Below are 72,089 nucleotides of genomic sequence, written 5' to 3' on the forward strand. Positions count from 1 at the left end.
CATACACATTAACTGGTTAAAATAAATTAATTTTAAAAATCATAACCATGCTAAAAAAAAAATGAGGTGAATGACTACGTGAGCAGGCTTTGAACAAAACAGAGCACACAGCAGGAAGTAGGAGTCAAGATGGAAACACGCATGAAATCAGGGTCTAAAGTAGGGCTCCCCATTTTGGATGGGGCCTCCATGCTGGGCTGTTAAACCACGAAGAGCTGCTGCTTGATGTGGTGGGAGAGAATAGAGGCAGCTGTGTGGTTTTGAGGTGAGTAAGCCCTTGCTGGCTTAGGAGAGGAGCTGTGACATCCCCACAGGACACACCAAAAGAAGAAATGGTTCTGAATCAGGGACCTGGGGGACAGAGGCAATAGTAAACTCACATTATAGAGGCATCAACATGGGGAAAGGAAAAGAAAATGTGTATGTGTGTTCACACACACACACACATGCACACATGTGCACACACACACATGCTTCTCAAGGTGAGCTGGAAAGCTAAAGCAAGAACAAGATATTATGAAACAAACAAAAAACAGAAATATTGAATCCAGAACACAGAAGATTACAAAAGACAAATACTATAATTCAAACAAGAATATATAAACTGAAATTTAAAACTAAACAAAAGGGATACTAAATATTAGATTTGTCATAGCCACAGAGTTAGAGAGCTGCAATATTGTACTGAGTGATCCAGAACAAGCAGAGACAGATAAAGAAATGTGAAGGGCAGAAGAGAAGCCAGGCAAGCTGGAGACAGATTGGGACCCTCCCTGATGAACCTAATAGAAGCTCCAGAAGCAGAGAATATACAGAATGATGGAATGGCAAGTTTTAAAGAACTAATGGCTGAGGATTTTCCTGAATTGAAGGAAAAAAAGAGTCCTCATATATGTAATACATGTCAAGTGTGAAAAGATAAAGAAAAATAAAACTAGACCTAGATACTTTGTGGTGAAACTGTAGATCATCAAAGAAAAAGAGACAATCTTTAGATGTTATCAGAGAGAAATGACAGATAACCTACAAATGAGTAACAGTTGGGGTGATATGTTAGTTTTCTATGCTATGTAAAAAATTAACACTAGCTTGGCAGCTTAAAACAATACTCATTTCTTATCTCACAGTCACTGTGGGGCAGGAGTTTGGACACAGCTTAACTGGGTTCTTTGTGAGGTTGCAGTCAAGGTGTCAGCCAGGGCTAAGTTCTCATCTGGAGGCTTAACTGGAGAAGGATCCACTTCCAAGCTCCTTCAGGTTGTCAACAGAGTTTGTTTCCTTGCATTTGCAGGACTCACGGCTACTTGCTTCTTCAAAGCAGCAAGGAGTGCAAGACTCTACAGCCAGTCTGCTAGCAAGGCTGGTTTACATAACATAATGTAATCCCAGCAATGACGTCCCATCTCCTTTGCTGTGTTCTATTGGTTAGAAGCAAGTCACCCACACTCAAAGGGAAGGATTCTATAAGAGTATGAACAACAGGAGGAAAGATCATGGAGACCACTTTAAAGCTTGTCTGCTGTAGGTAACAGCAATCATCTCACCAATAATAAATACCAGAAGACAGTGGCAGAATATCCCCAGAGTGCTGGAGAAAGTGACTGTCAGTCTGTACCAGGATGAAAGATCATCCAATCGTGAGGGCCAAATAAAGTCATTTTCAAACACATAAAAACTTGGAAAGTTGACTATCCACAGAGGCTTCCAGAATTTTTAACGAATGTAGTCTTTAGCAAGAAAGATATTAGTAAAATACTTTGAGATTGCTGAGTACTGATAGTAAAATATTAATAATTGATTGTATTTTGTTTTTAAAGAGATAGACCTGAAATTCCAGATGGCAATAACATCTTCAGATGGAGAGATAAGATGGAGAATATGGAAAGCATGCTGGCCTACCAGCAGCTCCTCTGCTGTTTAGGAGGAGGACAGAGGCACTGAGTAACCTAAGATATCATTAGGAAAATGTAAAATAGAATATATACATTAACACCAAATTTTACCTAAAAGTGCAGGATTATAAGCTGTTATATCCACACAGACCAGAATAAGGGGAAAAAAAAGCAGATCCAAAACAACCACCACCACTACTACCACCATCACCAGCAACAAAAAGCTTTAACAGTTCAACAGATGTCAGGAAGGTAGAAAAAAATAAGCCAAAGAAAAAACATGGTACAAGAAATATGGCAGGAAGAAGCCCAAATGTGTCAATAAACACATAAACGTAAAATGATTACATTCACCTATTAAAATATGCTGCTTTTAAAAGACACAGTTAAAACATCTGAAGAAAATTTAAAAATAAAAGAAAGTTTTAAAATCATGAATTTCGAGGCTCTCTATTGCTTTAGTCAGTGATTCTCCAACTTCTATTGAATCATCTGAGGTATTTGCTGAAAATGCAGATTCCTGGGCCCCTACTCAGAAATGTTGATTCATTATTGGTTTCTAAACCCAATAATCTGGATGTTTAACCAGTTAGCCAGTTGTTTCTGATGAAGGTGACCTGAGTATCAAACTCTAGAACATCAGATTTTTCAGCCTTCAGCCATCAAAACTTTCCATCATCAGATAATCTTACTTCCCTCAACTTATTAGCTTTCCTTGGTCCCTCAACAAACAATATTTTTCCTTTCAACATCCTCCACATGTCCATGCTCATTTCCACTAGCGTACGAGCTTCTTGAAGACGTGGGGACCATCTCGTCTATCATGCCGGACCCTCACAGCACTTGGTCTAGTGAGCTAAAATGCAAGGTCTATCATTCTCTGCCTTGTGAAGAAATCAAAGAAAGTGTGGAAAAAGTAAATGAGACGAGAGTGGAGGTAAAACAGCACCCAAAGAAAAGGAAGATGGAAGATTGAAAGAGGCAGAGGCTGCTGAGACAGGGCAGACAAGAGGAGATAGGAAGAGAGAGAACAGCATTGTGGAGAAGGAAGGAGAGAGGAGAGCAGGGAAGCAGGACTCGTCTGCTTTATTACTTCCCAGGCTCCAGCCCCACAGGGTTAGGTCCAGGGGGCTCAACAGCCATTGTTTCTGCCGCAGCAAAGATGAAAGTCAGACAAAATAATCCAAAATTGCTGAACTGTGCCTGCTAAGTCCTTAGGGGTTTATTAGACTTGACTTTCCTCAAACGTTGAGGAAAGTCTTCAGCTGAAGTCCATTAAGCAAATTAAAAAGCAGGAGAAAAATAAACATAGATTGATGTAGATAGCAGTTTTACAAGGCAAAGAAGGCAGTTAGTTCTGACAGAGCTCCCGGCTGTTACTTATACTCTTGGATCCCCAGCTCTTAAAACTCTTAAGACATTATTCTCTCCAAGATACCCTGCTGGCAGTCATAAAAGAGAGCGAGTAGAATTTTTTCCCCACGAAGACAACGGCTGGTACAAACTAGAGTAAAAATATCATCCACATTGTTTCTCAGTATAGTTCCTGACACCGAGCTACTCATCCTTTTGTCTCCAAGCAGAAGATTAAGTAATAAATCCAATACTGCTGTATATATAACATACATGTATATATATTTATAGAATTATATACTGCACATGCTGCTTGGACCTCAAATGAAATTAAACCACATTAATATACATTTCCTCCAAACAGAAACTTGTATCTTAGAGAATCACTTCAAATTCATACCTTTTCATGATTATTGATAGTATTTGAAAAACAAGACATTTTATAATGTTCCAGATCTTTAATAATGCAAGTCAAAAAAAGATTTCTTACACATCTACAACGTACAAAGCGCCATGCTTGGGCCTCTGATACGTGCGAAGAAGAACCAAAGATCTACGTTCAGATCATCTTCCTTGCATATGACATTGTGAACTTATTTTAGACAGTTAAAAATAAAGTCACCCTTGGACTTTGTCTCCAAGGCAAGGAATGTTCCCTTGGGGCAAAGATTCTCTGTGCTCCACGCATATTTTCCTCAGAGACGGGGGCAAAGCCAGCATTAGATTTTCCGTTTCACATTTTGTGGCAGAATCAGAGGCTGAGGCCTTCTCCACCTTGCCCTGAGGTTTTGGAAAGCGAGCCTGGTGCCAGCCCAGCTCTCTAGCAGATTCTCATGCATCCCCTGGTTCCTCTCCAGGACCTGGGGCTGCAGAAGGTGGAAGGGGTAATGCCTAAATACAAATTTAGTTCTTGGATTTTCTAAGCCAAGTAAATTCAGCATATCAAAACATTCTTACGTTTTAAAAGGCTCAGGCTTTCCAAATACTGCGCAATTCTTGACTTCCAAATATCTCCAACCTTTGCTTCATGCTGAGCATGTACGTGCATAATCCCAGACATCATATATTTCCAAACAAAGAGGGGAAAAAACAAACCTGAGTCATCAAAACCCATCAAAAGCGAGAAGAATTGTGTTGCAAAAATGTCACAGTATTTTTTTAACAAGAAAAAACTAAGTTGCACTAATTTTTTAATAGAGGAAAGCACAATTTCTTCTTTTATGTGCAGTTAGTTACAAAGGAGTGTGTCTTTAAAGCGTAGAAGACCAGATTCTCCCTTGGCCCAATTAAGTATCTTCAATTAATCTCCCAAAAAAGTCTACAATAATCCCAAAGCTAGTTGCTGGTCTCTCAACACCAAAAATCAAGTTAAATCTGATTATCCTCTCTAGCAGGACCCAGGAAAGTAAGCAGTTTAAATCCACAGAAACGGCAAATCTCGTTTTTACCTATCTTTTTAACATCTTCTCTCTTGAAATCTTTTACAAGAGCTGTCTTAAAAACAAACTTGGCCGATTCGGGCTTCCCTTTAGCCTACATTTTCCCACTAGTTAGTGGAGATGCTAGTGACCAGGAAAATGCATGGACTGCGCAGACACCAGAGATGGGAGGTTCAAATACTCCACAAATCACGTCACCAATCAAAGGAAAAATATAAAGAAGCAAGAGTTTCTCCAAATCCCCAAATAAAATTAGAAATAATAACCCTCTGGAAATGCCCATGATTTTTAACATTCGTGAAATGCTCAGTTGAGTTAATATCAAATATTATTACCACATCTGGGTTAGCAAGTGGAATTCCCATGCAATCTTGGATCCTTGACTTTTCTTATGCAGTGTCATTCATGGCACAAACTCTGCCGTGAAAACCCATCCAGATTTGCAACTAGCGTTATCTTTTCGTCAAAAACGTCAAGATGTGTAAGGCGAAGTGGAAAATCCCGGGCCAAGTACATATGGGGAGTGGCTATAAAATGTGGAGCTGGCTAGGTAGGGGTGCCCTATGGAATCAGGCTGATGACCCACTGCTCTCTGAACTGAGGAGAGGAGAAATGGGGGCCGGCCTTCTGAACACTCAGGGGTCTGGGAGGAGCATGGGTCTCTGACTAAGAGAGGGTGAAAGGAATGACAACTTCTGAGGGGACAGAATGCCTTAATCAAGATGGACTACTGTGAACGGAAGCACACTTCCCTGTTAACTTGTGTAAAGGGTATTGGGCAACAGCAGTCATTTGCTGTTCTGGTTTAGAATTCTGCTCGGTGACTGCTATGTTCAGAAAGGGAAGTGACCTCTGCGGGGGTCATTTCACAGTGATATGGGCTGGTTATGGAGAGTTTCATCTCTGGATTACATGGTAGTTTACTGTCATTTGTTTTCAAATGGAGCTTCCTTCAACATGTCCTGTTAACTTAATATTTGTTAAGCTCTGACTAGGTACCAGGCACTAGGAGATTCTTTCTAATGGCAAGTCACTCAATCACAAATATTCATTCAACGAGCACTCACTAAATGCTTACTTGGAGGTGAACTTTGTGCTAGCCATTAAAATGCAACAAGGTAACTTTTTGGACTTCAGCTTTTTTAATTTTTCATTTTTCTGATTGAGGTATAATTGACATATAACATTATATTAGTTTCAGGTGTACAACACAGTTATTTGATATTTGTATATATTGCAAAATGATCACCACAATAAGCTTAGTAGCAACTTTCAAATATGCAAGACAGTATTATTAACTATAGTCACCATGCTGTACCTTCCATCCCCAGGACTTATTTATTTTATAACTGGATGCTTGTCCCTTTTGACCCCCTTCACTCATTTGACCCACCCTCCACCTCCTGCCTCTGACAACCATCAATCTGTTCTCTGTATCTATGAGCTTGGTTTTTGTTTGTTTGTTTGTTTTAGAATTCACATATAAGTGAGGTCATACAGTATTTGTTTTTCTCTGTCTGACTTATTTCACTTAGTGTAATGCCCTCAAGGTCCATCCATATCATCATAAATGGCAAGATTTCATTCTTTTTTATGGCCGAATAATATTCCATTGTGTGGCATTTTCTTTATCCATTCATCCATCAATGGACACTTAGGTTGTTTCCATATCTCGGCCATTGTAAATAACGCTGCAATGAACATGAGTGTGCATACATCCTTTCAAATTAGTGTTTTGGTTTTCTCTGGATAAATACCTACAAGTGGAATTGCTGGATCATGTGGTAGTTCCAGTTTTAATTTTTTGAGGAACCTCCATACTGTTTTCCATGGTGGCTGCACCAATTTACATTCCCTCCAACAGTGTACAAGGGTTCCCTTTTCTCCACATCCTTGCCAACCCTTGTTCTTTCTGGTCGTTTTTTTTTTTTTTTTGTCCTAAGGAAGATTCACCCTGAGCTAACATCTGTGCCTATCTTCCTCTATTTTGTATGTGGGTCACCAGCACAGCATGGCTTGATGAGTGATGTATGTCCACACCCGGGATCCGAACCCACAAACCCAGGCCCCGGAAGCAGAGTGCGCAAACTTAACCACTAGGCCATCTCGTCTTCTTGATAACAGCCATTCTAACAGGTGTGACGTGATGTCTTATTGTGGTTTGATTTGCATTTCCATGGTGATTAGTGATGTGAGCACCTTTTCATGCACCTGTTGGCCATCTGTACGTCTTCTTTGGAAAAATGTCTATTCAGATCCTCTGCTCATTTTTTAATTAGATTGTTTTGTTTTTTGCTATTGAGTTGTATGAGTTCTTTATATATTTTAGATATTAAACCCTTATCAGATATATGATTTGCAAATATTTTTTCCCATTCCGTAGGTTGCCTTTCAATTTTGTTGATGGAGGCCTCAGCTTTTTAATCTGTGAAGGAAGATACCATACCACAACCTTTCTAGAGTTTCTTCCTGTTGAAAAAAATCTCATTTTGATTGGTTTTATTATTTGTTTATAAATAGTTTGTCTTTCATTTATAAACTTCAAGAATCCAGATTCGTTATTGTGATTTTTCCTGAATCTAAATTATACATTGGAAAGGTCACCAGACGAGTCAGTTCTCACCATTGGAGACTGCCAGCATCGAGGATGGAGATAAACGTTAACTGGAATTTTAAACACATGCTTCCAAATTACTGCAAACTTCAGATACAATAAATAAATGACAGCAAGGGAATCAAGATCTTTAAAATTATTCCCATAAAACTACTTTCCACTTAATGGTCACAACACAATCAAGATTCCAGGAGAAATGGGGCCCTCTTTTTGGGGGACACACTCAAAGCTAGAGATAGGTTGGTTTGTACCTCATACCCTAGTTCTCTGGCTCATGGTAACAACCATTTTGCCATTGACAGGAGCCAGCGGTTGTAAGCCTGCTAGATTTCTGATTTTCCTTATTCTGGGAGTGCACAGTTGGATTAAATGATGGAAAAAGTCATGCCACACAGACATTTTCCTTTCAAGAAGTTAAGGAGAGTTCAGCCACAGTACACGTTCTTCCTGCATTTATCTTGGACTTAAAAAAATTGGAAATGGCTATAACATGACATGCTGACATATGAAAATAAAAATGGGGAAGGTTTGCAAAGATGATGGCAAAGAAAAGAGGTCTAACAATGGGTGGGCATTCGTGGGGGAAAAAATAGCAAAAACGAGGTGGGAAGAATTGAACATTAACGCACACAGAGAGAGTCTCCCAGGGTTAGGGCACGAATGACTGAAGTTCTTGGGGTGCCACAAAGTTTAGTGAATGTGTGTTTCATGGAGTAATCAATGTTATTGTACTGTCCTGAACTGTGCCAGGATTTCAGAAGGTTTGGAACACTGGAGAACTTTCATTATGCGCTCAGCAAATGTTAAAAGCACCAAGGAGTAGACACAATAAGAAAGACCCAGTGCAAGATCAGCGTGGCATGAAAGACACGTGACAGATTCTTATCCTACCCATGCACGTGCCTCCAGGCAGGGCAGAGCAGTCTGGCAGGTCAGCTGTCTAACCTTGGCTGAGCAGGCTCAAAAGTAACAATTCTTAATGTTCCAGAAGTCTCAGATTCCTTTGAGAATTTAGTCTCAAATTCAGAGTCAAATATAGAGTCTATCCCCAGAAAAATGCATATGAATACCCCCATTTTGCATACAATTACAGGAGGTTTTCAGATCTCCTGAAGCCTTGTACTAAGAACTCTAACTAGAAAGTATCTCTAGACCTTTCTGATGCATGAATCCTTACGCCAAATGAGTTCACATTTCTTCATCCAAATAACTACCAAATCTGCCTGTTGCTTTTGCCTCAGCCTTCATTTTCTTCACCATGGTAATAATAATTGTCATAGCAGGGATCCCTATAAATGATGATGATAACCAGGCTATGTTGAGTTCTCGTTGGGTGCCAGGCACTATTCTCACAGCTTCTGTGTATTATCCCCTTTGGTCTTCATAGCGACTCTATTGAAGAAAGTGCTATTATCCCATTTCACACACAGCCCAACTGGGGCACAGAAAAGTTCAAGTGACAGATAGTAGATGGCAGGGCATAAGTTCAGATCCTGGACCTCTGATTCAAGACTTTGCATTCTTAACTTTCCAGTCTCTTCTACTCATGAAAATATTTCTCTCCTATACATGGTGGTGGAAAATGTAAAAATAAACAAATGCAATAAAAAATTATGAACCAAAAAATATTTTTTAATTGTTTTATCCATTTTCCTTATTATTTCAGGAGAAGCACTCTAGGTGTGGCCCAGAATCTTGATCAGTGTCCATCCCTTTGTGAGGATGGGCTACTCTCCAATTTCAGTGGCCAGTCACCACCCATCAAATTCATGGAATGAAGTCCTAGAAAACACTTGAAAAGCGTGTGATGTTGACCAAGTATGATATCAAGATGTATGAGTGGGTCTCCAGTGACAAATGGAGAAACCGTCCTGTACGGTTGCTTTTAGAACACCTAGGGGGCAAAGACGAATTCTTTATTGTGATAGAATTGGTACCTCTCCTGTGTTTGGGTTTTTGAAATAACCGTATGTGGCAGTGGAAGAGTCATACAAGGCTAAAATAGTGGAGGTGGTAGAAAATATCTGTAGTGAAGTGGGCCAAGGGTCACGACGTAGAAGTGAGGTTTGATTTCCTCACTGCAAATCCATCTCTGGGTGCCTTATGAAATGTTCTTTGGAGTGTTAATCCTGGTGGTGCTGTATTAGTCATACCAGGGTCCTTACCCAGCCCACTCACCTTAGAGGTGCACTTCCCTTGGGCATCCCTGAAACTCAGGACATGTGCCCAATCCCTGCAATTCCCTAGAGCAGTCTCAGACCTAGCCAGATAGGTCACTCAACAGGGCATAATGGTGCCCCTACTTCTCTACGACACTGTCAGAAATCTCACCACTGGTAGCATACTGATTTGAGTTAAGGCAGTGTCTTTATGTATTTAAACAGATTTGAAAACAAATCTTATTCCGAGCCCCAGTATTCAAGCTCCCCTGACTCTCTCTCCCCGCCTCCCAGCAAAAGTAGAGCTAAAGAGCAAGTCAGATTGTTCTGGGGATAGGAGTGGGTCTGTCCACCCCCGAGGGTGGCTCAGACCTCCTGGAGGTGGGCGGGGGCAGTGGGTCCTGAGGCACATCCATGGGATCTTTAGTCTCTGAAGGCCACAGTTTGAAAACTGGGCAAGTGGCTATCTTAGTTTGTTCGGGCTACTATAACAAAAATACGTGGCTTAAACAGGAAACATTTATTTCTCGCAGTTGTGGAGACTGAGAAGTTCAATATAAAGGAACCAGCAGGTTCAGTGTCTGAGGGCTCCCTTCCTGGTTCATAGAAGGCTGTCTCCTTACTGTGTCCTCACGTGGCAGAGGAGGCAAGGAAGCTCTCTGGAGTGTCTTTTATAAGGGCACTAATCCCATCCAAGGGGCTCCACGCTCAGGACCTAATCTCCTCTGCAAGGCCCCGCCTCCTGATACCATCACATTCTGTGTTAGGATTTCAACATATGAACCTGGGAGGGACACAGTCAGTCCATAACAGTGGCTTAAGGCATTGCACTTTGAGGGTGTCTGAATTAATATCGCAATTCTCTTGAAAAAGGTTACAGGTTGAGTCAACATCAGTGATTAATTCCCAATCACGAATTCATTTGTCAAGTTGCCCAAATAAGCCTAAGGAAATGGGCATCAGTGTTAATAGAAGACAGGGAGAGGACTAGCTACCTCAATTTTTCTCACACTGTAACGGGCCATTATGATCACCTTGGGAGCAGTCAAAATTCAGATTCCTAGCCTCCCATACCCCCAGTTCAGATTCAGTAGATCTAGAGCAAGGTCAAGAAAACTTCATTTTAACACATTTTCAGGTGGTTCCCAGGCTGGTGGTGAACTTCGAAAAATACTGGTAAAAACATTGCAGACCCACTTATATGAAATATCCGGAATAGGCCAATCCACAGAGAAGAACACAGACGAGTGGTTATCAGGGCTGGGGGGAGGGGGAAACGAGGAGTGACTGCTTAATGGATACAGGGTTTCCTTTTGGGATGCAGAAAAAATTCTGGAACCAGAGAGTGGTGATGGATGCACAACATTGTGAACGTACTTGATGCCATTGAATTGTATACTTCAAAATGGTCAAAATTGTCAATTTTACATTATGTGTATTTTACCATCATAAAAGTCCAAAACAAAGCATTGCACAGATTTAAAGTCACTGCTGCTGTGATCAACTTCAGGACGATCAAGTCTAAGTTCGATTTGTTTAGTGCTTCTGCACTGGTCTTAGCTTTGCGGCTGGTGGCTCCATGTGAGTGCATAAGCCAGGTTAGCAGCTTAAATCTTTACCCCTGAACTGTGTGGCTCTTGCGTCCGCATCTTATTTTATACGGACCCAGATGAGGGAATTGAGACTAATGTATCCATTCATTCCTTTCAGTTTGTTGCAATATAGTTTAGATGGCAGTTTAGATGGCACAGGATATCCCCAGTGTGGTCCCATTTTATAAAAAATTAAGATCAGACTATATTAGTAGGCTTAATTATATTAGAAGTTAATATGGTTAATTTTATAAAAATAAGGCCTTTAAATAATAGAATCTTCATTATAATTTATAAGGAGAAGAGTGATTTCTTTTGTGCCACGTTTGCTGCATTTTTCATTGGCAAAGTAGTTAAAAAGATTGTCAGATTTAGGGATTAATCATTTATGTTCTTATTTTACAATAAACAACTTCAATGTACATATGTGTGTTTTCCCAACACCACCAAGCAATTCTCCAATTCTCAGCAGATACTAGCTGGGTGTCCTACAATTTAATTCAATTCTGACACTATCTACCCGGAGATAGCATCAGATCCCATAGGTTAAGGGCTCAGTTCCACAAGACTGCCCCTAAATTTGGACGCTTACCATGAATCCAGGTTGTCACCTGTGCTTCTGACCAGCGAGCTATAAATTGGAGGCTCCCATGACCCCTTCTTGGATTCAATTAATTTACTAGAGCGGCTCACAGAACTCAAAGAAACATTTACCTATGTTTACCAGTTTACTATAAAAGGATATAACTCAGAAACAGTCAGATGGAAGGGATGCGTAAGGCAAGGTATGTGGGAAGGGACACAGAGCTTCCACGCTCTTTCCAGGTACACCAAGCTCCAGGTGTTCACCAACCCCAAAGCTCTCCAAATCCTAGCCTTTCGGAGTTTTTATGGAGGCTTCGTTACATAGGCATGGCGGATTAAAACTGGCAATTGGGGACTCGCCTCAACCTCCAGTGTCTCTCCCCTCCCTAGAAGTTGGAGGGAGTGGAGACTAAAAGTTCCAACTTTCTCAACACACGGTTGGCAACCATGGTTCCCCTGGCAACCAGGCCCCATCCATAGGTGCTTTCCAAAAGTCCATTACCATAAACTCAGGTGTGGTTGAACTGGGTTTGTTATGAATATCAAGATACCTTTATTACTCTTATCACTTAAGAAATTCCAAGGGCTTTAGGAGCTCTGTGCTAGAAGTGGGGATAAAGACCAAATATATATTTCTTATTATAAATCACAATATCACACAAGTATTTCAAATTTGCTCAACTTTTCTAAGTGGCTATCAGTAGTATGCGAACTAGCAGATTTTTTAACTTATTTTAGAATAATTTCCTATTCACAGAAAAGTTTCACAGATAGTACAGTGAGTCTCCTTATACCATTTACCCAGCTTCCCTAACATTAACATCTGACATATCCTTAGCACATTTGTCAAAACCAAGAAATTAACATCAGTACAACGCGTTAATTACAGGCTTTATTCAGATCTCCCCAGTTTTTCTAATATCGTCCTCTTTCTATTCCAGGACCCCATCCAGGATACCACATTATAGTTAGTCATCTCATCTCCTTAATCTCTTCCAGTCTGCAACAGTCTGTAAGATTCTCAGTCTTGTTTTTCATGACTTTGGCACATTTAAAGAGAACTGGTCAGATATTTTGTGGAATGTCATTTGGAGTTTGACTTATTTTCTCATGATTAGCCTAGGGTTATGGATATTGGGCAAGAAAACCACAGAGGTGAAGTCCTTTCTCGTCATATCATATCAGGGGTACATAACATGACTCATCACTGATGAGCTTAACCTTCATCACTAGCTAAAGTGGAGTCCACCAGGTTTCTCCACTTATATAAAGTTACCATTTTCCCCTTTCCATTCTCTGTTGGAAGCAAGTCAGTAAGGCCAGCCCCTCCCCAAAAGGAGGAGAATTAAGCTCCGTTTCCTGGAGGAGGGATTATCTACATAGATTATTTGGAATTCTTCTGTGAATAAAATTTGTCCCTTCTCCCCATATATTTATTTATTCAATCACTTATTTACATCAGTATACACTCATAGATGTTTATTTTATTCTCTGAGTTATAATCCAATATATAGTCATTTATTTGGTTACTCAAATTGTCCCGTCTTTGGACATTGGAAGTTCTTTCAGTTGGCTCCTCTGTCTGATATATTACTCCCTTCCCTTTTTTCCTCTCTCTCTTTTTAAGCACTTCCTTAATTTTGAGCACTAACAAGATGCTCCAGTCTCATCTTGCATTTCCCCTCTCCTAGTTCTGAAATCAGCCAATTTTCCAAGGAGTCCTGGTTTCCTTTATTGGAGAACAGTGCTAGAAGCAAAATCTGGTCCTGAGTGTGCTCATTGTTACTAAGTGTCACATTTTCTAGGTCCTGTCAGAAGATAGAGTTAAGAAATAAATGCATATATATTAACCCATGTATACACACATGCATATACATATTTTCTCTATCAAAGATAGAAGATATATGTGTATATATATTCAATAGATATATCAAAGATATCAAAGACATATACGTGTGCATGTATACATTTGTGTATCTATCTGAAGATATAGAGATAGATGATTGATTGATTGATTGATAGATAGATAATCTCTGACTCAAATCCAGCACCGTGGGCTTCATTCTAGTTTTCCTCTTTTGTTTATTTGTAACATCTTCCTCTGACAGTGTAAAATCTGGCTCCCATTATCCATAATTTATTTACTCATTTGTTTAACCCTAGTATACATGTGAAGAAGTTTCAGAATTGCTAACTCTTGTGACTATGAGAAACGAATTTACTAACTAAAGCACAGTGTTAATATACAGATCTTTTTGTCTTTAGATTTAAATATCCTATCAAAACACTGTTTTCCAAAATTACCTAGATCAATACCTCTTTCCCCACCCCCTTCAATGAGGTTGTCATACACTCGTATTACAGCTAGGTTTCTTTGTCATAGTCTGCATTCCATCCTGGGATCCCCCAACATTCTTGGTTGATTTTTTTAAATTTTCACACAGCTAAGTTCATTCTTTGTGGTGCACAGTTCTATAGGTTTTGACAAACTCATAGAGTCATGTCTCAGCTACCCCAGTAGTGCGAAGAATACTTCCATTGACCTAAAATTTCTCTTGTGCAGTCTCTTTGTAGTCAACCCCTCCCCTAACCCCTGGCAACCACTGATCTATTTTACATCCCACAGATTTGCCTTTTTCATAATATCGTATAAATGGAATCATATAATATGTAGTCTTTTGAGTTGCTCCTTTCACTTAGCAAAATGCATTTCAGAGTCATCCATGTTGTGGAAATAAATAACTTGTTCCTTTTATTGCTGTGTAGTATTCCATTGCATGGATATACCACAGGTTGTTTATACATTCTCCTGTTGAAGGACATCTGGTTGCCTCCAGATTTTAGTGATAATAAATAAAGTTGCTATAACTATTGGTTAACTTGTTTTTGTGTGAACATAAGTTTTTAATTCACTTGATAAGTACCTAGGAATGTAATTGTTGGTTTGATTGGTAAGTCTATTTTTAACTATGTAAGAAACTGCAAAACTGTTTTCCAAAGTGACTACACAATTTTTGAGACTTCCTGCTCCTCTACATCTTCATCATCATTTTGAATTGTCTGTTTGGTTTATTTTAGCTATTCTAATATGTGTGAAGTGGTATTTCATTTTGGTTTTAATGTACTTTTCCCTGATGATAAAAGATACTGACCATCTTTTTATATGCTCATTTGCCATCTTTATGTCTTCTCTGATGAAATGTCTGTTCAGCTCATTTGCCCATTTTTTAAATTGGGTTGTTTGTGTTGCTTATTATTGAATTTTAAGAGTCCTTTATATATTCTGGATCCAAGGCCTTCACCAAATATGTGATTTGTAAATATTTCTTCCAATTTTTGGCTTTTCTTTTCATTCCCTTAACAGTGTCTTTCAAAGAGCAAAAGGTTCTAATTTTGATCAAGTTAAATTTGTCAGTTTTTTTTTTTCATGGATGATACTTTTGATGTTGGATCTAAAAACTCATTGCCAAATCCAAGGTCTTACAGATTTTCTCCTATATTTACTCCTAGAAATTTTATAATTTTACCTTTTACATTTAGGTCTTTGATCAATTTGAGATGATTTTTATATAGGGTGTGAGATATATGTCCTTCAATATACCTTGTTTTACTTTTATTGTTGGCATATTTTTGTTTGTTTGTTTTGCAAATAGACAGCTAATTATTCCACTACCATTTATTGAAAAGACTCATTTTTTCCACTGAATTGCATTAGCACCTTTGTAAAAATTCAGTTGACTACATTTTTGTGAGTCTATTTCTGGGCTCTCTATCCTGTTCCATTGACCTGTGTGTCTATATTTTTACCAATATCACACTGTCTTGATTACTACAGTTTTATATTAAGTGCTAAAATCAGGTAGCATGAGTCCTTTAGTTTTATTCTTTTTCAGAGCAGTTTTGGGTAATCTAGTCCCTTTGCCTTTCCTTATAAATTTTAAGATTGTCTTATTGATATTTGCAAAACAACTTTCTAGGATTTTGATTGATATTCTATTCAATCAATAGATCAAATCTTAATAATACTGAGTCTTCAAATTCATGAATGTGGTATGTCTTTTCATTTATTCAGATCTTCTTGATGTTTTCATCTGTTTTATAGTTGTCAGTATATGGATACTGTGTATATTTTGTTACGTTTAAACTTAAGTATAAAATTTTTTGTGCTATTCTGAATAGTGTTTTTTAAAATTTCAAATTCTATTTTTTATTGCTGGTATATAGGACCACAAATGAATTTTATATATTGACTTTATATCCTTCAAACTTCTAAACAGTTGTTTTTGAATTAAAAATGGATACAATCTGTCCCTACCTTCTCACTGATTAGTAAAGTCCCTAATTTGAAGCAATTTGGAAAAGATATTTGAAGAATAAACTTATAAAATTTCTCATTTTATAGACAGTTCACAGCAAAAGACACACAAATGGCTCCTAAACATAAGAAAAGATTCTCAACCAGCTTGACATAAGGCAATAGAAATTGAAACTATGTTGAGAAGCCATTTTTCATCTCTCAGGTTGGCAAAGATTAAAACGTTTAATAACACGGTTGCCGGCAAGGCAGTGGAAGGAGACTCCTCTTCCTGATATAAGCCCACGCGGAAGGCAATTTGGCAATATCTAGCAAAATTACAAAACCTCTGTATGACTCAGCAATGCCACTTTTAGGAATTTATCCTACAGCTATTCTTGCAAACATGCAAATGACATGTGTAAAGTTTATTATTTGTAACATGTTTATAATAGAAGAAGAAAAAACTTAAATGTGCATCTATACCAAGTTGGCTAAATATATTAGATCCACACAACACAATGCTATACAGCCATAAAAATAGATCTTTAACATATACTATCAAATTTTAAAAGTAAGGTGCAGAAATACTGTGAGAAGAAAAATAAAAGAACGTATTTATGTATCTGTGCGTATATGCATGTATCTCTGGAAGATATAGTAGTATCATTGGTTACCTGTAGGGAAGGCAACTGGGTGCCTGCTTGGCAAGGAAGGGAGAAGGATTCTTCACTATCTTTTTCATGCTTTTGAATATTGAAATTTGATATTAAGAATCAAATCTTACATCTCTGCCCTTCCAAAACCTTAGAAGTAACTGTCCAACCTCTTTCAAAATTTTCTGAAAGAAAATGTTGGTAAGTTCTGATGCCATTTATTGAAAATATAAAACTGGAATAATCTCCAATTAAGTTGCAAGAGCAAAGATTGATAACTGGAAAAATAAAAATTATTAGGTAAATTTCAACAAAACCTTTGCATAATTGGCAGATAGAATTTAAGAATATAATGATTATTATGTGCAGCCAACAATGAACTTCTTCTACTTAGACCTACATATCACAATGAGAATTTCAAAGATGCCATTAAATCTGAGCGTGGAAATAAATGGATCTTGAAGTTAGCCATTTAATTATTGATCCCCACAGTGTTTAAACAAAGTTTTGAAACCTAATGAATCCTATTCAATCATGCTGATCTCACTAAAATTATTTTGTTAATAATAACAATTTAATGATAGCAAAACATTTTGTTCCATTAATAAAATTTTTAAATGTTAATTTAACCTCTACCTCAGCAAATTTTAGGTTTGCATATGTTTATAATTTTTGTAACATATTAGTACAGAAATACATAAGTGTGACTTATAATTTAATATGTACCTACTGGGGTACATGCTCAACTTTATTGATGGAATTTGTGGTAAAATTTGGAGACTGCTGCTGTAGACAAGAGCTCTCACTTGGATGAGAGGCCCTGGCTGAGCTGAGTAGTGAGGAGGCTGTTGAGGAGGAAGAAGGAAAAAGAAAAGTAGAAAGACCAAGAATATAGTTATCATCTGCCTCAGAACACATGCGTGCAGACTGGTATGGCCTTAACTCCCAAGAGGTAGAATTCCAGAATCTCTAGGCAGCTGGAGACAAAAGAGTGAAGAATTCTTCTCTCTCAAAAGCTCTAAAGAAAGGTTCTTGGTCGAGGATGCTATCACTTGTGCCTGGTAGGAAACAGAGATGGCTTCATGGGATGTAGGAAACGCGTGTGAGCTGTCAATCACTGACTGAGTAAGTAGAGCAGTGTTTCTTCCACAGAATCACCTTGAGCAATGTCTCTGGAGCAGGCACCAGGAATCTGCCTTTTTAATAAGACACAAATTACTCTGTTGAAGGTACCTGTCTCAAAGAACCAGCAATGCCAACCCCTGGCTTGAAGGATGTAGAACATTATGGTTGGGGTTACCATTGCTGTGGGGTTTTGATTTATTTGAGACCAGTGAGATTCTAAGGCGGGGGATGGAAACCAACTTAATCTATAAGCTCTGCATCTTAAACGCTCTCAGTGCTGGGCACAGTGGTAGGGTATAGCTCAATGCTGTATGCCAGGGACTTTTTCTGTAAAAGGCTGGATAATATTTTAGGCTTTGTGGTCTATACAGTCTCTAACACAACCACTCAACTCCACCCTTGTAGTGCGATAGCAGCCATACACGATACACTACTGAATGGGCATAGGTATGTTCTAGTGAAACTTTCAAAAGCAGGTCTAGTTTGCTGACTCCTGCTGTTGGCCAGTATGTGTTCTACATACCCCATATGACATGTAGTTACTTTATTGCTCAGTTACTTTAAAGCCCCCACAGTGATTCTCCCTCTGGCCTTGCTGAGTACTCAGCCGAGATTTTACTCAGCCGAGATTTTAGCCTCACCTCTCAATTGGGGAACCTAGCTCTAAGGGGAGAAACCAACAACTTCAGAAATTTCTAGGCAAGTGCAGAAAATGATACTGGATGAAAATATGTACGAATATCAGGTTCAGTATCACGAACAGTTATCAGAAATTTCACTCCACCCCCATTGCAGCAAGGTTGTTATACTTGGGGAAGATGTTACTTCAAGAGAGGAAGTACTTCTGGAAAACCAGTAGCCAACAGGACATGGAACTCTTGATCCTACTCCCATTTTAAATAATTCAGTAGGGGTCTCTTAATGCCTCTCTACTCTCACCACCAACACTTTCCTCCTCCTGTGACCCATCATCATCCGCCCCCCTCTTGCTCATCAGTCAACCCCAGACTTTTAGGAGACCCTGCAAAACAGTGATGGAAGAACCCAGAAAAACATTGCATTTGCAATATAATACTGACATTTTTGAAGCAACACTCCCACATTTGGAAAAGTATCAAGAAAAGAGAACGGAAGAAAGATAAGGTGCTAAATCTACTCCCTTCAATAAACCCCCAAACAATAAATCTTAAAGTTGTCCATGCACACCCATGTATATTTCATCTCCGGCTAAAATTAGGGTGTCTGTTTCTGCACATATAGGGAATGCATAACTCGTTGTATTCTATTTTTTTTTTCTGTTCATAGAGTTAAAATGGGAATCCTAGAAATGTATCGCCCTCTATGGTTTCCATCTGGATGCCAATAAAGGAGGGTTAATTTCTTTGCTTGCCTGATCCCAGGAACATAGCATTTACTTGAAAGTAACCATGTAGAAAGTATTAAGGAAAGACCTGCTGTCATTTCTTCCTTGTACTATATAATCTCTGTACTTTGTTTTTCTCTGATGCTGGTTCTGAATGATTAAAAGTGACAGGAAACATCTAGGCAGGGCCGTCCACAACCGTGGCTGGCAGATTTTGAAGTTCTCATCGGTAACAGACTTAATCTGGACTCAGGACAAAGTAATGTTGTCTGACCTGGTCTCTGGATCTTTGACAGGTTCTGCCTCCAACAGGCCTGGGGATGAAGGTTGCCGGCATCTTGGCCCTGATTGGCTGCCTGGTCACAGTCACGGACCCCAAAGTCTACACTCGCTGTAAACTGGCAAAAATATTTTCGAGGGCTGGCCTGGACAATTACCGGGGCTTTAGCCTTGGAAACTGTGAGATTTCTCCCTTCTTATTCTCTTTCTACCCTGATTTCTCCCCTGAGATGTCGAAGGCCCCATCCATACTCACTTCTGTTTGTTCCCAGCTTTTCCATGCTCTGCTCCCGCAGGGATGGCTGCTAGCTATTCACCTGCTGCTCTCTGGGGCTCCTCTCCTACTCCCTGCCCCTCATGTTCTCACTCTTGGAGTCCTGTACTAATGACACCAGCAAGGGAAGGAGAAAACAGTGCCTCCCTTCCTGGCACTGTAGGGGTGGACCTGACTTTTAGTCTGGTCTAGGCTCAGCCACTGAGTAGGCGTGCAGCTTCAGGTGTGCCATCCCTGCCCGTGATGTGCCCTATGGGTGTGCTGCCTGCCCGGACCCTGCCAAGGTTTGTCGGGAGCAGAGCACTGTTGTAACATGTGGAAGGGACCTCTCCCCTAAGTGCAGGATTGGAGGAAATAATGCATTCCCTTGACTGGCATTTCTGGCTTTTTCTCCATCTAGGGATCTGCATGGCGTACTATGAGAGCCACTACAACACCACGGCTCAGACTGCCCTGGAGGATGGGAGCACTGACTATGGCATTTTTCAGATAAACAGTTTCACCTGGTGCAGAAATGCGAAGCTGCAAGAGAAGAACCACTGTCATGTGGCCTGCTCAGGTACAGCTTTGTTTTCCAAAAATATCATCCTCGGGGACACAGGCAGGAAAGCTGATAATGGAATATCCATTTGTCTTTTTCTTTAACTAAAATCTGGAGTTCAGATGTGCAGGTAGCTCTATACCAGGCCAATCAATTATTCAACAATTCCCCAAGGTGACACTTAGGATCCTGTGGCCAACTTGTCCAAAAGTGACTTATTCTTTCTAGGATGGTTTTTATGAAGCCTGCCACAAAAACAGGGGGATGAACAAATGACCTAACTACCCATTCATGCATGGAGACATTAAATACGTTCAATATGAAGGAGAAAGCTGTTTGCCAACTGCTTTCCATAAGCAATTTACTCCAAGGACGCAGTTTATACTTCTTTGTACAGAATAAGACAAATAAATACGTTTTACATTGCATTTCTTAAACAGTAGAAATTAAGCTAGAACTCACTTCCAAGTCTTCTATGTCAATCATTTAAGAAATAGATGTGTGCACAGAATTGAGGATAACAGAATACATCAGACGTGAATTGTGGTATTAGGGAGGAGAATGTATACTTATACAAAGTTAGATAAATGACTATAAACAGGTATAGGTTGAGTGTTGTGGGCTTCAGAGGAAAGAGATATTATTAAGACAGTCATGGAAAGTTTTGTAGACACAATGACATTTGATCTAAGACTTGGAAGATAGATGAGATTTTGATATTCAGAGATAGAGAAGAGCCATTCCAGGTAAAAGGAACAATGAAAGCAAAGAGGTGCATGTGGGAAGGTGGGGCCTGGACAGGGAGTAGTGAGACTTTTGTCTTGTCTGTAAGAAAGCAGGTGTGATGACAAATAACAGGATATGTGGTTGGAAAGGTTGATTACTACCTGACCATGAAGCCTCAGAAGGCAGGCTGAGAAGCATGTACTGATTTCTGCCTGCAATCGAAAACCGTTAGAGGCATTGCTTCCGAAAGATTAATCTACAAGCAGGGTGTGAGATAGATTAAAGAAGAGACTGTTTAAGTGCCACTGCAATTATTGAGGTGAAAGATGAAAAGACCTAAACAATGGTCATGGCTGGGGGCGTAGAGAGGAATGTGCAAGAGATACTCAATAGCAGAAGGACAGAGCTCAGTAAATGTCTTGTTGGCTCTTCCTCTAGAAAGTAAGTGCCATTTGAGGGCAGGAGTTTTATCTGTTTTGTTCACTGATGAATCCTCAATGCTTAGACTGGTGTCTGGCCATTGTTGGAGCTCAATAAATATTCAATAAATAAATGAAAGGAGGAAATGAGGAGCAAAGGTGAAGACAGAGTCATATTTTATGGCAAATTCCATAGGAGCAGGAAATAAACTTTTAATTTCTCTTTGACACAATATAGTCGTTACTTATGTTTTAATGTATGAATGATTGAACAATATATTAATTTGTCTAGTAAATTGTTCCTACCCCTACATTACTACAGAATGCTCATTACACCCTGAGGCAGATCACCCAATGATGGATCCACTCTTAATTTAGAACATTCTTTTGTTGGGCCAAAATCTACCTCCTTATAGCTTTCTTCCATTAATCCTAGTTTTTCCTTTTGGATTTATTCAAAATAAATTTGCTCTATTTTATACATAGAAACTTATTAAATGTTTGAAAATGATTAGTAGATATTTATCATCTTCAATTTCTTATCTTCTGGGCTAAAAGTTAGCCCATTTAGTATGTTCACCTACCTACAGGTATGACTTTTAAACCCCTCTTCATCCTGATTAATCTCATTAGCATTCCCTAAGAGCTTGCCAGTGGAGTCTTCCAGTTAAACATGGCAATTGGACACATGTGTTGTTAGAAGCTGGAAAGCAGGGGGACAAGTGGTGACTAATTTAGCAGTTAGAGAAATCTGAATCCTAAACTGACAGTGTGGAAGGCCAAGAAGCAACCACAGATCCCAGAAAGGCTCAGAAATCAGCAGCACCAGCTACTCTGGAAATTGAACTGAAGGCAGGTTGAAAAGTGAGGATCACCTGGGAGTTCAATTAAGGAGCCACTAGATCGTCAGATTCCCTTCCTGACTTCCTTCTTCTATTGACTGCCCCTCCCCTCCCCTGGCAGGATACTGTAGCTTTCTCTTCCGGACAGAGTAATCAGAAAGTCCCTCAACTAAGAGATCTCAACAGTCTTTGAGTGTGAAATCTTCATACTAAAGATATGAGAGATTGAGTTAAAGCTTCCATAGTCCCAGTCACCTTCCTCCACTCAGATCCTGGAATGATGGCACCCGAGCTAGATTCTCCAGAAGAGAAGATTCTGTCTTGGGGAATCCAGCCAGATAAAAAGGAAATAACTAAAGATTCTGAGTGGCACCTCCCAGTGAACAAAACTTGCTAGACCTCCCTACAGTGACATACATGGTTGAAAATCCCCCCTCTGTGTACAGGACTCCCAATCAGCTTTTTAGTATTCCCTTCTTAAATAAGTGCAGATAACCAAGGATCACCAGACTTCACAGAAGTGTCACTGACGTGAAAGAATGAGACCAAAAAAACAAACTAAAACAGTTAAAAGTAACTTGTTGAAAGTAGAGATTATGCAGAGAAATGAAAGCTTAAAATGAAACAAAACTATCATTAATATCTTCAGATAGATAAGGTGTTGTATTGATGAAACAAGAACATGATGCTTTTTTTTTTTAAAAAAAAGAAACATTTAGAGAACAAAATAAACAGCTCCTGGAAATTCAAAATATGAGAGCAGAAATGAAAAATTCAATAGATTAGTTGGAAGATAATATTGAGGAAATCTCTCTAAAAGCAAAATGCAAAAAAAGAGATGGAGGTGCCAGCCTGGTGGCGTAGTGGTTAAGTTCACGTGCTCTACTTCAGCAGCCCAGAGTTCACAGGTTCAGATCCCAGGTGCGGACCTACACACTGCTCATCAAGCCATGCTGTGGTGGCATCCAAGATACAAAAACTAGAGGAAGACTGGCACAGATGTTAGCTCAGAAATAATCTTCCTCAAGCAAAAAGAGGAAGATTGGCAACAGATGCTAGCTCAGGGCCAACCTTCCTCACCAAAAAAAAAAAAAAAAAGAGAGAGAGAGAGATGGAAAATAGGAGAAATAAGAAGAAAATAAATGGATCTTAACAACATAAGTTTCAGCAGGAGAAAGGAGAAACAATAGATAGGATGAAATTTTTTTAAAACATTTCCAGAAGTGAAGGACATGTGTTTCCAGTTTATAAGGTCCATCACATGACTAGTATCCTGGATTAACATAGACTCACACTAAGGCATATCTTTATGAAATTTCAGAACCCTAGAGAGAAACAAAATACACTAAATACACTACAGGCTTTGAAGAGAGAAAAAAATGGTCCATACAGAAGATCAAGCATCAGAGTAACATCAGACTTCTCAACAGCAACACTGAAAGCTGGAAGGAAATGGAGCAATGTCTTCAAAACCCCTAGGAAAAATTATTCCCAATCTAAAAGTCTATACTAGCCAAATCATCAACACATTATGAGTGTAGAATGAATACATTTTTAGACAAGCAAGTTATTAAAAATTTTGCTTCTTATATAAGAAAGAATTCTGACTGGAAAATATAGCCAACTCAAACTGGGTAATTTAAGAATTTAATGAAGGTTCTACTTAGAAAGCTGTGGTCAGACTGGAAGGAAACCAAGGGGATAGTAAAATAAGGTGTTAGAATCAGCAGGGCATTTTCACCTCCTGGCTTAAGGGGGAATGGACAGGGAGCTGTTACTCACACCTAGATAGAGAAAGTCTGTATGAAGAGGGCCACCTTGTAGGAGCTGTGACCATCCATCAAGGGACCGAGCTTGTCCTTAGTGGTTTGACATAAAAAAAAGGGAGAATATATCTCCCAATCTCACTGTCCTCCCTCCCTCCTATCTGCTGCTGCTCACGGTTATTTCAACCCTGCCATAAGGCAGAGGATGAGAGTCCATTGATGTCATCTGTGTGGATCAGCCTCTTAGTGCACAGAGCACAGTGAATAAGGATGGAGAGGGGATCTCTAGGGGCAAAGAAAAGATATTCAGCATACTTCTCATGCATCCTTTCTCACAAACTTTTGGAAAAGGTCCTCCACCAAAAGGGTAAAGTAAACCAAAAAAGAGAAAGACATAGATCCAGGAAACAAGAGAGTCAGTGAAGGAGAGAGGCCCAGGAAATGCCCAAGATGATTATGAGGGATGATTCCAGGACGAATTTTTATACTTGATTTCTAAATTAATTCTATTGTAGTCAGATAATATAGTCTATATGGTTCCAAACCTTTAAAATTATTTGAACTTTGTTTTATGATATGCATTATAGGACTATCATACAGCATATGATTTATTGTGGTGAATGTGCATTTGAAAAAAAAATGTGTATTCTACAGTTAGTGTGTGGATGTACCATACATGACTGTTGTATCCTCACTGATTTTCTCACTTATTCTATCAAATAGTGAGAAAGATATATTGAAATCTCCAACTATGATGATAATTTTACCTATTTCTCCTTTCAGTTTTGTCAGTTTTTGAAGCTCTGTTATTAGGTGCATATCCATTAAGGACTGTTATGTCTTCTTGATGAATCAACTTATTTATCATTAGAGTCCATGTCCCTCCTTAACTCTGATAATATCTGTTATCCCAAAATCTACTGAGTCTGATAGTAATATAGCCACTCAGCTTTCTTTGCATGGTGTATTTCTTTCCACTCTTTTACTTTTAACCTATCTCTATGTCTGTATTTATAGTGAATTTGTTATAGACAGCATATAGTTAAGTATTGCTTTTATATCTAGTCCAACAATCTCTCTTTTTGAATAGGAATGTCTAGACCAGGGGTTGGCAAACTTTTTTTTAAAGGATCAGATAGTAAATATTTTAGACTTTGTGGGCCATATACTGTCTCTATTGTAACTGTTCAACTTTCCATATAGCACAACAGCAGACATAGACAATATGTAAACAAATGGGCATGGCTGTGTTCCAATAAACTTTATTTACAAAAGCAGAGGGTGGGTCTGTGGGCCATAGTTTGCTGAGCCTTGGTTTAGACCATTTATATTAAATGTAATTACTGATATGGTTACTTTAAAATTCACCATCGTTTTTTTATTGCAGTAACATTGGTTTATAACATTATATAAATTTTGGGTGTACATCATTATATTTCGATTTCTGTATAGACTACATCATGTTCACCACTCAAAGACTAATTACAATCCATCACCATACACATGAAGATTCACCATCTTATTTGTTTTCTATTTGTGCCATCTATTCTCGGTTTATTATTCCTGTCTTTTTTTTTTTGACTAATTGAATATTTTTCAATATTCTCTTTTACCTCCTCCATTAGCTTATTAGCTGCACTTCTGTTGTATTTTTAGTGGTTACTCTAGGATTTATAATATGCATCATTATCTTATCACATTCTACCTTCAAATAACAGTATACCACTTCACATGTAATATATGAATTTTATAACATTATACTTCTTATTTTCCCTATCCCATCCTTGTGCTATGTTGTCATGCATTTTACTTCAACATGTTACACACTTCACAACGCATTTTACATGCATTACATTACATGCATGTTATATACCTCACAATGTATATATACACAACACTTTTTATTATTTTTGCTTTAAACAATTATCTTTTAAATAAAATGTTTAAATGAGGACAAGGATCTCTTTTTTGTGTGTGTAAGGAAGACCAGCCCTGAGCTAACATCCGATACCAATCCTCCTCTTTTTTGCTGAGGAAGACTGGCCCTGGGCTAACATCAGTGCCCATCTTCCTCTACTTTATATGGGACGCCACCACAGCATGGCTTGACAAGCGGGGCGTGAGTGCGCGCCCAGGATCTGAACCTGCGAATCCCGGGCTGCCAAAGTGGAGAGCACACTCTTAACCACTGCGCCACCAGGCAGGCCCCAAGGATCTCTTTATATTTACCACATATTTACCATTTCCAACATTCTTCATTCCTTTGGTGGATTCATTTGGACAGGCAGTTAAGTTATATCATTTTCTTTCAGCTGAAAGAACTTCCTTTGATTTTTTTTGGAGTGGAGGTCTACTAGTAACCATTCTCTCAGCTTGTGTGCATCTGAAAATGTCTATATTTCATTTTTTTCTTTGAGGGATATTTTGTCTATATATAAAATTCTCAGCTGACAGATTTTTTTTATTAACTTGTTAAAGCTATCCCGTTATCTTCTGCTTGACTTGTTTATTATGAGAAATCAGTGATTTTCTTATCTCACATTCCTTGTACATAATGTGTCCCTTTTCCTCTAGCTGCTTTTACAATTTCCTCTTTATCACCAATTTTCAGGAATTTGATCATGACGTGTGTTTTTCTGTGTTTATCTTGTTAACATTTTGGATCCCTGAGTGTATACTTTTAATCTTTTCTCCTTCTAGGACTCTAATGACACATGTGTTAGATCATTTGATGTTGTCCCATAGGTCACTGAGACTCTTCATTTTTTTCAGCGTTTTTCCCTTTCTGTGTTTTATTTTCGGTTGTTTCCATTGCTGTATCTTCAAGTCTCCAATCTTTTTTCTGAAGTGCCTAATCTATTAAATTCATCAATGGAATGTTTCATTACAGATATTGTATTTTTTTCAGTGCTAGGTAACTGTTTTGTATCTTTCATTTCTCTCATTTTATTCATGTTTTCCTGTAAGTTCTTGATATAAATTAGCATATTTATAAGCACTGTCTTACATTTCTTGTCTGCTGATTCAATCAACTCTGTCATTTCTGGATCTTTCCATTGACTGATCTTTCTCCTGGTTATGGGTCACATTTTCATGCCTCTTAGTACATGTAATAACTTTTTATTGGATACTACAGGTAGGGTATGTTATGTTGTTGAGTATCTGGATTATGTTGACTTCCTTTAAGGATTGTTGAATTTCATCCTGACAAGCAGTTAATTCTGATGAGGAAAGTTCTAGAGTATTCTTTATGGTAGAGCTAGTTTAGTCTTACTACCAAGGCATGGCTCTTGAAGTGTCTCTTTTGAATATCCCAGGTTTCAGCAAAGTCTCTCTTCTCTGGCTAGTCAGAAATCAGGTGCCTCCCAGCCCTGTGTGAGCTCTGTAATTATTCAGGTCCTTGGTAATTGTTCTCTGACTAGCCTTGTGGAGTTTTACCCTTTGCATGTCCAGTTTAGCCTTCAGCCAAAGACTCAGTGGAATCCCTATGCAGATTTCTGGTCCTCTCCTTCTGTGTGGTGCCTACCTCTCAGGGACTCTTCTCTACAAATTCCAGCTACCCTGGCCTCCGATTTCTGTCTCTTCCACTTGGATTGCCATCTCCTGCCTGGGTTCTACCTTCCTGGTCTGGAAAGTGCCCCTGGGCAGAATGTCATATGACAGTCACAAGGTTCTCCTCATTTGGTTTCTCTCTCTCAAGGATCATGATCTTGTATTGCTTATTGCCTAACGTCTGAAAATGATGTTCTCATGTATTTTGTCTAGTTGTCTAGTTGTTTACAGTGGGGGAGAAAATTTGTTATTCCGTCATGGCCATGCTTGACTTTACTTGCAGTTTACTAATTTAATATTGTTCAATTTAGCTCCTATTAAGGAAGTCTGGGACAAATGTATATCTGCAAGACAATCTTGGATTCTAGGAAATTAAAATGTGGGATGGTTCACGGTTAAAGGTGAAGGAACACTCATATCTGTTTTCTCATCATAAAGAGCATGGGAGTTTTAAGGATAGCTTTAAAATAGAAAACAGGATGTTGTTTTTATATCCTAATCACCCCTCAATGACTGGCCTGTCTCAGCCTCAGGCCAGAGAGGCTTTAATTATGGACAACGTCATTCTGTCCCATGTATTACAGAAGTAGAGACATTTATCATGGGAACCAGGAAACAAGTTAGCATTAGGGTGAGTTTACAAGGTATGTGACATTTCACATATGTACAGTATATATGCACGTCATGCCCACTTTCCAGAGCTATGCTGTCTCCTCACTCCCAAACCAAATCGTATTCCTAAAATTGCTGCCTACATTCCCTAAACTATTTGGACAGAATATGTGTTATATACATAAATATATAAATATAGACATATCTATGTATAAACATACACACACGCATACATATAATAATATAACAGCAATGTTTATTTTCCTCCAACAGCATAGTCCTTGTCAAAATAAAAGACTTTTAAGAATAAGCAGATTATTGCCTCTGGTATCTAGTCTAGTCCACTTACATTAATCTCGATTTCTCATATCAGGTTGGTATCTGAGTTGTCCTTTGTCACTTCAGAGAGGGGAAAGAGATGTAAATTGTGAGCACGGTAGTGGTGTTTTAGTCAGGACGCAGGAGGATGCTGAGGAGAGACAGAAATTTTGAAGTAGAACTAACTAACTGAAAAGAAGTAGTTCTTTCTGTATAGATTGTTGCTGTTTTCTGTTGTTGGATGTGAGAGAATAAACTATTCAATTGAATAATGCTTTGCTATTCAACATAACCCTTTCCTTATTCATGTTTGACTGGACGCAATTGCGTATTTAAAGTAAATTGAGCAGAAGCAATTCTTGGCATGGATCCTTATAAATACTTACTCTCTTAATTCATTTCTGCCCCTCTGCTGCCCCTCTGTGGCGATTTCATTGTGTTTTCACATCTCAGCGCCTATCAGGTTCTTATTTCCCAGCCCCCTCCTGCCTTAACATATTTTCCTAAGCAAATTCAAAGTCATGTCCAACTAGCACTTTCAAAACACCTCAGTTTTGCAACAGAATGTTGTAACAAAGTGGGAGACTGACAATGACCTTACACAGTCTCCACAATCTGGGCCTGTAGCACCTAATTCTGCCACCAATCTTTATACAGCATCTCCAGCCAAGCAAACAGCCTCACCTCAAATACGAGCCTTGCTCTTCGTGTACACGCCTAGGGTGTGCTCCAATCCGGGAATAACAGGATACTCTCTGCTTCCTCCCCACTATGTATAATCTGTGTCCTTCCACCCCTGGAGACCCCACTAACCCACGTCTAGGAAACAGGGCCTGACCACTTTCAAACACAAACCACAGTATCTCAGCACTTATCAAGCATTTATGTACACAAAATAAAGTGTTTCCAAGTAATTTGAACATGTATCAGATACCAAGCACTTAAGTTTGGGTAATCTCCTAATAAACAAATAATTACTTGAAAAATTAATAAAGTATTTATACTGTTATTACCAACTTCATTAGCATATAGTGTTCCATAAACCGGAATCTTTGCTTAAGTGGCTCTGTTGGAAGGAAGCAGCCAAGGGTGACAGAATTTAAGCCCTAGGTTTGAATGCAGACTCACTGACTGGGTGTGTGAGCTCAGTTTATAGGGATAATAATTGTACCCACCCATACGGTTGTTCTGAGGACTAAGGGAGATAACGCGTGAAGAGACTTAACGTGTGCCTGACATAGACTAAATTTTCTATGAAAGTTAGCTATTAGTAACAGCTATCATTGTTCTAAATACTGAACTCTCTAGAAACAAGGCAAAAGACTTCTAGAAGCTAACAAAGCTTTATTTTTCACTATAAACCAAATGCTAGTGCATTTGCATGTATTGCCTCAATGTGCTGTCATTTATAGATCATATCTTTTGTTAATTTTCTCCGTTAATAGAATTTTGTATTACATTCAAAAAAAAAAACACATTTAGAATGTATGTGCTTGAAAGAAATCTGTCACTACCTTTATCTTCTAGTTAAGCCTATCTGAGAAAGCAACTAACTAGCAACTCAATCAGGGCACTCAAGGAAAAATTCCACTTTCAACCGAGTTTACAAAATAATTTGGTATTATAATGATCCAATAAAAAGCAATATTTTAGGTGAACATTATTCTTTTTGATTATTTTTTTTCTGTTAATAAAAATAATGCATTTCTGTTGTAAAAGATTTAGAAAATATACAGTGAAGATTTAAAAGCCTTGGTGATCCCACAGTTAAGAGCTAATACTTCTGAAAATACTGGTGAATTTATGACTATCTTTTTTTCCCTCTAAACCAATGTAGTTCAATAGAACTTTCTGTGATGATGGAATGTTCTCATCTGCGCTATCCAATACGAGAGCCTCTAGCCACAATAAAGATGCTACAAAGTATCTGAAATGTAGTGAGAGCAGCTAAGGAACTGAAGTTCCAACTGTATTAATTAGTTTAGATTTAAATGGTCACATGTAGCTAATGGCTACCATACTGGACAGTGGAGCTCTAGACATATTTTTACAATATTGGGAACTTTATTTTGGTAGCATTCTCCAATATTACTAAGTCATGTGAAAACATGATTTAAATGGTTCCTTATTTCATTATATTGAGGTATTATTATTATTAATGTGAACATCTGTAATTATGAAGCAATTAGATTTTTTCCATTTGGAAATAAATTTCCTCTTGTGAATAAAGCTACAGTAAACCACTTTGTAAATAGCTCTTTGTCTAGATTCATGATTATTTCCTTAGAATAGATCCAGAAAGGGGAATTACTAGGTGAAAGGATAAGAACCACTTTAAGGGTCTTGACACATGCTGCTAAAGTGCTTTCCTGAAAAGTTGACCCCATTGCACTCCCACCAGCACGGACTCAAGAGTGCCTATCTCATTGCATCCTTGGCAACATTGAGCATTACCAATTCTTAATAAATCTTTGCCTAACTGATAAATAGAAATGACCTTGAGAGGTGTGGGTTTTTACGTCTTTGACTGGTGGTTGTGGTAGGCATGGAGATGGGCTGCCCAGATTCCCCCTGAAGGGAAGATGTTTGGCCCCAGCTGTATTTGTGTGGTTTGCAGACAGTCTATCTGGCACCTCCTTCAGACTCTGCCTGAGCTGCAGAGAGCTGCCTCACTTGCGGTTCTGCTCTTCTGGGGCAGCCACACCTGGGGACTGAGTAGGCAGAGGTATATAGACCTGGCCACGTGGGCCCAACTTGGGTGACTCTGTTGGGCAATATTCGCTCCTGAGCTCCTGGCCGGGTTGGCTGAGGCTCTGATGGGCCTGCATCACAGCTGGACATCTCCATCTGCCCAATCTTGCTCCCGCTCCATTTCTTTCACAGGTGTGGATCCCTACTAAACACCTTGCACCCCAAACCCAGCTCAGCATCTGCTTCTGGAGAACCCAACCTGCAACATAAGTGATGTTGGACTTTCTTATTTATCTGCCTTTTTCTGCCATGTTTGTGTTGAGAAGGATTTTGAGGCCACTTTGGGCAAGCAGGAAAGAATGCTGATATCAATTAATACATTTTCAATCTAAAGATTTGTTATGTCTGAAAGTCATAAAAAAAGTAACAGAGGTAGAAATTGATGTATTTGACATAAAAATTAAAAATTTCTGCATATGAAAAACACCTTGGATAAAAAAATTTTTTAATGCACAAACTGGAAAATTACAATAGACAAAAGTTTAATAACTACCTATAAAGAGATCTTACATGTCAAATTAACCCAAGCGGAGAAAACATTGTACTGTTCTGTCTTACTTGTGTGTGTCTTCAGGACATAAAAAACATTCTTCTATGATGTCTTCTCTAAACACATTTCCAAAAACCCTCCAGGACTGGTCTATTCCTCTAAAACTTCAAGGAATCTAAAACGTGGATGATCTAGAAACAAAAAAACCTTCTTTGATTTGTGAAGAAGCTTAACAAAAGTGAGAATATGGCTCATAGTTCTCCCAACCCTCATCTTCCAAAAACAGCAGGAAAAGAGAAGAAAACCTGATCTGGAGCCCTCCTCAAAAACAAACTCTCAGCTAACTCTATACTCCTCTCTCTTACAGCCTTGCTCACTGATGACCTCACAGATGCAATTATCTGTGCCAAGAAAATTGTTAAAGAGACAGAAGGGATGAACTATTGGTAAGAGTCTTTCCTTGGGAGATGTAGGTTGATATGGTCAAAACCTACAGTGTGTCCATTCCTCAGGGCTGCAGCAGACATTGACAAACTCTCCTCTGCAGAGTGGTCCAAAGATTGTAACGTGATCTTGTCTATTCCCTTCCCCATTAGTGTGTGGGTGTGCAGTGAACACAGTGGGAGGGATTCTTATGAGAGGAGAGACGGTATAGAGTCATGGTCCTTTGTGATTGCTTTTCATGTGAAGGTGTTCCAAACAGTGGAGAAAGAGATCCTTTCTAATGTGAATTAGAAGGCATCAATGAAGTCAATACACCAGAAAAAAAAAAAAAAAAAAAGCTTGAGTTTGATCTCAGTTTGGATAAGATTTTGGAGGGCTACGGCAACATTTCGTGGGGAGAGAAAAAGCAGCAGTGAGAGAAAAATGATCATGTCAGTTACAGGATAACATGGCAGGAAACGTCCCTAGGATTGAGTGAGGGGCCTTTGATTAGCTGATGCGCACCATCGTCTCTGCAGCTGTGTTTCTTGTGAACATTGCTAATCGGGTCACCCACTTGAAGAACCCGAATTTTCAGAGATGTGGGTGTTTAACTAAATGATCCATCCTTATAAAACTTGTTTCCTTGTTGCTGAGGCTAACAAAGACTAGGAGAAAACCAGGGAGAGGAAAGTCTTAACAAGGCAAAAAGATAGAGTCCTTGGACCTCAGAAGCAAATGAAACTAAACCCTGGGCACCACTGGTTATTTTGGTTAATTGTCTGTGGTTTTTGAACCTAAGAATATTTGGACTGTCATGCTACTTTCTGTTGTTCCTGCTTCCCTCTCCTCCTTAGGCAAGGCTGGAAGAAACACTGTGAGGGCAAAGACCTGTCTGAGTGGAAAAAGGGCTGTGAAGTTTCATGAACTGGAACTGGACCAAGGATGCTTTGTAACGACTCCCTAGGATTTGCAACAAATGTCAAATGCTCGTGTTGTCTGGTCTCCCTACTCCTAATATTCCTTCTCAAAGTTGGAGAGGGAAAACTAAGCTATATATTTAAGGAAATAAATGTTTCCATGTAAATGTTTTGACTTCACCATGACTCAGTTTCAATGATGTTACAATAGCACAATGTTAAGACTCGAAAAGTCACCTACAAAATGTTCTAGCCCTGGAAGGAACAAACTTCCCTCCTTCATTGTAAGGAGTCCTGGCTCCTGTGGCCCTGAAATGACTGCTCATTTAAAACTAAGTCTCTCAAGAAAGGAAAGATCTAGATGAAGGACCATAGCTTGCTGACCTGTGTCCTGGAGCATTAGGTCACTCTTCTCCTAGTCAGCAGACACACAGTCCTTCCTCATCTCAACACTGCCAGAGAGAGTGTTCCTGCTTCCTCTGGGCAGTCCTGATGGACACTCTAATGGGAACAAATAGATGAAGTTTACAGCTTTTATCTCAAATGCTCAGAGAATTCTCTATGTTATTCCAACATCCATTAAATTAAATCTATCAAATTCAAAAACCACACTTGGATCCTCATTACAAAATTATTTCCAGACTTAGACCTGCAGATTTTATTAGTTGGGTCAGGAAATTGACCTAACTAAAGGACATTTCATTACATGGAACAGTGGGCTGAGGAGCTCAGATCCCAAAGAGGTATTCCCAGGGTGCCCTGGGCTCCATTGCAGGGATGGCTCCTCTGCTGGCCACACAGCAAGGTGGCTCTGCTCTTGCTGAATTTTCTCTTGTCCGTTCTCTGTCCTGCTGGGGCAGAGGCGGTGGGGGCTGCCTTGTAACTTTAGGTAAAAGCAGTGGGCTCAGGTTGAATGCAATCTGACCTCAAGAATGCACAAATTAAGGTTTGTTGGAGAAATGGTCATGCCTACAAATAAGTTTCCCACTTAGAAAAAAAGTCCCCACTGATCAGACTGATGGGTTTTGTGATAGCAGGTAAATGACCTGTAAACACTGCCTAGTTACCAACTGCCTGAGTTTTTCTGTTGGCTCATTTCACATCCACTGGCGTCACTTGCAGGCACAGGCTTTAAAAAATCTGAACTGCTACTTGCCAAAAGAATATAAACATTTCACGTAAGTCTTAACAAACATAATCCTGTGACCATTTAACAGGCATTACAAATCATAGGAAAAAAGCTTTTGAAACTCGTGTAAGAATTGAAAAATTGTTCTATAAGATGGTTGAAGAAAATCTGAAAAATGTCAAATCCATTAAGCTGCACTAAATGAATAATCTGTGCTTGTAGAAGTCTATAAATACGCATTTTTCACTGTTATTGTCCTGTTATCTACCTGCCCCGAAGTCCCTATTCTCAGCCAAACCTCCTGCCTCATTAAAACCAGTGGTACCGTGTTAATGATCTAGGTTGGCATAGGACCCAGAGCCAGCTGTTCAAAGACTAGGTGAAGGATTTTTAAAAAAAAAATCAAAAAACCAACTTCATAAAGGAGTGCTTTGAAATTCAAGGTGAGGGCAAGGTGGCTGGTCCTACAATTTGATTGATCTTTTTTGCAAAACTCATAAAATTTCTAAGCATGCAATCCTACTTTTTCTCTCCCCAAATGTTTTATTTATCTAGTATTTCCATAAACACTAACTTAAGATTTTTAAAAGATGCATTTTCCTGGATAATTTTCCACAACTAATGCCCTCTGAAATTCAAGAGGAACATATTACTCCCCTTATTCCGGAGTTATCTTCATTTAACAAAAGTATATTAAAATAACAGCCAAGACTTATATTCCCTTTCACAGTTGCCAAGACATTTGGAAATAGATTTTCAGTTTCTCCTCACGACCACTTCTCATCAGCTTACCAGATGCAGTGAGCAGAGAGTGGGTATTAGGGTGTGGGGTGTGCTTGTGTGGGTACATTCTTTCTTTGGGGACTTAGCTTTGCCTGATTCTTGGGACCCTATCCCCCAGCATCTGTCCCTTTGCATCCCAGCTGGTTCCCTGTCATTCTTCAACACTTTCTGGCTGGTCTCTCATTTTTTCTTGATGCCTCCAGAACCTGCATACCATTTCCCCTTGGGTGTCTTTGCCTAGTTTTCTCCAAATCTGGAAGATTGCGCCACTTCCCTATAGTCTATTGACGCCCCGCCCAGCGTACCTGAGGCCTCTCTGTGTCTCCAACCTTCCAGCAGTCTTTCCTCTATGGTCTTTCCTATGGCTGCGTGTGTATCATACAATGAGCTCATCAGGGATTGGTGATCTCGCCTGGTCTGTAAGCTCCTTGAGACCTGGGCCATGTCCTTCACTTCCTTATCTTCCACAATCACTTTTGCAGTGCTAAGCACATAACAGCTGACATTTGAAAACGTTCGAGGTTGATTTGTGGTACCACTGGGCACATAAAGAAGCATAGAGGGAACACCAGTAAGACCTTGTATTTAGAACATTTTTCTTTTCAAAACAGGTTCACATCTATGATTTCAAATTCTCCTCACAACAACTTTGGGACAAGGTGTAACAATCTTCATTTTACACGGAGACACTGAGACAAGGAAAGAGTGACTATCTCCCCAAAGCCCACAGTGCCACAGCGAGGAGTCTGGAAGAATTGCCACCCTACAGGAATATTCAGAACTCAGCGGAACAACAGCGTCTTAGTTCCTTTAGGGAGAGCGAGTGCCCGAGCCCCTCATCTGTGTTCATTGCGTCAGTTCCTCGAGTACCCCCAATATCGCACACACTCAAGCTGACCCCTGAAAAATTTACAAGTAAAGAGTAGGAAGTGCTCTCAACCAAAATTTAATGTCTTCAAGGTGAATTAAAAAGTAAAGACTTCATTAGAAGACCTAGAACGATTTCCTCTGTCCTCCCAAAATGAATAGAAAATGCTCGAGATTTCCAAAACTTGAAACAATAAACATGTATTAGTTTCCCAACAAGAAAAATTTACATTTTTAATTAAAAAAATTTAAAACATGGGGCCAGCCCCATGGCCTAGTGGTTAAATTCTACGCCGTCTGCTTTGGCGGCTCAGGTTAGGTTCCCAGGCCTGGACCTACACCACTCATTGGCGGCCATGCTGAGGCAGCAACCCACATACAAAATAGAGGAAGACCAGCACAGATGTTAGCTCAGGGTGAATCTTCCTCAGCAAAAAAATAAAATAGAATAAAAAAATTTAAAACATGAAAATCATTTCTTCCAATGTAGGCTAAATGGCCACTACAAGGCCACTCCCCATGAGTCGATCTTCTGGAGTTTTCAGTTCCTGAATTTCCTCTGCATTCCTCCAGACTGAAGCAGACACACGGCTGAGAAAGCACTACAGACATTACCATCATCCACGGCAGCCGTTCCACGGAGCATCAAGCTGCTAGCAGTTCCTTACATGCAGTGATGTCAGGGAGTGGAAATTCACACAACGAGCTTGCAAGGGAGCCACTGCCCAGGAGAGCTTAGGGTCCAGGAGGAACCCTGACTGTAGCAGAAGAATTTGGGCCACAACGGGGCTCACTTCGGGACCTTAAGGCAGCTCCACAGCACTGTGACTTGGATAGAGGACTCTCTCTTTCCCTCATTTTCCCCCCCTCTCATAGCCGCAGTGCAGGAGAATGGGAAAGAGAGATCTCGGAAACTGTTCCAAGGCACAGATACAGCAAACACATCTGTTTAAGCCGATCCTCCTGTAACAGCAGAAAGAGGGGGAAACAGGTCAGAAGCTAATACACAGTCTCACAGAAGAGGGGAAGGGGAAGAAAGACAAAGAATATATTTTTTTACATGAGGCCACAACTCCAACATTTTTTACCCCCAGGGCTGCCTTACTGATGTACAACCCAAATGAAACACTGCACACGGAGACCCGGCCTTTCCCTTCCGTTCTTTGGGTAACCTTATTGGTTGGGCTCTGATTAGAACAAGAATACACACTCATTGTGGAACATATAGAAAATATTTTTCAAAACTGTAAAAATAAAGTATTCTCACCACTCAACAGTAACTGCTACTAATACTTTCGGGTTTTCTTCCAGTTTTTTCTAATTTTTATAAAGTCAGAATTATAGAGCAACCTGCTCTTTTCATTTAAAATACTGCAAGATTTCCCCCAATTAATATTTTCTGAAATACGACCCATAAGAACAGCAGCGAGTTACTGTGCTGCTGTCCCATAATTCATTTCCTCTTTCTTCTCTTGCTGCATTTTGGGTTAACCAGTAGCATTTTCAGGCCCGGGACTGTCGGCCAGTTTTTGCAAAGGGCATTTCTTTTCTCACTGCTTATTCTCCTCCAAAGTTCATCAAAAGCCCTCAATACGTGATTTGTATGCAGCCCATCTTTCCATGGACTCCTTGACTGCTTTGGGATGACTTGAATCAGAGACGAGAAATACGATACTGGGCCACATTTCCCAAACAGTTAAGACTCATTATCTGCCATTTGGTCCAATATTGACAGAAAATACTTAAAGTCAGTACTGTCCTGAAAAGTCCAAAACACGTGGTTACCATGCTGTTTCACCTCCTGTAAACTGGGAATAATATATTCGGCATACACAGCTGTGACAAAGATGAGCACTAAAAAGAACATGGCACGAACCAGGCTTTTCATAAAAACTGGTTACTATTATTCTATTTCTACATTTTTCTTTTTCCAGTGTGTTTAACAGGTGATTTCTAACAGGTGCTAGAGACACTTCCGTAGGATGAGCTACATTTTGTGTGAAATAATGACATTTTCCTAGAGAAAAGGGGAAGATCTTGCCTGAAAGAAACTGCTAATGAAACTGAGACTAGTTTGTTTTACTAGATCCCAGCTGCTGAGATTTCCAAGCTACAGGGTGAAAAGTTAAAGAGGTCTCTGGATTTCCCCGCCTGCTCGCTACCACGCCCCCACTGGAAACATAATTCTTGGTGAGGAAAAAAAAATAAATTTATAGTTGCCTTGAAAAGCATTCATGCAAAATAAAGCCCAGATTCATAAGTAATCTGACTTCTGCATCACTTTTCAAAACAGTATCCTGTTACCAGCTAAAGCAAACACAGCGGTTTCAACCCGGGGAACTGACAGCCAGTGAAGAGGGCAGACTGGAAAAGATTAAATATTTGTGCAAAACTCCACACCCCCGTTCACAAAGGGCCACCTTAGTCTGAAATAAAAGGAAACGGGAATCAGAGGAAGGGGATGCGGGAACTGAGAAGAGAGCCTTATCTTTCCAGAGGAAGGACTGGTCTTGGCGGAGGAGGTGGAGAAGGAGGGGGGGGAGAACTGAGGCGGCGCCGGTGCGGACGTGAGCGCTCTCGTCACTGCCCGCCCCCCCGGGGCTCCTGCCTTGGGGCTGAGGCTGCACTTTTGACCCGTGCAGTGGAGTCAGTCCACAAGAGCTCAGTGGAAGAAAAAGGATGATGAGAGTTTGAAGCTGCCAGGCTGTGATGGCAGAGAGGCCAGAAAGAACGACATTGGAAGAAACCTACTGTCTCTGAGCTGCACAACGTTAATTTGTAGGGGCGGCAGGAGGAGAGGGCGGCTGGGGCGGAGGCCCGCAAAGCGCACTGTGCAAATTGGCCGTCCAAAGGGAGTGGGAGCGAAGGACAGACTAGAAAAAGGGAGACTTTAGGAAATTGTTTAAAAGTTGCAGTTTTCAACTGCTGACAGCCTATCAAAGTCGGCTTCTCCCTCTGAGACATTTTAGTGGCTGCCCGGAACTTCAAATTAAAAAAAGAAGAAAGAGGAAAACCTCATACAATAGAGCATTCTGGGCAGCCAGGAGGGAGATTGCTGATAAGATGAGAACCTTTTAGGAACCGAGATTTTTCTGTGGACTTTGGAGCTCCCCAGGGCCCCACCACGAAGACTAACACAGGGCACTCCACAGAAAAAACAGCTCGGGGCCGGGGGGGGGGGGGGGGGGGGTGTGCTTTGAACACAGCTCCAGTGACCCACGTTTGGAAGGAGGACAGCGAGGAGGAACAGCCCGGGTTCCGTGGGCTGGCTTAGGCACAGCAGAGGATCTCAATGCTGGCTGCGCAGGAGCATCATTGGGGGACTTTTTAAAATGCTGATACCCAGACCTGGCTCACTTGTGTTAAATCAGGCTCTCTGAAGGTGGGGCCCTGACGTGGGTATATTTTTTAACTCCCCAATTAATTCTAATGTGCAGCCAGGGCCATGAACCCTAAGCAAGAGATTTAAAGGGGCCCTGCTGGGGACAGAGTCCTGGGGCCCTTGCACCCCAGTCTCCTCTTTGGGAGAAGAGCGTCAGGTACCGCCACCTTCCCCGCCGCATCCTGGGCCCTCAGGACAGCATTTCCCTTGGAAGGCTTAGAGCCTATCCCTGGCTCCAAGAAGTTGAACCTACTCATCAGAGCAGACAGGGGAATAGGGGGTAGAAATCATACAACAGTCAACGAACATTTGAGTAACTGTTATGCGCCAGGCACTATGCCGTGCCGACGGTGCGTAGAAGCAGTGGTGGGCAATTCCGACGCTGTGTTCTGTGCAGGGAGGGGCAGCAGAACCGTCCACAATCTGAAGTCTAAAGCGCAGAGAGAGCTAATGTACAATTTTCAATAAGGCAAAATCATGACTATTCATACAAATATAAAATAAACACGTCAAAGATTTTATTCAACTGATTAATTAATGAGGGAACCAGTAAGATGTTAAAACCAGACAAAAGAGATTTGAAGAGCTAGGTAATTCATAGGCAATTTACAAAAGGAATGTTACAGTAAGATTGCTGAGTTAGATACAAAATGAATTAATATCTTAAAGGAAATAAACTATACACTTTGGAGTGATTTTTTTTTTCCTGCCAGAAAATTATTTGCATCTCTACCAGAGAAAGATCTACAACTTAATATGTAACTTCTCTAAGTCAGGAATTTTAAACAACAGTAAACAATGAGTTGAAGAAAGGGCATTACCCTAGATAATCCTTAGCTGGGCTTTTGCCCCCATATGACATTGAAAGGTCATGGGGCCCATCTATTTGCCTTATTTGCTAGTTTTTGATAATTTTTCTTGATAGAGAGAGAGGTGGTGAGACTGCAGGCGTGAAGAAGAAACACTGAGGGGGCAGCTGCAGAGTCACACACAAGAGCCCAGAGTCTATACAGTTAGAAATCAATAATGCACAGGTGCTTGTCCGTCAGGTACGTGCTAGGATGTCGCCCGCACAGCAACTGTGGCCTCCAGCCCTTTCAACTTCAGGGACGATGGATTCAACACTTTAATCCACAAATATTGGAACAGCTAAGGCCTTCCGCGAGATTTCTGAGAATCCTAAAGACCTCACGTCCTCATGCTCCTCTCTGGCTCTGAGCTCCTGCTTCTGCTGAATTAGTCCATTTAAGGAGCCTCTCATTCCCCATTGATAGAAAATCCGTCCCTTTCCTTAATTTGCACAACACAAAAATAAAATAAAACCCACTCTCATAAGACATTTCTACGGACTTTACTAGAAGGTTTAAGAAGATGGAAAGATTTAGATTTCAAATGTAAGCAATTCAGGCATCAGTAATTCCTGTTCCCCAAAAGATGCTCCTGCTCCCCTTCCCAGGTCTTTCCTCATCTATCCTCTCTTCTCTCTGACCAAACAACCTATTTGTCTTTTTTTTTTTCTTTAATCACTTGGCTGCTAATAACTCGGATGCTCCGAGTTTTATCTTTTCTTTAAGCAGTTGATTAAAAAGTGGTCTTAAATGAAGTTTGATCGCTTCTCTAAGAAAACTTGGGTGCTGGCTGGTAAGAAAGCAATCTTTTCACCCACTTTTATAATAAAGTATGTATACTGTTCGATCTGTCCCAGCTCCCACCCCCCATGACACAACCTGCTCCCCGTAATGGCAACAGCTTCTTGCTCTCCCCCGGGGCCCCACTAGGCAGATGCAGTCCTCAGGGCTGGGTCTGGGGAGGCAAGGGAGGCGTTCTCCTCAGGTACAAAATGTAAGAGGCACCAAGACAGTCATCGAGATCAACAATATTTTAATGCACTCTTAATTTGCAATATTTAATGCGCTAAGCTAGTGGGGAGAAAAAAACATGAGGAACAAAATGTTGAATTTTTAAATAAAGTCAGGATCAATGTTACTGATTTTTTTCTTTTGCCTCGGGTTTTAATATGGCTCTGCACGGCACTGTGGGTGAGTTTTATTTTAAAGTTTTGGTATTTTCCTCATTATGGGGTGTTTTGATTTAAGAAAAAATGGTGTTTTCAAGTATTATTTATCTCGATTACAGAGTTTTTTGACCCCCCCTTAAATTCTGTGCTGAGGCCTCACCCTAGCCCTGGTTCTGGAAGTATTCTAATGAAGGTGGATAATAAAACTAGCTGGAGATCTTTCTGAGAAATAAGTAAGCAAGTAGAGAGAGATCTTCTTGAGAAATACAAGATAGGGAGGTAAGGTGGAGGCAATTAGGAATTGGAATGAAAGATGAAAATTGGGTCATCAAACTGGCCTAATGAGGGAACAACTGATGGTAGATAGTAATCATAGCCAGGGGCAGAGGAAGCTGACGGAGAGTGATCTGCTGGGCCTCAGTCTCCTCATCTGAAAACTAAGTGGGTCTCTCTAGCCCGTTAGCTCTCACCTCTGGCGGCTCATGTGCATCCTCTGGGGAGCTTTTTAAACATATTGATTCCCTGGCCCTTCCCACAGACTATAAAGTCATAGCCTCTGAGCTTGTGGCCCTGGCATCAATATTTCCAACATTGCCCCAGGTCATTGTCATTTGCCCCAAAGGTCATTATCCTAGCTTCTTCCAGCTCTGATATCCTGGATTCTCTTTCTTTTTTTTGTGAGGAGGACTAGCCCTGAGCTAACATCCGATGCCAATCCTCCTCTTTTTTGCTGAGGAAGATTGGCCCTGGGCTAACATCGTGCCCATCTTCCTCTACTTTATGTGGGACGTGGCCACAGCCTGGCTTAACAAGCAGAGCGTTGGTGCGCGCCCGGGACCCGAACATTCGAACCCCAGGCTGCCGAAACGGAGCGCGAGCACTTGACCGCTGCGCCACCTGGCCGGCCCCTGGACTCTCTTTCGTCTGCTGCTGCTCTTGGAAAGGTGACTTTTGTAAACTCCTTAACCTTCTTTGAATTAGAGAAACTGAAAACCTGAAGAAAACGATGCACTCTTCACTGGAAAAATGCTCATTTGAAATATACACAATTCAGTCTCAGGGATCCTAAAACCACCTCCCTCACCCTCAAGAAGCCATCAATTGGCTCTAAATTAAAAATTTCTGATTTACCATAAGTGGCATCCACAACTTATTGAGATTCCTTGCGTGTGGCCCTATGCTAAGTGCTGTATGAAGTGATTTCTACGGACCCATTTCTTCCTCTGGAAGGCTAGCTAAGATACATGTGGGACCAAGACGACATGATGTGCCCACTGCCGCCTCCTGAATTCCCATCCCCAGCCTTCAGAACTCACACCTTGACACAAGTCAATGCTTCCCAGCCCTGACTGCTGAGGGACTCACCTGGGAGCTTTCAGAAAATACTCGTGCCTTGGCCCTACCCCCAGAGACCCTTATTTACTTCATTTGCAGTGGGCATCAGCATTTCTTTAAAGCCACGCTGTGCCTCTAATGGGCAGCCAGGGTTGAGATGCTGCAGGAGGAGACGGAGAGACGGAGAGAGCTACTGCAGCCCCACTGCATGAGGTGTGCTGCACCAGGGCTCTTACTGAGCTAATCACTCCCGGCTGCAGGGTAAGCAAAATTTTGGTTTTATAAGCTGCTTAAAGTTTAATAATCCAAAATATAGAGTGCCTTTAGCACTGTGTAACAGGAAGCGGACCAGCTGGGAATGAGAAATCTGGGGCTGGGTCCTGGTCATGCCAAGGCTCCCACTCCCTGGACCTGGTGAAGGATCCCCCCCCACACCCCCGGGGCAGACCTTGAAACTGAGGATGAAGGAGCTAGTTTCCCTGGATTAGGATGAAACTGTACCCACAAGGTTAACGTGGGAAACAAAGTAACCAAAGTTTCTGAGCTCACCTTGCAGAACAGCAGGAGGACCGCTGATAAGAGAGTAGCTTGCAACAGCCCTCCGCCTGCCTAAGCATCATGCAGGAGCACTGAGAAGCTAAAATGACCAATTGTAAGCTTCACACGTCACAGACTAAAGATCCACCGTGTGCAACACATAGAACACCCCCGAATTTGCACAGGTGGCCCATAAAGAAACATGAAAGATAGTTGCCCCCGTGCAGAGGACTCTTAGAACTTCAGCCCTCAGGCCACATGCTCCCCTCCCCATCTTGTTCTCACAATGTGCTTTGGAAAAACGCTTAGAACTGCATGTAGGCAAGCTAATCTGTAACCAGCAGAAAGAATAACTCGTTAGCAGAAAATTTATGTCCTCTGCCCAAACTGTTCCTTCTGTCCCAGATAAAGAAGTAACTGAAGTTTTCTTAGATTCCGCAGGAATGTTGCATGCAGCAGATCCGCTATGGAGAGGCGCCCCACGTTCCGCCCTCATCCATCACACGACACTCCTGAGCCCCATCCCCAACCCCGTTGCCTTATATAAGTCATCTCCAAATTGGCTCCCTGTAAGATGGGATTTTTAGGACAATGGTCCACCATCTCCCTATTTGCTAGCTTCTCGCTTATTAAAGTTCTTTCTCTACCACCACGTGCTTGACCTTTTATCTTGCGGAGAGCAGATCGACCCCTTGCTCAGCATCAGCCTGAGTTCAAACCCCCTCTCTGCAGTGTGGCAAATAACTTAGCCCCTCTGAAGGTGTTACCTCACGGGATCGTGATGAGCACCGTAGCACCTAGAATAAATTCTAGCGCTTAGCAAGCTCCCAAGAAGGCTTTGCTATTATTACTATGATTCAGCCCAGCAAGCCTCCCAGAGCCACTGTGAAGACGAATGCAGAAACACACACGTAGCCTTCAGTCAACTGTAAAGCACGATGAGGTGGTGTTACTGTCACTCAACTCTTGGCTTGAATTAGGCTGAAGCCAGGACACAAGTTGGGCTGAATCCAGAGTCCCTGCGACTAGAACTTGAGGTTTCTTACTCCCACTCCTCAGTACTTTCAGAAGGGTCTTTTGAGACCAAACTTTGGGAGAATTCTGGAACAGCCCCATCCTAGTCATGTCGGGGACTACAGTCAGGCTGGCCCAGCACTCTTATAACAGTTTTTAGTTTGAAATGGTTTCTCACATGGGGCTGAGTGAAAACCAAGCTCTTGGGGCCTGGGTGAAGCCTGAGTACAAAGGCAACAACAGCGAGAGGACTGAATTGGTCAAATTAGGAAAAAAAGAAAAAATGAGGTGAGCACCACCTCATTCTGGATATTTTAAATGCTCCTACAGTAGGTCCTAGAAGAGTTTAAGGGGATCTGAAATGCTTAGGCAGCATAGCTCAGGAATTTTTCAAACCTTTCTCTTTTGTGTTTTTCCTATGAGCACTGCCAAATGCACCCTGAAAAAGCTACTGAGTTCCCCAAATTCCTGGACCTCGGTGAATAGGAATTTGGGGGATGTAGCTCCCTGATTAGTTAAAATGAATCTGTCCATTTGATCTGAAACTGCTTTCACCCACTTAATGAAGGTTTGCTATCTCTAAGGGCATAGCAGGATGAATGGTACCCACAAACCCAGGCATCCAAGCAGTAGCCTGCTCACCTGTTTGAACAAAGAAAAGGAGGGAGGAAGAGAGAAAAACGTCAACCAAATTCTCAAAAATATCCTGCCGCTCTGAACATAAAGTGTTTGGAGCATGGGATAATGGTTCTCCAGCTCAATAATCAGGGCTCCATATGCAGCAGATCCATGGGAAAATAATAATGAGAATAATAATGGTACTCAATAAATGTTCCTATATGTTGGGAACATAACTAGGGACTTTTCATACATTAGGTAACTGAATTCCCTTAACAATCCTATGAAATTAATGTTATTCCCATTTTACAAATGAGAAAAGTAAAGCTGAGAGAGTCTAATGAATATTAGACCCAAAGTCATACAAGGTTAGTTAATTAGTTTAAGTAATTCAAGTCTAGGTTTTTCTAGACTGCTTTTAACTATTACACTGTACTACCTGACTACATACCCCAAAACACATTTTACCTAGAATTTTAGTCTCCTTTTCCCAAGAAAATGTTAACAGATTCTAAAATAGGAAGAATATAGAGTCATATTTTCCTCTCCCTTCTTTCTAGGACCCTTCCTTCCTTGTATCAGGGAATAAGTAACAAAGATAACCAAAGGGCAGGCAACAGGAAGAAAGGACCAGTGATGAAATCTGAATTGATGGAGAAACAATTGTAGAAAACATCTTCAATCAAATTCACAGATTTTTCAGAAAGTTTAGAAACTTAAAATCTTCATTCAGTTGCAAAACACTATATTTGTTAACAAATTTTCTTGCTGAATGAAGGCCATGAATTTCTCAACTATATTCCTAGCTCCCCCACCTTCTCTCTTGGTAACTTCAAGAGCTAGTATAGTTATGGGATATATACCCCATGTACTCAGTAGGCTTCTTATTAACTTTTGTCTTACTGGCCAGCCGTGTAATACTTTAAACTACTAGAAAAGCCTAAAACTGGCATGGGAAAAGGGAAAAGAGAGGAGGAAGAGGAAAGGAGACAGTAATTCTAACTCAGTCACTGGGTAAGACCACCAAAAAGAGATATTATAGATGAGGGCCAGGAACAAAGCTGTCAAAGTGGAACTGAAGTGCATAAAAGTTCCAGAACGAAGGAATCAATGGCATTTGTGAGCTCTGCAGAAAAAGCCCAAACTTGGGATCTCCTGCTCGCCAAGAGCAGAGTTGTTGCCTGCCTAGGACTCGGCGACCCCCAGTGCCAAAAGCCGATTAGAATGTGAGTTACATCCTGCATTTGACCATCTATCCACATTTTCCCATGAGTTGATAATTTGACCCCCCTGCAAGGTCTTGCTGTGTGTACTGAAACTGTCTGTTAACTCCCCTATGGACTGCTGGGTTCAGTATTTAATCTCCAGCAGGAATTTCAGAAGGTCAAAGTCCCCATCTGTGAAGAATGCCAGCAAGTAATAAACAAGGCAGGCAAGTTCACCCTCGAGGAGATGGAAGTCTTTAAATGTGGTTGACAAAAGACCTTTAGACCATAGACATTTGGGGCCTGGGGTGGAGTGAACAGGGAAGAAAATTAGCTCAGGGAGAGAGATTCTTAAATCAGTGGGGAAGAGAAAAACATGTGATATGTGGAGTTTGAAGCTACTGGGACATTTGGTTTCTATTAGCTGTTATTGTTGATGTCGTGTGTGCGTGTGCATTATGTTTAATGGGCGCCCAGAGCAGAGGCAGTAATAAAAATGTAGTGGAGTAAGTATGCAAAAGAATTAAAACTAGAACTTATCAGTGTGTGGAAAAATAAACCCAAATATTTGCAGGTCCTGGGCTCTCAGAAGCCTGCGGTTTCCCACGCTTACAGGGAGAGCCCCATACAGTGTCAGCTTTCTCCTTTCAAAGTCAAAAGCATCCTAAACCAAACATGAGGCTCACAGTTAAATGGTTTCTCTCTGATTTACACATCAATGTTTCTCCGACTGTTGATTTAGCCCAGTCATCCCTGATGGCACCTTGCAGAGGCAGGCTTCTTCATACTCTCCCCTGCGATGCTGTCAGGGCCGTCCACGGAAGAGTGGCTGAGACAACACACTCCAGGGTAAATCTCAGGGCGTAGGAAATTTCCTTTTACTTTCTCAGATTTCAGTTTTGTAACCTCAATCTCAATACTGTCAGATAAATAGTTTTCTTCTTTGGGTTAGTAATAGATTATGTAGTTTTTTGGCCACAAATAGACTCAGGCTTCTCCTTACAGAAAGGTAACTGGGGAAATTGACGTATCTATCCATTGGCATGTTCCATGTCAGTGTTTCTGTAGCTGGAGGTCGGAACATCTAAGCTATGAACTTCTGAGTGTCCTAAGGCAGTGAGACGTTGCTGCAGCAACCAACACATCACCGTTTGGAAAATTATAAAATAAAAATAACAGCTATTTTTTATTAAGAAATTACCATGTCAGGCATTTTTCATACATAATCTCTAATTCTCAGACAACTCACTCTGTGAGTGAGAAAACCAAGACTGTAGACACTGAGGGTCTAGGGAAGGTCTCACAGATAGTAAGAGGCAGAACCAGAACTTGAACGTGTGCATCCATCTAACTTGGAAGCCTATTCATACTTGTGGGCTATGCTGCCGCTTCAGAAAAGGCCGTTCTGCACCTGGGCCAGGCATGGGATAAGATGCCCATCTTCTATCCTCATCTTCAGCCCCTCTCATTGTCTTCCTTTTCTTATTCTTCATCTCAAAGATCTGATGTGATGTCAAGAGGGACTATCCTTGAAAATTTTCTAACAGTTGCTTAGCAGCTGTGGAACCTACATAACTCATCCTTGGTGAAGTGGTTGGTTTGTTTGATTTTTAGCACCAGGATGGAGGATGGTTTGGAACACAGATTATTATAATGTTTCTCAGGGAAACAGTCAGGACCTAAAACTTTGGAAACTACCATTCCACTGGTATGCTTTCCAAATATGAAGAGAGAAGCCAGGAGCAGAGGAAATGCTTGGGAATGGCTTCCAACATTCCTGAGTTAGCTGCCATGTGTGTATGTTCTGCTGCTTTCTCCGAGGCTGGCTCTGCAGAAGCTCTCCAGCACCTTCTACCTGCTACAGCAAATACGACCTGCATTTTGGTCTCCCCACCTCCTCTAGCTTTTGCAAATCCCCTTGGCTCTCATTTATTCTGAACCAATCTTGTCTAGCTGCATAACCACCACTTGAGAGAATTTAATTTTATACTCAATGCATTCACATCTACTTGAAATAGATGTTAAGGGCACTCTACTTTATAAATTCTTCCCAAGTCAAACAGAATGCTCTAAGAGGCCCCTGAGAATGGAGCGTTTACACAATTCCTACCCTAAAAGACATTGTGTCACTTCGTAGGTCAAGAGTCAATAAGCACATATTTGGTTCTCAGTAAAATGGATGGTGTCTCTCGTGCTGTGCCTTTCACAGCACATGGTATTGAGTCAGTACTTAACATGGTTTGTTGATTTGTGAGTTGGGTGTGCATGCAAAAGAAAGAAGGAAGAGTTCAGCAGTGATATCAGATAGCAAGAAGAAGAGCACAAAGAATTAGATTATTTCTATAATCAATGTTGCTTACTATTCATTACTAAGGGAAAATGTGGTTACAATGGGGAATGCTTTATGATTATAGAGTAGAGTGATACTATGCATTCCAGATTTTCTTTTTCGCCAAGATAACATTCAGACACAAATTACACTCACATTCTTGCCTCTAGACACAATTATCAGCAAACGACTGTTTGAAGAAGTCGTGGACAACCTTCCTAAAGTCAATGTCTTTCAAAAAATCCCCTTCTATTCAATCCCTCCATTGGCTGGCTGAGGCCAAAGGAACGCAGAGTGTGAGTGTGTATCTATGTCTCTCTTTATTTTTCCATCTTATTCCTCTTCCAGTTTCTCCCTCTTCCTTTTCTACCTATTATCATACCACCCAGGTTTTTTCAGTTAGCCATCACTCAAATATTATGTACCTGCATCTTTGTATAAAATAACCAACTAAGCAAGGAGAAAGTCCTCCATCTTCTTCATTAACTACATGGGTTAACAGAACAACCATTGAACTTTAGAATCAGAGACTTAGATTCAAGTGCTGGACTCATTCACTTACTAGTTGTGTGATGGAAATGTATTTAATCTCTGCAGTTGACTCATCTGTAAAATAAGACAATAATACCTACCCCAACAGTATTATTTTGAGGATTAAATGAACAAATGTATGTAAAATATCTGGCACATAGTACCTGATAGTCAATAAATACTCAACATATATTTTGCTCCTTTCTAATGTTCCCTTTGGGAGGAAAGGTAACACATCAAAACCTCAGCCTGCCTGTCAATAATGCATAGAATTCAGATAAAGACAGAAATGCAAGACTTGTATAGAACACTGGATCCAAATTTTCTTTCAGTTATCGTATTTTCTAGCTATATCCTAATGAATGATCCTAATTTTAGGGAGAATTAAGATTTTTCTGAGACAAGAGGACATTCCCAGGACATTCAAGGCTGATCTCTCAATAAATGTTGGCAACATTTCCTCCACCAACATTATTTGTTCCTGTTTTTAAACACTTTTTAAAAATAACAATGAATATTTCCATTCATTGATGAGTTATAGAGAATTTAATCGGTGTTCAGTCCTTCTGGCCACTATGGACTCATTATCAAAGAGAATTAAAGGGGAACTTCCCCTTCCCTCCCATCAAGTATGGCTAAGCCTTTGGGTTTGGCATTCTGGGCTTAATTGCCCCACTCCAGCCCCTTTGAGGTGGGACAAGCTGGATCATCTCAGAGGAGGAGGGGCATGGCCCACTCTGGGGCCAGACTGAGAGAACCAAAGAAGTTGGTTTTAACACATGGTGGAGACGCATCATTACTATGATGGCGGAAGGAGACTACATGGATGTCCTCAGGCACAGCAGGGGTCTGGCTTAGCGTAGTGGAAGTGGACACCACTAGCAAAGCTGCCACCTTGGAAAGACAATTGAGTATCTCAGGTGCAACTATTAGTCAGAAGGCTAAATGGCCTGACCTGATTTTCCTGAAGCACGTAAGATCTGATTCTCATCTACTTCCAAATGACGGAAGAGGACTCACAAAAATGATTGAGATTGGAAGTCTTGCCAGTCAGGTGTTTGGAGATAGAGAATGATTTAATGTAAGACAATAAAGAAATGTGGTGTATCTTACACTATCAGCTGCAGACAATTCATCCCCATGCTCAATTTTTATTCTAGTTACATAGAGCTGCCCCTTTTGCTCTTAACAATGCCTTCCTGCCCTTCTAACAAAAACAAGACTTTTAAGGATGAGAATGAGAGGCTTCTCCTTTGTAGTTGCCCAGACAACCCTGCCCCCTGACCTGACCTGGCAGCTTGGAGAGTGTGGTCAATGACCAAGTTCACACTCCGTGATGGTGAGTGAGTGGTCTGGGATGTGAGCAAAAGTGGGTGAAGTTGACTTTGGGGAGGAAAGTGGGGCGTGAAAGGTGCATAGACATTGGAAAGAACTCCATTTCCTCCTTTTTCTCTTGTTATTGAAACATTCAAACCAAAACAAACAGCAGAGCAGAGCTACACCAATTAAGGGAGGAGGGACAGAACCTGCCTATTCTGCCTCCACAATCAGGTAGTTTGCACATCACTGGGCTGGGTCATCCCTGACATTCCTTCAGCTCTAGAATCCTAAATACTGAGTGTTTGCATGGTACTGAGCCAGGATCTATCATGGAAAGAAAAGACTTTATAGTTCTAGAATCACGTATTTGACCCTACATCTGCCTATCTCCATACTAAACAGAATCAACAACTCCCTGTGAAGCCCAGAACATTGATGGAGCTTCAAGGGCCTGTCACCATTAATTGTTAATAGTATATTGCACGAAATAATTGCTAATAACTGGCATGAGGCAAGAGAGGCACTTCACATTCATTTTCTTTTTTTAAGTCTCAAGAAATCATGTTGGATAGTCAGGGCAGATATTAAGGTTCCGATTTGATAAACAGAGAAACTGAGTCTCGGAAAGTGTAAGTTACCTGAACAAAGTTCACAGCTGACCTGAACAGAAACTCTTACCCCCTCAGCTCGTCTCGGCTCCTCTCCTTCTTAACCTCCACCAACTGAAAGCTTCGTGTTCATCTGGGCTAGTCCAACCAACTTGACTGACTTTTGACTTATTTTATTGAAATATTAAGAATGGGAAAAATCTTGAAAGGCCCTACATATTGAGGATGCAGTTTTATTAGTAAATAGTAAAGCAATTTAATAGATTAGTAAATAGTGAGACAATTTGTTTCTTGAGGTCACACCACCAAGTAAAACACTGTAAATTTGGTCCACCTAAGCTGATGGCAAATCCACGGTCATTCTGGTCCATCCTGCATGGGTCTCCACGACAGGGCACCAACCAGGGGCCGCAGCAAGTGAACCCCACGTGTGCTGAGATGCTGCTCCTCCCTCGGCAGCTCTGGCCAAGGGCAGCCTCCTCCCTTTACCCCAGTGTGCCCCAGCAATGTTGTCATTATCTACGCGTGCCAGGAGAGATTCGGGAAACATCTGCGTAGTTCTGAAGTGAAATTCTCCCTAGTGATCAACATCTAACACAGGACACTGTAAAGACAAGTGGAGTTAGCAGATTCACAATCATATTGTCAATTTTGCTCTTTCATTTTTTAAATCTTTAAACCTCTTTTTTAACTTACAATCTTTCAGATCAGTAAGAAAAGAGTGTAGTTTACTTACAACCATGTCAAATCTAGCAAGAAGGAACCTAAAGTTGCTGGCAAAGAACTAGCAATCTCTTCTGCAGGGAGAGAAGGTCTAGAGCCAAGATGGATCTGCACCAAGTTCATTCCTTTTCTAGGTCATTGGGCAACAGAGGGAAAGAGGGAGGGAAGGAAGAAAGAGAATTTCCTTTAGCCCACTTCTCGAGGTACTAACAAAACGCCGGGGGTGGGAGGTTCCTGACTCCTTCAAACCTGAGATCTGACCTCAGAATTGTAACAAGTATTTTTGTTTTCGAGATACTCATCAGCTCTTAGGGCTCCATATGGGACTACTTCAAGGTAAATTCTTGAAGAAGACCCAAGAACTATGACTTACTGTAGTGAGTTGAATTGTGGCCCCCAAAAGATATGTCTATCTAGAACCTCAGAATGTGGCCATATTTAGAATAAGGGTCTTTGCAGGTGTAATTAAGGTAAAAATCTGGAGATGAGATCAAACAAACAATTCACCTGGATTAGGGCGAGACCTAAATCTAATGAGGACTGTCCTTATAAGAGACGTAAAAGGAGCAGGCACAGACACACTGAGAGAAGGCCATGTAAAAACAGAGGCAGAGACTGGGGTTATGTAGCCTCAAGCCAGGGGACACCAAAAATTGCCAGTAGCCACCAGAAACTAGAGAGAGGCATGGAATGGATTTTCCCTCAGAGCCTCCAAAAGGAACCAACCTTGTCAACACCTTGATTTCAGATTTTTGCCTTCCAGAACTGTGAAAGAATGAATTTCTGTTGATTTAAGCTGCCATGTTTGTGGGAATTTTTTACAGCAGCCCCAGGAAACTAATATACTTGCCTTCACAAGAAATCATATATTGACTCACTTTAAAAGATCCTCAATGGTGAGGAAAGGGACAAAATTTTATCTGTCCTCACAGATACAAACACTGAGACACAAATAGATAGGGTGTCTGCCTGGTTGATAAATCAATGACAAGAGTGGGTCTCCTGACTCCCAAAACAGGGCTCTTCACAGAAGACTGACAGCAGCCTACATGGAGACAGAAGCACCTGAAAACATTTGAGGCTGTATAGTCACTCGGGTGACATCTCCAAGAGTTCCAGTGAGCAAAGGCTCCAAGGATATACTCATATTGTCTCCAAGTGGTTTCTGATTAAGTCACCTATGAATTAAAATGCTATCTGCCGCATCCTGTATTCCCACGTTGTCCAAAGTTTTGGCCACTGATGACAGCACACGGAACCTTATCAGACTCAAAGCTCGAAAAGGCAGGAGCTGAGTCTCTTTCTCTGCTATATCCTTGGCACCCAGCACAGGGTTTAAAGAGTAATGGTTGAGTGAATGAGGCCACCCTATCTAATCCTAGCTTGACAGGGTATGGCCGACCAGATTTGGAGAGTGTTCAGTGGAAGGTCACCAGCAGAGTCATTGAAAACCCACACAGATGGCTCCCCAGCCTGCACTCAGCCCATCAGGACCTATTCAGGTGTGATCTGCACCAAGCCAGCATTTCTCAGCCTCTCTTCCACAGGGAAATGCCTGCTCAGTGAACTCATGAGCTGCCTCATTCTTGCTGGCTCACATATGCCGTGGGGGAGGTGGTGTGCCAATCCCAGCCTGCTAACCTGTATGTCCACTCTGTTCCACCCTAGGCCAGAAACCATCCTGCTGCATGGAATGAGTGTGACATCACTATGGGAAAAACATTGGATTCTTTCTAAGTTTTTAGCTAAGTGATTTTGTGTGTGTGTGTGTGTGAGGAAGATCAGCCCTGAGCTAATATCTGCCAATCCTCCTCTTTTTGCTGAGGAAGACTGGCCCTGGGCTAATATCCGTGCCCATCTTCCTCCACTTTATATGGGACGCCGCCACAGCATGGCTTGACAAGCGGTGCGTAGGTGCTCCCCCGGGATCCAAACCGGCGAACCCCGGGCTGCCGCAGTGGAGTGCACGCACTTAACCGTTTGCACCACCAGGCCGGCCCCTTAGCTAAGTGATTTTTAAGCTTAAGTGGTCTTTGGCTTGTAGCACAATTCTCAACTGACAGGACTTGTCAACGAATTTCCATAATGTCGTTGTATGCCTCTAGTCTAGACAATGGCTGTGCTCTCAGCTTCTGAGATTGGAGTGCCTGGCCATTTCAGGGAAAGAATAACAGCTGCCAATTCTGCTCTAGGAAGGATCAGACACTCCGGCTGAGGACACTGGCCTCATGGGTTCCCAGGGTAGACTCCCGGGTCAAGGCCAAGGGAGGAAGCTGTAGCAGGCACAGCACATCCAGGTTAGGAAGACTGACCTGGCTGTTCCACTGTATAGGAGCCAGACAAAAACTCAGCCTACTTCAATGAACACTTTGATTAAACTTGAGTGGTCTGCAGCCATCTACAGGAGCTGGGCAGTAGGAAGCTCCACCTGTAGAGAGGATCATCCTAAAACCTCGAGGGCTTGCGTTGAGATTTTGCTCAGACAAATGGGACACCACCATCATTCTAAATCAACAACTTATGTGGGCCAGAAGTTAAGTGTGTTCTGAGAGGGCAAATAAAGCCAAATATCTCTGGGTCAGACGTTTAAGTCCATTGCGAAGGCAAAGCATGGCAGTGAGGATCTTTGTGAAGGTAACGTTCGTGCTCCATGGCCTGGTCTACAGAGCATTTGCAGCACTTGTGGGCCTTGCATACACAGGCAGAAATGAATGACAGGGACTCTGGTACAGAGTGTCAATCAACCAACACATTTTATTGACTGCCTACTGCATGAGGAGAGCTTGAGACAGACCTAAGCTTTGGAAGTTGTAATGACAGGTGATCTCATCCGGCCTGTGCCCCCTCCCACAGTGCAAACCTCCTCCTTCATCTCCAACTACTGAAATCCTACCCATCCTTCAAGGTCACGTCAAAGGCAATCCCCTTTGTGAAGCCTCTTTTGATTCCATCGCCGGCCCCATCTTCACAAATATGATCCTTTCCCTCTTTGAACCTCTCATAGCGTTTAGTTTCTACCCCTAGGAAAACAATACTCAGAATCTGCTTTGGAGAAATTATTTTCAAAAGAGCCGAATTCCCAAACAGGTTGTAAATTCCCTGAAAGTGGCATCATGCCTATCTCCGTAGCCCCTGCAACGCTCAGCACAGGGCAGGTTTTTCAATGTCTTTATTGGTAACTGCACGTGGATTAATAGTTGAAGGTTGGGGTGATGAAGAAAAACATTCAGGATGGTTCTTGCCCTCCTAGAGGGTTTTTATAGAGGGAACACACACACACTCTTAAGAAGACAAACAGGAATGAAAAGGAAACCAGACTGAGGATGGAAACCAAAAGCACAATAATATATACAGATTTCTAAAACTGAAATTAAGGTTTTACTGTTATCAGAATACTTTCCTTATTTCTATCGCAGGTTAAAATTACCAAGTGATCACGTGTTCCAAGAAGAAGTATAGTCACTGGATGAAGAGTTTGGAGGCCTAAGTTCTAGTCCTGGTTTGGCCACTAACTAGCCACATGATGAGGCAAAATCTCTCAGGACCCAAATTTCTGTAAAATTAAAGAATTTGACCAAATCATCTCTATGGTTTTATAATTTTGTAATTTTTTGAAAAACGTTTACACCATATCCTCTAATTTAAGATGACCCTCAGGTCCCTATAAGAATATCAAAAAGCAAAGCCGGTTCTCTGCTTAGCCAAAAAAAACAAAACACAATTTTTTTTCTTTTTTTTTTTGGTCCTCTGAGATTTTACTATCAGTTTTTCATATGTTTAATTAGGATGCCAAATCCCTACTTTGTATATCAAAGAGAAATAACTGCCTGAAAGTTATAAAACAAACAAACAAACAAAAACTTTATAATAGATTTAGGGGGATACCTTATCAGAAAAAATTTAAAACAAATTAAACTCATTTAGTCATCCTATATCTTCACTTTTGGAGGAAAAAAAGTCCATGTCTACCAACATTGGGTCAACATTTTTTCCCATCCTCACCACAATAAGAATAAATATAATAATAATAACATAATAAATATAGTAAGTAGAATTAATACAGCACTAATATAGTAGCTTCATGTTTAATAGAATTGTTCAAGCCATGATATCATGTTTTTATTTCATCACCCATAATTTATTTTTGGTTCAAGTTCTGTGCTAATTAAACCTTAAGACTAACTGCATCATTTTCACTTCCAAATACGTCCATGGGAAGTAATGACTTGAATATTACCTGAGTAACGAAAATGAATGATTTCTTGCTTTAAAGTTAGTCATTCATATTTAAGAAGTATTGAGGAGAAGGGAAAGAAAGAAAAGACATGGAATTATGTTCAAGAGTGGGAAAAAGAAGAAAGAAGGTTTCATTCAGAACTAATCTGTCTATACAAAATGCCAGGGAAAACACTTTCTGTTTTTGCATAAGATTACTCCCTTTGGTTTGCCAGTTTTGTATGTGTTGGGGGCTGGAAAGGAGAACACAGCACATTTCATTTAAAATATCAGTCATTATTGAAAAATGTAATTCAATAACAATACTATCATCTAAGATTTATACTCATGAAAATCTGCTCATCATCCTACGCATCTGTTGGCCTACTATGTAAAAACCCTCGAGTTGTAAAGCCAGACTGAACTCACTGAGCCTTCAATGGCAAGGGCCTCAGTGTCCACCCAAGTACACTTGTCAAAATTGAGTCTTTCTTCTTCTTCCTAAGCTGTCCTCTATATCTAGCCCTTGAAATAGTGTCCTGATGCCCCTCTGCACACACACAGTTTCCTCCTCCTCCCTCAGAATGTTCCACCCTCTACTCTCATTGCCCCTACGTTCTCCTTCACGGCACTTATCGTGGTTTGTAATTATATATTTATTTGTGAGATGATTCGGTCAATGTAACTCCAGATCCTGTCATTGGAACCTCATTAGACTGGAAGTTCCTTGAAGGTGGGGACTGGGTTTGTTTTACTCCCCAGAGCCTAATATAGTACCTAGGATATGGCAGACACTCAACTAAGTTTCAGAAACAGGTGAAAGACTGTATATGATGCTAGCACTGTCTTCCAGTAGCTGACCCGGATGGGTCTATACTGTAAGGATAAAGAAAGCCACACAGATTCACAACAGAGTTGTGACACACAGTTTCTAGGTAGTCCTGGTTTTGCACTACCGCTCTCAGGACATACCAAGATGTCCTGTCCAGGCAGGACAGCACTCATTTTCCAGGCCAGTTAGGCTTATTCATGTTGTATTGTCATTTATCTTCTTATGATTAATGCCCACCTCCCCAAAGAGTCTGTAAGCTTGTGAGTGCAAGGACTTAAGTGGAATTCAACTGCTAGACTTGGAGCTGAGGGAATTTGGGCCCTTTACCCTCAAGAACTTCCAGTCTAGGAGGGGCTGATGTGGACACCATTAACTCTAATGCCATCCAACTTCTGCTCCTGTTGTAATACTGAATAAATGATGCAGGAGAACAGAGGAGGGAACAATGACTTCTAATGGAAGGAGAGGCTTCTCGGATGACATGATATTTGATCTGTGACTTTGAAGGATAAATGATGATGGTGGCAAAGGAGGGAGGCTGGCATGTTAGACTCCTCGGTGGAGGCTACAGCCAAAAGGATGTAGAGGCTGGAGGGATCCTATCCTTTTTGGAAAGCAGCAGGTCACATGTTAACAACACAGAGCAGCCGAGTGAAGTTCAGGAGAGTAAGCAGTAAATTTATGTTAGAATCAGACTGTGAGGGACCAAACTTCAGTGCAAAGGAGTTTGGGCTTCAGTTTGTCAAAAAGAGGAAGCCAGTTAGGTTTCTACACAGGAATCTGTGTTTTGGAAAAATTGCTTGAATAGCTTTGGAACCAATTGAATATGAGGACTGAGGGAAAGGAGTCAAATGTAATTAAGGTTTCTGGTTTAGGTAACAGGTGGATACGGATGCAATTAATCAGATCCAAAAGAGGGGGAAGCAGGTTTGAGAATGGAAGGATGGAATGGGCGATAAGGATTTGGTGTTAGACATATTAAATCATTTTTTTCTTTTAACCTAATACAGAGACCAGTGTATTGTGGGTATTCTGTAAATACTGATGAAGATGATGATATATACCATAAGGACCAGGCATTAAGGATCTTCATCATTAAGCTTATGGGTACTGATAACAACTTACATCTGTACAGTACTTTATAAAGCATTCCACATATATCATCTCATTCCATCCTCAGCAAACCCAGAGAGGTAGATATAACGTGTTACAGATGAGGAAAGTGAGACTCCGAGAGTTTATAAGTATTAAGTGACTTGCCCCAAATCACATAAGTAGTAAATATCAAGGCCAGTATCCAGACTTGAGCTTGGTGACTCAGACCCAGTCATTTCCCAGTGTGTCCTGCTCCCCACCATGGCAGAGGGTAGCTACAGGGGCAGGAGGTGAGTCTGCAGGCTTCTCAATGTGCCAACCTGGCTGGGTGAGAGGTGGGCTCTTTGGGCTCATGTCACTGACAGACCTACACAGCTTTTCTTTGGGTTTACAGTGTCCATGGCAGAAAAATGAGAACCAGTTGGGCAGCTTGCTGCTCCTTGACTCTGGGAGACATATATAAGGTACCGCTGAGATCTTGGAAGGACATGAAGATTAATGAATTATTGATGAAGTATGGGTCATCATACTGGTGAAAGTGCTAGAACTATGACACTCTGGGCTGAGGGTTAATCTCCAAAGAGGCGAGGTATCATTCTTTGAGGAAACTCTCTGAACCCATATTTGAATTGGGAATGGGAAAGAGAAGAAGGGCTGGATCTAATTTCTCTGTAGTTTCAGACTCCAAGTCCTGATAACAAAAACTTGAAGAGGAATGGGAGGGGGGAGGAATGTAAGTGGTCCAGGCGCAAGAGGATGCCTTCACTGGCCGCCATTTCACCCCACATGTGCCCCAGTAGATGAGGTTTTCCCTGAAGACCCACGGAGCGCAGCAGCAAATTGGAGACAGTCGAAATGCCATTGCACCAGGGACCTTCTGCAGTGCCTCGACTCAGCTTGTGCTATTTCCCAGAGGCCAGTGATTGTAAAGATTCTTGGCATCTCTTACAATGCCTGCACTGAATGTTCCATGTTTCTGGATACGCAAGAATTATAGCTTGGTAAAGATTCAGAGTGGTAATCGATCTTCTCTCTCTGTCTTCAGGCATGAATGGCTTTGTGGTTTGTCAAAATTGACTATAGTGCAGCCATTTTAAAATGGAATTGGAGCTTCCTTTACAAAGAAACTGCTTTGCTATCTTGGACTGGGCCAAACTTTTGGACTGGGCCAAAATGGCAGTAGTTTTACAAGCAATTGTTTGAGAAGTCAGAAGGACAACAGCCATCCTGATCACGAAGACTGAGGATTGTGGACTTTCTGAAGATAGAATCAATAGTCAATCTATGTTTAGCCAAGACTAGCTTCTGCCTCCAACTCCAATTAAAATTCTTTCTAATACAACCTCTCTTCCTCGCCTTTAAAAGCCCCTGACTTTACTCCCTGGTGGGACACTATTTAGGTTTCTACCCGAATCTGTGCTCCCCAAATTGCAGTTCTTTGATCCCAAATAAACGCTTTGCCCTTTAAACGGGTTTCTGTTTTTGTAGGTTGACAGGTTATTTAAGCACCTCAGCTTCTAATACCAACTGCAGATGTTACCAAACATCCTTGAGTCTCCTTTCAAGCCAGTTCTTGTCCCAAATAAGATTAAGAGTAAGCATGCAAATAAATAGGATATAATGATGTTGTTACTATATTGACAGGGATGCCATGACTATGAAGTTGTCCATTGTCTTGGGCCAAACTGTCAGTTGCATTTCCAAGGCTTTTATTTTCCTCAATTCCATTCTACTGAAATCTTTGGCCCATTTGCTGGGACTTTTCCTACAGCCCAGGTAGAGAAAGTCAAGGTGTGGTGCCAAGACTCATTTATTTCTTCTCTGGAAATGCTCAATTTCCCACTTAGCAAAAGCTGGTTCCTCGCTGACTTTGCAGAAGTTGATGCCTCAGAGAAATTCTGACAGAGCAGGGACGGTAGCTGCCTTCCCAGGTCCACACTTGCTTATAAAGTCTTTCTGATCATTTACTTACAATTAATCTTAAATCTAACTTGAAAGAGGTGTGTTTTTTTCAGTCCCACTTCCTGTGGCCTGAAAAAACTGACAGTTCCTGACAGTTTGAATTTTATCTTTCCACTCTGGGAGCTGCACAGCAGAATTATATTCCTTAGTCAAACAAATGAACTACAGAGGGTCCATTATGTTGCGGCTTCAAAACAGGAAGCTGGGGTTAGCGATGGCAATGGCTGGTTTTACATAACGAGGGGTGCTTGGGGCTGCAAACACCGCCCCTGCGTTCCAGGCAGAGCCCATCAGGGTCTGCTCCTTCCAACCCTGGAGTCTTTGTTTAGCTTGGACAGCCACACCCTCAGCCCTGGACGCAGGCTCCTTTCCCAGGAGAAGCGCTCGGCCCTCACGTCTGGCACAGATTCTATGTGCAGAGAAACTGCGCTCACCTTTCTGCGCTGAGAATCGACAGAGCCATGGAGAAGGTTTCCGAGTACACTCCCTTATCCCCTCTCCGGGGTGCCTCTAGGGTGAGTTTGCCTCCGGGCCCCACGTAGGTGGGCCCAACCACAGAGGGAAAGTTCGTTGACCTTTTATGAATACCACCAAAGGAATACCAACAAAGGAAGAAGGGCGCGCGTCCAAAGGGTCCAGATGTGACTGATCCCAGGACGAGAAGAAGGAGACTGGTTGCCCTTTTCCCTTCCCCTCCACCGTCACCCTTGCTGGATGGGGCTACTACTTCCCTTTGTAATGCTGGCTCCAATGACTACAGAGAGCCTTCCAAAAGGCCACGGAGAGGTCTACATTTGAAAAACCAATCATTTCCCCTGCTGCGGAGAAGCGCGCCAGAGCAACCTAACCTGGGCTTCACCTTGGGTAATGCAGCCTTGGCTCTGGGAGGTTCAAGAGAGTGAACTCCTGATAGGCCTCCGGAGAACTCTGTGCGGCTCACTTATGAAGCTTGAAAACAATCGCAAGCCCTCTGCAACAGGCCTCAGGGGCCACCCACTCCGGACATGAATCATTTGCATGTGTATCATGCACATCCCCGAACAGTGCCACCCACGGGCTGCGAGGACCCAGGGGCTTTCTAAGGGAAGTTTCAGGCAGGGAAAGAAGCCCTATTTAGGCCCAAGTCCATCCGCTCATTGGAGGGTGTGTATCCTTCAGGCCATGAGGGAGTCAGATCAGACCTCCTTTGAAGTCCTTCCTGGTGACCAACTCCGAGTTAGTTAAACCAGTAAGCACTTAGTTTCCTATCTCCTACCCTAGATTTCCCAGCCAAAGACCAGGGACCCCAGAGAGCAAGAGAATTATGACCCAAGGCCATAGAATGCATGTTTACACGTGAATTTTCCCATCAAAGGCCATTGAGAGAACAACTTTATAATATGGGATTAGGCAAATTTTTATTTTTACCTTTAAAAGGGGTCCAAAACTCAAAAAAGTTAGCACTTTTGGTCAAAAGTCATCAAGAGAAATCAGAAGTCCATTCTTCCCCAAGCAACTTTCATAGCTGAGCTGTAGTGGGGTGTTAACCACACCACGAAGGCTAGGGGGCCCAAGCCATGTGCCCAAGCTGAGATATATTGCTTAATTTGTTCAAAAAAACAGAAAATCAGGCAGGAAAATGCTTTCAAGTTCCAGAAATGCAGACCTCAAGCTCTGGGCACAAATGATTTAGTCCATGTTCCTTCCCACCTAAGGAATGTTCAAATAAGCTTAACTTGATTATAAGGAGACTTATATGCCTACCAAGCAGAGGTTATGAATAATTTGGGGACGAGGTTTGCTTTCAATACTGGAAAACAAACTTTAATCTGTCAGGGAAAAATGTTCCTGTGAATTAATAATGCAAATAGCACAGTGCTGTCTGAGTGTGGCTATAAAAGAATTAAATTACCTCCTGTTGTGTCAAGCTGTGGATTAACTTCAATTTTCAGAAGATCTCAGGATCCAAGAGTCAGAGTTTGAACTCCTTCTGAGAAAAATAAATGCTAAACCTTGAACTACCACTGTGTGAGGAATCCTATTGTCCCCGCTGCGTAGCAACCAGTCCCAGTGGGGGGAGATCCTACTCTGTGTAAAATGAAGTGCCCAGAAAGTTGAACAACATTGACACCAGTTTCTGTAAAAACAATATGAATATTTAAAATGCTTAGCATCTGATCAAAAACAGACTCCAAAAGATTAACTCTAAGCCTTGGGCAGGTAGTATAGTAGATATTACACACAATAATCATTTTGGGGGACAACAGATTGTCAAAATTCAATTGGGGTGAACGGTTTAATTAATAGAATCAGCCATCAGGTCACCATTTAAGAACTCCATTTGGCCTGGGTGGGCTGACTACAAAGCCCCCTTTACTCCCTGGCATCACGTAGTGCCAGCTCATGTCTTAGAGGCAACGCTCGGCGTGAGAGCAGAGCGCCACAAATTGGGAATGTAGTGGTCAGAATTGCACGGCATGTCATGGAGCTCAGAGAGGAGTTCAGTGGCGATCCATTATGGATGTTATAGAAAGTAGCTGTGCACAAAGGCACCAGAATCTTCATCCCGGGCCACTGTGGAGAGGTCCTTAAACCTATAAAGAACTTATTTCCCAAACAAAATAAGACTTATAAGGAAACAATCTGGGTGGACATCTCCTCAAAGCGCTTGGCCTCACCCGCCTACATGCCCACATTCCCAGAAGACAGATGCCCATCTCTTTAATGGGATTTCCCAAACGCTCCTGCTAGAAGGCAATGAACTTGATGGTGTTTCACAGTGGAAACTTGGAGTGGATTTTAAACATAATGGGTTTGTGCATACTTCCGAAATTGCCCTCCTACAGATTATCTCACTTGCTCCTCAGACAGCCCCACGGGTGAGGGAAGCTCGAAAGCCTGCTTTCTTTATTACCAAAGGAAATGACCACATCACTGCAGCCTGTTGGTAAATTGCACCCTTCCCCTTCCTGAGGGTGAAATAAAACAGGAAAAAATGAAACTGAGGGATGTGGGAAGAGTGGGAATGATGTAAAGGAAAACCAACCTTGTTTGCAAAATATGAAGAAAGTAAAGGTGAGGATCCCTCCTCCGGGATCTCCCTGTGTCGGCCTCTGTCCTACTTCTTACCACATGGATGTCTATGAATCCACTCCTTCTCAGAGCAAGGCTACAGGGGCAGAGGCCATGGCTTCAGCATTGTGAGTTCCCAGTGACATTCTCACACTTGGACACAGTAGGAAGATGGTAAGTGCTACTGAATTAGCAGGTGCTAAAGAGAAGATGGAGTAGATTTAACTTAAAAAATCATTGAAAGAAAGATGTGGCTTCCCAATAGGGAAGGATTTTCACAGAAAGTGATTAGAATTAGGATAAATGTGAAGGCAGAATTTCTGGAGAATAAGCCTAGTGGACAAAGGAGGTAGGATTCTAGGTTGTTCCTGTGATCTCCTCAACAATCCTTTATTGAAAAAGATATGTATACTCAAAATATATATTCAGGCTAGGAAGTCCAGCATCAGCTGTGTGGTTCCTGGGGAGGCGAGGACCGTGACACATTCCCATTAGTAGGTCATCGCTGGTCCTTTAGGGCAGCTCCATGCTGATGCGTCTTCCAGTGCTGTGCTCTCAGGCCCCACTAGGTGACTTCTCTCCAGCCAAGGAATTATGTGTGTTTGAGAAATTTACTTACATAAAACAAAGGATGAGGAACTCACCATAGGATGTTTCTGATGGAAAGTCAGCCAGAGAAGAACGGAGGGTGAGCCCAGGCCCCGTCCGTCTGCAGCTGGCCATCTCTACCAGCGGCCTTTACTGCCCTCTTCTTGGACTCTAACCACACTGTTTTATGGCCTCGGGCAGAGACCGGCTTTCCTTTTTCGTCTTTTCAGGGTGTTTATAGGTTCTACCCACAGCCAATAGGAAGAGAGCAAGAGTGCACGTGAAATCACTTCTTGGCCTACGTTGATCGGCTTTAAGATAAGGTCTACACCACAGTAGAGCCAGCCAGTAATGATACCACCAGTCTTGTTCTCTGACACATAGGACCCACAGATTTAATGTCTACGTGCATTCTCCACGAGCAGTCCCAACAGGCTGTGGCACATGTGCTGAGTGATTTTGATGAGGCATAAATCCAGCGACCATGATGTAAGAGTTCCATGAGGTAATGCATTGTTTTAGCTAGTAAAATGAGCCTAGCAGCTGGCCCAGTGTCCCCATTCAATCCAACTTTATTGTTTTATATGTCACACAGTAACAATATGTAGGCCCCATGAAATCCAAATATTGTTTCTTTAAAAAAAAAAAAAAGCCCACATCTTGAAGGAGAAAAACGAGCTGGAGCCTTTACACCACCAGATAACAAACATAGTTTTTAAAGCGATAGTAATTATGACAGTGTGGTATTGGCATAGGTTAGACAAACTGACCAATTGCCAAATACAGAGTTCAGAGACATGCCAGTTCTTAATATGATTACCTGATTTGTGACAAAGGTGATACTGCCGTTTCATTGGAAGAAGATCATCTTTTAAATAAATGGTGCTGGATCAACTGGATATTCTTTTGGGAAAAAAATGTAGCTTGACATCATACCATACACAAAAAATGAATTCCAAATAGATTATAAATTTAAAGGTAAAATAATAAAAGAGAAAAACATAAGAAAATATCTTTATGACCTTGGAGTTGACAAAAACGTCTTAAATGGGACATAAAAAAAAAAAAAACACTATCCATAAAAGAATATTGTGGTAAATTGGATTATATAAAACTAAGAACTTTTGTTCATCAGAAGACACCATTAAGACAGTGAAAAAGGCAACCCAAAGATGGGAGAAGACATTAACAACACAGATATCTGATAAAGAACTTGTATCCAAAATATATGAAACACTCCTGCAAGTCAATTTTTTAAAAGTCAGTTCAGTAGAGAGTGGACAAGAACTTGAAAAGACACGTCATAAGTGAGAATATCCAAATGGCTAGTAAACCTATGAAAAGATGCTCAATTTATTAGTCATCAAGGAGATACAAATTGAAACCACAATGAGATGCTACTACACACCACCAAAATGGCTAAAATTTAAGTAAAAATTGCTAAATTTTGGCAAAAATGTGGAGCAACTGGAATACCCCTACACTGCTGATGAGAGTGTTAATTGGTACAACCACTTTGGAAAACTGCTTGGCTTTATCTACCAAAGCTAACATATGCACGCCTTTTGATGGGTAATTCCACTCTATGTTTATGTCCAACAGAAATGTGTACATATATTCACCAAAAGACACATACCTGAACTTTTTATAGCAGCACTGTTCACTGAAGCTAAAAACTGAAATCTATCCAAGCACCCAACGACAGTAGAATGGATGAATACATTACGTTATATTCACACAATGGAATACTACACAACAATAAGAAAGAACAATGTACAACTGTTCGTAACAATATGGATGAATCTCACAGCCGTGCCATTGAGCAAAAGACACCAGACATAAGAGACTATGTATACACTATGATTCCATTTATATAAAGTATACAAGCAGGAGGATAATGGTTATCCTTTGGGGAGTAATGACTGGAAGGGAACACAAAGAAGTGTCCTATGTCTTGTTCTGGGTTCTTTTTTTATGGATGTGTTCAATTTGTGAATATTCATTGAGTTTGTGATATGTGCACTTTTCTGTATGTATATTGTACTTGTCAACTTGAAAGGCAAATTCGCCTGTTATTTTATCCTCAAAATGAGTTTATTCAGGAATAGCCAAAAGAATTGCAATTCACGATGAGCATGCTATGGTGAACCATAGGCAAATTCAGAAAACAAAGAGGGGCACTTGCTTATGTAGAGAAAAAGGGGAGTAGGGAGGGGCTATTCTAAAGGAAGCTCTATTGGAGGAAAGTAACAGTTCAGCTGTTGAAAGGAACAGCTTCTCACTGGCTGAGCTGCAGCATTTCTCATTGGCTGGGCTGTTGCTGGGTGGGGAGAGAAATCTTCCTTCAGTAGTAGAGTAGTTTTACTTCCTGTCCAAGATGCAAATGACATGTCTTCCTGTTTAGTGTAATTGACGATGTGTGATAGGGCATGGGAGCTTCCCCTACAGGCCTTCCAGACTCCAATTTAGTTAAAGTTCCTTTTATTGATTTCCACATACTTCAATAAAAAGTAACAAATAAAAAGCAGTTCTTATAGATATCCCCCACAGTAAAATCATGTATATCAATTTTGCAGAGTCATGACACCCAATTCAAGACATAAAGTGTGCTTAAAACTTGCCAAAACTATATTTTCTCTAATAACGTAAAAATTGAAGGAATATACCACATACTAGCCTGAAGGGTTTGCTTATGTGTGCATGCATGGGAAAGTGGCATGGAATTTTCACTACTAATGCACTGATAAAGTATAATAAGAAAAATATGATGCCCAAAAGAAAGCCAGCTGCTGTGGAAATGGACCAAAATTGAGAAAAGCTCAGAAATGGTACCTGGAAACAGAAATTGCATGACAGAGAGCACATGCTATGGTTTTCTTCTTGAGTTAGGAAATGTGCTGAGGTTTTTAGTTAAGGGTCTATTGCACTGCATCGCATTGTTAATTTTTAAAAATCATGTAGCTTTGGTCTGTCCGATTAGACTGTAGGTTGATTAAGATCAGGGGCTTGTTTTATGTCCTCCTTGAACTCTAGGCACATGGGATGTCATTCTCATTTCTTGGTAATTAAACACGTTTACACAGGCATCTTTAATTTTAAAATTGGAGATGAGGCTGCATTTGACGCTGAGGCAGAGGCTGTTGGTTTGGTGGTGGGTTGGATGGTATGTAGGTGAGTAAACTGATAAGTTGACTCCTTGAGCTTCTTTTGTCCCTTTGGGATGAGTGGCTTGTTGGAGAAGGGGGGAAGGGAAGACTGCAAACTCATGTTTGCAGGTCTGAACAAGGGGAAATTAAAGGATGAAGGCAACACACCGGAGTCAACCGTGGAAGCCCACTACAAAATTGTTCACAAAGTGTGGTCCACGTAATTTAAACCTTTTATCATATTTGGAACCTCAAATTTTCAGCACTTATTTCATTTCCAAGTGTTATAGGTTGAATTATGCCCCACTCAAATTCATATGTTAAAGTCCTAACTCTTAGTACCTCAGAATGTGACCTTACTTGGAAGTAGGGTTGTTGTTGTAGATGTATGAGTTAAGATGAGGTCATACTGGAGTAGGATGGGCCACTAATCCAATATGACAGGCGGCCTTATAAAAAGGGAAAATTTGAAAAAACACACACACACAGAACACCATTGGGAGTGATGCTTCTACAAGCCAATGAACGTCAAAGATTGCTAGAAAACTACCAGAAGCCAGGAGAGAGGCATGGAACAGGTGCTCTCTCACAGCCCTCAGGAGGAAATAACCCTCTTGAGACCTTGATCTCAGACTTTTAGCCCCCAGAGCTGTGAGTCGACAAATATCTATTGTTTAAGTCACCCAGTTGATGGTACTTTGTTACAGCAGCCCTAGCAAACTAATCATCCAGTGTCAAGATTTCAATTGCCTGAACTTACTTTTCTTCCAGCGACGCACAAGGGCATGTTAGTAGCATTTATAATGCTATCAAGAGCATGTGTATCTGAATATTGAAATTTCAGAAAGCATTATTTCACCTATGAAAACAAAGCAAATATTTTGCCAGTTCCTTCCCCAAAGAGTCTTCAAAGTTAATGGGACCTTAGCGATCACCTAAGGTCTGATCCCCTCATTTTAAAGATGAAGGTGTTGAGGACCAGAGATGTGAAGAGACTTGCCCAAGGTCAGCTAGCTTGTTGGAAACAGACCTGAGAGGCTTGGCTTCCAACTCTTAAGTTAGAGATTTTTCCACTAGATTGTAACTCCATCCTGTGGAAAGTTCATGCAGACAGACAAAAGAAATGTACACTCTTCCTTTGAGATTTGGCTATGAGCAAAGTGGTAGGAATCCCACCAAGGCCCTGGAGAAACTATTATTCACATTGTAAAGATTAAAAAACAAAAGTACCAAAATTTATATTCCCAGTCCAACACAGTCCAACGAAGAAAAGAAGAGGCAAAAATCTAATTATGTCTCTGAATCTTTGCTTAATCCTACAAGCTATGTGACATTATTTTTTCAGCATTTTTTGAAATTACAATATGGAACTAAACACGTTTCAACTGAAAAGTTGAACCTTACCATAATTCTTGCTTTTCTACACTTTGGTAATTTCAGACTTGTAACAAATTACATGTGCCAAACCACACAACTCCAGCTCAAGATAATTTTCTCCAGTGGGAGAAAATATAGTACAGCGGCAGCCAAAATGTGTACATTTGTTGAAAACACCCACATTTCCAACCTAAGTATTATGCCACTATCATCTCTGTTTCTCTCTCTCTCACTTTTTCACCCTCCTCTTTTCTCTTTGACTCTTTTCCAGCTCTTTGATTCCATCAGGAAATGAAAGAAAAGAGCCTTTCATGCCAAAACCTAGATGAAGGATCAATAGATCTTGAAACCACCTTCAGTTAATTCATGATTATGAGTAAGTGAACTTGAATGGTAGAGATAGCTGCTGGAAAAATAGTTTTCATACCAAAGTGTAGAAAAGCAAGAATTATGGTAAGGTTCAACTTTTCAGACTATACAACCTTGATATGATTCTTAGTCTAGAAAATTGCATCTTGGATAATAATCCCAATGTTTTAGCACTCTGATAGCAAATGCAAATGGTTCATTACTTCTCAGACAAGTAGTTAATATTAATCACTTGAAAGTCCAATGAGATCCTCAGGAAAAAAAATACTGTCCTAATTACAAAGACAGGGAAAAGTGGTTTTAAAAAACATAGTAGGTCCTTATCAGAAGTATGGTTTTCAAATATCCTCTCCCAATTGTTAGGTTGTCTTTTCGTTTTGTTGATGGTTTCCTTTGCTGTGCAGAAGCTTTTTAGTTTGATGTAGTCCCATTTGTTTATTTATTCTATTGTTTCTCTTGCCCGGTCAGACGTGGTGTTTGAAAAGATGTTGCTAAGACTGATGTCGAAGAGCGTACTGCCTATGTTGGTACATGCACCCCTGTGTTCATTGCAGCGTTATTCACAATAGCCAAGACTTGGAAGCAACCTAAGTGCCCATCAAGGGACGAATGGATAAAGAAGATGTGGTATATATACACAATGGAATACTACTCAGCCATAAGAAACGATGAAATCCAGACATTTGTGACAACATGGATGGACATTGAGGGTATAATGCAAAGTGAAATAAGTCAGAGGGAGAAGATCAAATACCGTATGATTTCCTTCATTAAGTAGTAGATAATAACAACAATAAACAAACACATAGGGACAGAGATTGGATTGGTGGTTACCAGAGGGGAAGGGGGGAGGGAGGAGAGTGAAAGGGATAATTTGGTACATGTGTGTGGTGATGGGTTGTAATTAGTATTTTGGTGGTGAACATGATGTAATCTATGCAGAAATAGAAGTACAATGATGTACACCTGAAATTTTTACAATGTTATAAACCAATGTTACTGCAACAAACAAAAAATTAAAAAAAAAAAAAAACATAGTAGGGAGAGAGAGTGACGTCAGCATCATAGCAGAGTGAACTTCCCTCATTGAACTCTCCCCCTCTAAGACACAACAAAAAGGACATTCATATTCCAACAGAAGCTATTCACACAACACAGGGGATATCTGAGGCACCCACGTAGCCATACACCCGAGGACTGAGGTGCTGGAATCCCCAGAGTAAGTGGAAGGAGGTAAGAGGAGCTCCCTTCTTTCCCCAAGGACTGCAACCCAGAGACTGAGACCACGCAGCTCTCGGGGGGTCGGGGGGGCAGCTCACCTCGTGAAAATTGGCGCTCTCTGAGACCCCTTGCAGCCCATGGGGTGCACCCTACAGAGGGAGCGGAACTGTTGCGAGGGTACTTTCAACAAGCTAGCCCCTTAGGAGAGCAGAGAGCGATAGCGAGGCAAGAAACCTCTGAGATTTGGGAGGTGAAAGTCAGTGCCCCTTCCCCACCCAGCCCACATGACTGGAGCTTCAGCGCAGCAGTGCTTCAGCTGAGCCCCACCCCCAGAGGCAGCAGCCCCCAGGCTCCCAGGCCCCACCAGCAGTGGCAGCATGACCACACCCTGCCCCCAGGGATAGCAGCCCACAGGTGCCCGAGCCCCACTAGCAGCGGGGTGTGCCCACGCCCCTGCATCAGAGGTGGCAACAGCTCAGGCCCTACTGTGCCATAGCCCCGGCTGCTCGGGCTGGACCCCAGCTCCTTTGGCTCGATTGTGTCCCGGCCCCAGCTGCATCAGCTTGACCATGCGCCGCCCCCAGTTCCTTCAGCTTGACTTCCCCCTGCCTGGCTCCAGCTGCTTCAGCTTGGCCTGTGCTTAGGCTCCAGCTGACTTGGCGCCAAGTGGCCCAGTGCCACTTCAGCTGCAGCTGCCTCAACCCACCCACACCTGAGCACCAGCTGCTTCAGCCTAGCTATGCTCCAGTCCCAGCTGTTCCCACACTTCACCCCCAGCAGCCTCCACTCAGCCATGCTTCAGATCAGCAGTGCTTCAGCTCAGTCATGCCTCAGCTCAGCCAGGGGCCAACCAGAGTGCCTGCGGATTGAGGTGGGCCACAATACACAGCACTTGACCCCCACCCAGAGGCAGCAAGAGAAAACTGCAACCATATATTTTCACTATGAGGAAAAGTAAGCCAACACCAACAGGCACTATGCAAAAATATGTTAAATCTCCAGACCAAAAGGAAAATGACAAGCACCCAGAAGTCAACCCAGAAAGCATAGAAATGTATAACCTTAATGACAGAATTCAAAACAACCATCACACAAAAGCTTAATGAAATACAAGAAAATACAGAGAGACAATTCAATGAAATCAGGAGTTTCTTCACAAAAGAGATTGAAACTATAAAGAAAAACCAATCAGAAATCTTAGAGATGAAAAACACAGTAGAGGAGATAAAGACAAATCTGGAAAGCTTAAGCATCAGGGCTGACAATATGGAGGAAAGAATTAGCAATATCAAGGACAGCAATGCAGAAATGCTCCAGATGGAGGAGGAAAGAGAACTAAGACTAAAACGAAATGAAGAAACTCTCTGAGAAATATCTGACTCAATTAGGAAATCCAACATAAGGATTATAGGTATTCCAGAGGGAGAAGAGAGGGAAAAAGGAGCAGAGAACTTGGTTAAAGAAATAATATCTGAGAACTTCCCAAACCTGGGGAAGGAGCTGGAAATACCAGTGAATGAAATAAATAGATCTCCTAAATATATCAACACGAAAAGACCATCTCCAAGGCATATAGTAGTAAAGCTGGCAAAAGTGAATGACAAAGAAAAAATATTAAGGGCAGACGAGAAAAGAAAAAAATAACATACAAAGGATTTCTTAACAGGTTCTCAGCCGATTTCTCAACAGAAACTTTACAGGCTAGGAGAGAGTGGAATGATGTATTCAAAATTCTGAAGGACAGAAACTTTCAGCCAAGAATACTCTATCCAGTGAAAATATCCTTCAGATATGATGGCAAAATAATAACTATCCCAGATAAACAAAAGCTAAGGGAGTTCATTGCCATGAAGACCTCCACTCAAAAAGACCCTCATCCCTGAGAAAAAAAAGAGAAAGTGGATTCAAAGTTTTGAACAAGGAGGGAAATAGGTCAACAAAACCAGAAAAATTGCAGTCCTCTCTCAAAATAGATTAGCAAACACTTAATTATAAAACCAAAGATCAAGGGAAGGTAAGCACCAAAAATGAATATAACCTCATCATGTTAAAACATGAACTCACAACACAAGAAAGAATAAGATGTGAGAGCAATAACTTAGAAGGTGAAGAGGAAAGGGATCAAATTGACTTAGTCTAAGGGAATAAGAGGCCATCAAAAAATGGACTATCACATCCATGAGATTTTTTTATACAAACTTCATGGTAACCACTAAACAAATAATCAGAACAGAATCACACATGATACAGAAAGAGAAAACTAAGAGAATCCCCATACAGAATTACCAAACTGAATTGGCAGTCCAAAACACATGGGACGAGAAACAAAAGAAATGCAAAATAACTGCAAAAAAGAGCGATAAAATAGCAACAACAAGCCCCCATATATCAATAATTACCCTAAATGTAAATGGATTGAACTCTCCAATCAAAAGACACAGAGTAGTGGATGGATTCAAAAACAAGACCCAAGAATATGCTGCCTCCAGGAAACACATCTCAGCTCTAAAGACAAACACAGGCTCAGAGTGAAAGGATGGAAGACAATACTCCAAGCTAATGGCAAACAAAAGAAAGCAGGTGTTGCCATACTTATATCAGACAAAGTTGACTTCAAGATAAAACAGGTAATGAGAGACAAAGTGAGACAATATATAACGATAAAAGGGACACTCCACCAAGAAAACGTGTCACTTTTAAATATACATGCACCCAATACAGGAGCACCAAGGTACATAAAGCAACTATTAACAAACCTAAAAGGAGATATTAACAACAACACAATAATAGTAGGGGATCTTAACACCCCACTCTCATAATGAACAGATCATCCAGACAGAAAATCAATAA

At 41.1% G+C, this 72,089-nt stretch overlaps 1 protein-coding gene across 1 annotated transcript; it reads left to right on the forward strand.

The window, feature by feature from the left end:
• The first annotated feature begins 19,389 nt into the window (after positions 1-19,389).
• On the forward strand, positions 19,390-32,992 carry LOC131398839 (lysozyme-like protein 1). Its single transcript, XM_058532707.1, has 4 exons — positions 19,390-19,531; positions 20,026-20,184; positions 32,010-32,088; positions 32,923-32,992. Exons 1-4 carry the CDS (start codon positions 19,393-19,395, stop codon positions 32,990-32,992), a joined length of 447 nt encoding a protein of 148 aa, XP_058388690.1. The 5' UTR covers positions 19,390-19,392.
• The last annotated feature ends 39,097 nt before the right edge of the window (positions 32,993-72,089 follow it).

This window comes from Diceros bicornis, chromosome 36 (assembly GCF_020826845.1).
Source record: "Diceros bicornis minor isolate mBicDic1 chromosome 36, mDicBic1.mat.cur, whole genome shotgun sequence".
NCBI classification, from domain to species: Eukaryota; Metazoa; Chordata; class Mammalia; order Perissodactyla; family Rhinocerotidae; genus Diceros; species Diceros bicornis.

Bases quoted from the DNA above. Each gene is read 5' to 3' on its own strand.
- LOC131398839 (XM_058532707.1), top strand. From the start codon at position 19,393: ATGAAGGTTGCCGGCATCTTGGCCCTGATTGGCTGCCTGGTCACAGTC. The intron at 19,532-20,025 runs GTGAGATTTCTC...TTCTCCATCTAG, and splicing joins GGGCTTTAGCCTTGGAAACT to GGATCTGCATGGCGTACTAT. The intron at 20,185-32,009 runs GTACAGCTTTGT...TCTCTCTTACAG, and splicing joins CTGTCATGTGGCCTGCTCAG to CCTTGCTCACTGATGACCTC.